Source organism: Adiantum capillus-veneris, chromosome 18, assembly GCF_014529385.1.
Source record: "Adiantum capillus-veneris isolate H3 chromosome 18, ASM1452938v2, whole genome shotgun sequence".
Classification (NCBI taxonomy): Eukaryota; Viridiplantae; Streptophyta; class Polypodiopsida; order Polypodiales; family Pteridaceae; genus Adiantum; species Adiantum capillus-veneris.
Genome location: NC_140948.1, coordinates 73,834,472 through 73,906,560, shown reverse-complemented (window position 1 = coordinate 73,906,560; position 72,089 = coordinate 73,834,472).

Sequence of the window (72,089 nt, the reverse complement as noted above, 5' to 3'; positions counted from 1 at the left end):
GTGTCCTCAGTTACCAAAAAAATGACATTTGTTTGGATTGAGCTTTAGCCATCCCTCTCTGCACCTGATGAAGACAGCAGAGAGCTAAGCGAGGTGCTCCTCTAGATTTTCCACTAGGTTGAACATTGAGCACTCAAGAAGGCTGAAAATTTGTCCATGAAGATGAGAAAATGATCCGTAAGCAAGGGACAAAATATGAGATATATTGTGCGATTGAAGGAAGGTGGAGCATTTTTCAACCCAAACGACATTCTAGTGTAGATGAAAATACCCCAAGGAGTCACAAAAGCTGTTTTGATTTGATCACCTGGATGGATGTCCGACGATTGTATCCATTGAACCCATCCATGAAATTGTACAATACTTGCCCTGCTACATCTTCTAGCACACCCTCAATGAAAGGTGTGGGAAAACCATCTGGGATAGTTACCTTGTTCAGAGCGAGGTAATCTACGCACACACAGATTTTATTGGATTGCTTCTTAGGTGCTATCACCATGGGTGATAACCACTTAGAGTGCTCCACCAGTACAATGATCCCTGCCTCTTGCATTTTTTTAGCTTTGACTTGATAGTTTCTGCATACTTTGGGTTGAGCTTGTGAGCACGGCCTCTGACAGGCTTAGCCCCTTCAACCAGAGGGATATTATGGACACCCAATCTGGTGGGATCCCTTCCAAATCCTTGTAGGACCAAGCAAAACCATCTTTAAAAGAGTGCATGAAAGAGACTACCTGATCGAGCAGCACGGGATGCTCCCATAACCAAGCTACTAAGAGGATGTGTTGAGGGTTGTCAGGGTCGCCCAGGTTGACTTCTTTGACCGGGTCAGGAGGTGTAGCTAGAGAGGGCGTCTCAGAAGATGAAAAGTGAGGGGCTGGTGTTTGATCGATTGGAAACTTTTCATACTCCTCTTGTAACCATCCTGGTGGAAGATCCTCAAAGGGTAAGTCTTCAAACATAGTAGAGTGCTTTTGTGGGGGGGGGGGGATGTTAAAGGAAGAGGTGGAACGTTGGCAAACTCATGCAGAGGATATTTCTTTCCCCTTCAGTGATGTGTTATAGGTTCACCAAGTCCGACGGCTTCAATCAAAGGAAAACTTGAATCAAGGTCATCAGGGACTAACACACTTGCTTCTGGGATTGACATATTTTGTGTTGTACAACTTGGGTCACTGGTGTCAGCCTGAGGATCTGAGAGAGAGAGTGTATCCATAGGTGAGGCTTGAATAGAGACCACATAGCACGGCATCAATGTCGTAGCTTCCAACCACTGCAGCAGGTCTTCGTCAGACTCGTCAGGTGGGGTAGGATGCTCGAGGTTGGGGTTGGATTGTACTGACAACAAGCTGTGATGAACTACTGGATCCATACCTCCCTTGAGTCAAATTGGCTGCATGGGAAAGCCAGGAGTATGTATCCACATGGCATCGTTTCCCCAATCATGAAGTGCCTTAGTATGACGCAACCATGGTCTACCAATAAGCAAGGGAAATCCCCCCTCCACCCGGAGAAGACTGACCACCACAAAATCCAAGCTAAATGTGAAGTCTTGTACCATCATAGGCACCTTGTCTACTATCCCACTGAATAGTTTGTCCTCTGGTCGGCCAATATAACATTGAATGGAGTAGGGCGGGTAGGCTGCAACCCTAAAGCCAATATAGTGAACTCTAGCATCAAATTGATCCCAGAACCACCATCGACTATGATGCCGGAGAATTGATGCCCAAGAATAGATACAGTGAGATAAGGACTTTTGTAATCAGTGAGAGATGCTGATGGATAGGAAATCATGTAAGACTTTGAGGGTTGTACGGGGAGGTTCCCGCCACTAGGCCCTGCACCCGGGTCACTTTTGAGAGGGTGTCACTTCTGAGGGTTGCATCGAGCCGGAGCATATTGTAAAGGGATACTTGTTGAAAGGTGTTCTTCAAGATTGATTCCAATGTGGGCTTAGCTTCTGCTATCTGGGTTTCCTCTAGAACTTTGACCTATTGCAAGTCAGCCACTGCTTCCAAGAAGGCTCCATCAATGTCTGATAGTATAGAGACTGGTCTGGTCTTAGCACCAATGAAGGGCTTTTCAGTTGGGTCATGTTGTGGAAGTGGAGATGGACGAGATGGACCTGTTGGCAAGCTGAGACCAAGGGCTTCTCTTTGTGCTCGAGTGAGGATGCCAACGGGCTCCCCCACTTTTTGTGGCCTTACCGTATGAGTAGCAGGTGATGGTTGGGGGATGGTGTTCACTGCGATAAGATTGATCTTTGGAAATTTGAAATCTTATTGGTTCTCAATTGGGACTAAAGATGAGGATTCCCTTTGCATGGGACAATCCTTACTGTAGTGGTCCTTAGACTCTGGACAATGTCGGCAAGGAGGAGACTCTTCAGGTAAAGGACACTTGCTTTGGTAATGCCCATATTCTCCACATCTGTAGCATAAGATGGGCCGATTTGATGGACAAAACGGGGAACGAGGTGGTCTCCGCTCTTGTTGCATAGAGTTGGAGGCTGATGTGTAGAAGCTCTGAGGGGATAAGGCAGCATGGGTATAAAAATTTTGAGACAGAAAAGTACTTGACATACCTTGGATAGTAGGGGTATTGAACAAAGGTGGCATGTAATTTAGATGTCCATAGGGTGAAACCATATTGGATGTTGGTGCTAGCCCTTGTTGGAGAGAAGGACCGAGACTTTGTTGTATTTGTCGCAATACCTTGATATAGTAGTAATCCTTGTCTTCATGTCCAGAATTTTTGCACAAAAGTGGCAATAAGCACAAAGGGGAAAGTCCCGTGGAGGTTGTCCTAGAGAGCGGCATGAGCTGCACCATACCATAGCCTTAGTCTCCTACTGATACCTAAGCTCTTCTAGATCTCTCTTGATTTGATCCAAAGCCTTGTGATGTGGGGGCTTCTCATGTCTAAGAGAGATTGATTTCTCCTCTTGAAGAGCGCGTTGTAGTTTTAGGGCTTCAATTTCCCTACATAGAGAAGTCAAAGGGTCAGACAAACTCTCCAAGAGTACAGAGGGAGTCTCTACCTACTAAGAAGAGTCGGTAAATAGATTCCTTGCCCCCTCTATCCTAGTAGCAGCTGCAACAAACTCCTCCAAGGTGGCATCAGGTCAGAGATTCTGAGTTAATCTAAGAAGTCTTTGGAAGAGCCTTCTCTTTCTATTTTTTGACCATGAACTCACCTGGTGACTGAGGAAGCTTGGCGACTAGAGACTTTTTTCGGGTCATGAGTTCTGCAAAAGTCTCTTTGGGTTGAAGCATCAGGTTGGCCAACTCATCCAGAACCCTTTCTTGGAAGTCCCCTGGTCTGAAAGCTTCACAAAATTGTTGTCTTAACGTGGCCCAAGTAGTAAAGTGATTCTCTACAAACTGACTATACCACTTGTCTGCTAAGCCATCCAAGGTAAATGGGAAGAGTACTAAGTAGGCATCTTCTCGGTTGAGCCCACGACCTCTGCAGAGAGAAACAAACCTTCGGGCATGGTTGTCATCATCTTCTATGGAGAGACCCTTGAAAGTCGGAAACTTGATATTCACCTTAGCTAGAATGCTTGTGAGCTCCTCCATGGCTGTCTGCTGTGCAGGAGCTTGCTGTAACACACTCGATAAGAAGTTGATTGATGGGGGTGACGGGGGAGGTGTAGAACTGTTTGAGGAGGTAGGGGTAATGGGGCTAGTGGACTTCTGCTTGGCACGAAGGGTTGAGATTTATGTAGAGCAACCATTGGGGTTTGAGTCGCCCCATTCAAAAGGGAAGATTGGCATGTTGAAAAGGGCTTTATATGGCATAAATCAAGCACCAAGAGCATGCTATGCCATGATAAATAGGTTTTTCAAAAAGCTTGGCTTTAAAAGGTGTGCTTTTGATATAGATTTTCATGTACTAAGTAAGAGAGAACAAAAAACAAGTCATTGTTATCTTGAATGCATATGATTTAATTACCATAGGTGATAATGAAGAGCTCATTCAACACACTGGAAAGAGTTTGAGCTCTGAGTTTGGGGAATAGTTTTGGAAATCCACAAAGGGCATCTTCAATTTTCAAGAAAAGTACACAACAAAAATTCTAAAAACATCTGGGATTGTGGTTTGGCAATCCACAAAGGGCATCTTCATCTCTCAGCAGAAGTATACAACACAAATTATTTAAGCATTTGGGATGATGGATTGTAAACCTATAAGCACTCTAATGGAGGTGAATGTGAAACACTCCATGAATGAATCTTCTCCCTTAGTCGACATCAAAAAGTATAGGAAGATTGTGGGAAGTTTGGTTTTCTTCTGTAAGACCAAATTAAGAGACTTATTTTGTAGTTCGTGTTTTGAGCAGGTTTTCCAACCTGCCTAGGAAATTTTATTGGAAGGTGTTGATTATGCATGATCTAAAGTATATTAAAGGTACAATGGGCCATGTTATTATCTATGGCATTGGCACAAGTACACTAAGTGGGTATTGTGACTGTCATTGTGCAAGAGATTGTGATTGATATTTTTCTCAGTTGGTTCTAGAGTGTTTACTTGGATTAGCAATAAGAAACCAACCATCACTCTTTCTTCAAGAGAAGCAGAGTATAAAGCTGCTTGTTTTGTAGCTTGTGAAGTAATTTGTCTCAGAAGAGCTCTCATAGACTTAGGTGTTCTTGCTGATTTAGTAACAATACTTCAATGTGACAACCAAAATAAACTTACAGATTTTAGTTAACCTATCTACAATCACCCATACCAAGTCATGACCTCGTATGGTGGTTGGTAGACCCACAAAAATCCACAAAGCTACTACACCTTTTGTGACTAAAAAAGGTTATACCTTTGCTAAACACTAGGGCCCATAACACCTAGAATGCGTGCAATAGTAAAAACTTATTTGAGCCCGCATTTCCATGATTGGAGTGTTTTGTGCTTGCCAATGCTCACGGCTTAGTTTATGCTCATAGCATACATGAAACTTGAGGAAATAGATGTGCAAAAAGCTCTTGTCAAAAGAACTAAATCCTTCCCAACCTTGAACCATAGCAATTCATAATAGGTATATAAAATTACTAGGTTGCTCAGTCTTCCATGCATGCACAAAGCATATTGATGTTCAATATCATCATGTTCGAGATTTTATTGAGGATGAGATTGTGGAGCTAGAGTATTGTCCTACTAAAGACAATTGTGTAGATATTTTCACCAATTCTCTTAGGCAAGATCAACTACTTTGACACCTTCATCAACTTGGGGTTGGCACAAGGCCAACATAAAGCATATTCGTGTGTTCATTGAGGAGGGGCGTTAGTATACTTGTAATTCCCACCTATCAATTTTTCCCACCATATTGTATGTTGCATAGTCTATGTGGCCCCTATATGCAATATTGCATATATATTTGGTGGATTGCAACTACACACATATGCAGCTTTTATTTTTTTATCGTGGATGGTATATAGAAAATTCAAAAGCCATTGTGCGTGCGTAGAAACACTTGTCAAAAACTTGTCGGAATACTCATTCTTGCCAAAATATCTTGACTAGATGATGGTTGAAAAGTGATCAAAAAACGATTGGTCGGTGATTGCGATAGTCAATGGCCAATGGTCTTTGGCCGAATACCAGTGGGCGGCATTCAATGGTTGGTGGTTGATGGACTTGGCTACACATAGATGGCTGCATATGGTTGCATGCATGGCTATCTCTCATGAGAGAGGGTAGTCCATAGAGGGTCCTTTACATCTATATAAGGAGGCCTTCTCCATGAACCATGGCGTCTATATTTAAGGATGACTAGCCCCTTGTATAGTTCATGGATTTAATATTTTTGCAATCACGTAAAATTTCTTGTGATCACAAAGTGTTATTACCATATTAACATAATTCCTGTTAACACAATTACAAAAGAGTCGGTCAAGGGTGACTTGGTAACCCACAAAAAGCCCACCGAGCTTTTTTATTTTCTCAACGGGCCTGCCTAGCATCTTAAAATTATATGCAGGCATGTTGGGAAAATAGAAAATCTCAACGAGCCCGCAAATGAATACATAGATAGGCCCTACCAGACCCATGGATTATTATTTTGTGAGCCATTGTGTGTGTGAGAGAGAGCTCCACACACACACACACAGATAACCTCCTTTGCAGGTACGTCGAGAGGAGAGAGGGAGTGAGGGTGTCGTGTGGGAGTATGCTCTACATTGTAGTGCACGGCACTAGCAAAGTACTTAACCGCACGATCCGAGTGTTTGTGTTGTGTGTGCATTGTGTGGTAGCATGCCTTGTATTGTATTGTACGACAACACATGTGGCTTTATCAAAATGTGATCACCTTTATTTAAAAATAGCCTTTCCCACATCGCTTTTGCACTCTCTAGCTCAAAAACTGAGGCTTCCATAATCCACAATGCTCCACTCAACGTCAAAGTTCAAAATTCCATTAGTTTTTTTTTACATACTTCCACGTCAAAAGTTCTTTGCAATACAAGTAAACAAAACACAAGGCCTACCTCTAATAAGATTTAGCAAAAGAAAAAAAGTGCTTCAAGAGATTTATTCAAGGCCAAAAAGGGGCAACCATCTAGAGTTATGCAATAGCTGAAAGCGCAGCATCCCTATAAAACACATGAAAGAATATACAAAAATCTTAATTGCACATACACAAAGAATCCAACATAGCATCCATGGAAAAACATGAGAGAGAGAGAGAGAGAGAGAGAGAGAGAGAGAGAGAGACTATCCACACCTCTACAACCAAATTGCAACACGTCTAGAAGTATTAAGCTTCTTCCTTTTGCACATATTTAATTCTATTGATGATGAGTGAAGCTCAAAATCGATAGAATTTATTTTGGGTAAAAATAGGAGCTAACAATAAACTCTATTTACAACAAAAATATAATGCCTTAATAATAATTGATGCACACCAGTTGCATACATGATCTAGACTAGATTGCCATCGTTTTCTATAGCTAGCCACTCACTGATTTACTAAACAACAACACCATACCATGCAATTATATCAATCATTAATGCATCATCAAATAAAAATCCAAATAATCATATAAAATTATTCAAATATTCTTTTCCATCACATCCCCCTAGAGCTGAAAGCCATTGCCACTGTGTTTACTCAATTGTTTCCAAAACCAAATAATGATAGTGGTGGCCAACCTCTCGTAGAATGGTCTTGTAATTGATGTTGCCTAGATTAATGAATCTACACCAATGGTGTGTTTCCTAAATCGGTGGATTTAAAGTTGTAATGCCTAAGAAGGTGAATTTTCTCTATGATTGTGTTACTTAACCTAATGATTGTGCACTTGAGCTGCCTAAATTGATAAATTTACATTATGATTGTGTTGTCTAAATGAAATAATCTGCAATAGTGCTCTCTAGATTGGCAAATCTACACGAAAAGGGGATCATTGCCTAAGCAACCGAATCTGTGACCCTAGGTGTGTGATATGCAAGTATCGAGTGGTGGTAGCGCGAGTTTAGCTATGCTTCTGGCATCCACTGAAATTCGTCTAAAGAGTGATTTTCATATTTCACTAAATGCCTTTTGTATTTATGGCATGTTTGGGTAGTGGTGGAGGTCATGGTCAATAATTGTTTTGGGACTCATTATTTCTTCATCATCCTCAATAATGGGAAAAATCTATGATAGTAGTTTCACATTTGATCATGTATGGTCTAATGGGAGAAGTTGTCTGTCTTTTAATGTGATGGGATACCCACTAGGAAAAACACTCTCAAAGGTATACAATTGTGTATTGGTATTATACCAATGTGTTAAGGAATGAGTTGGATTGTTTGACAACTATTCCAAAGTTAGGCTTAGAGTAAACTAAATAGGTTCAAATGAGCATATGACTAGATGAGAGACTCAAACTTCAGATGAACAACTAGATTGAAATAAAATAGACAGTTCAAATTATGAGACATTGAAGGAAGGCAACTTAGAAAGTTGTTCAGATTCAAATTCAATTGTTAGTATAAGTGGATGCAAATGGTTCAATATCTAGACTACAAACTTTAAATGGTACAATTGATCAACACTGACTACTAGTAAATTCTCCTAGGCTCTAGAGTACAAGATACAAGAGAATCAAGAGAGATAAAATTAGATTAGTGGGTCCTATTTATAGGTATCAGCATTGGGTTTTGACTGCATTGTACATTCATACAATATGGAACTTCTCCTCAGTGCCTCCATGTGGCACCCACCAATAGTGATAACTTTGGAAAGTTCCAGATTGATAACTCCAAAGAGAACCAATGTGAGGTATCTCTCTAAGGGATTGTTCCCACCTCTACATCCTCCTCCCCTTTCTTGATTTTTTTCATAACAAAATTTTCACATGTGAGGGCTTCATCTTTTCCATTTGCCGTTTCTCTTATCTAGTGCCTTCTTCATAGTATGTATCTGAAGTGTACAAGTGACCTCAGAGAAAATAGACTTGGTGGCCCACAACTTTGCTAACTGGTTCTAGATTAAATGGTAACCATATAATATTGAGGAGTGATGGAGGCTTCATTTTCATTTATGATTAACCTATAAATGGCCTCCTACTCCAATTGCTCTTTTCTTTGAGTCAACATCTCCACTTCATAGGGGGTGAACTGATGCCTCTTATTTGCATCTTGATCATAAAGAGTTTTCTTGCCCTTGGCCAACCTTGCTATTTGACCTTGATCCTTTACTCAAAAAAAAAATCATTTCTTTGAATCAAGGCTCATGGCTAGCCTTGTTGGGCAGATCCTTCTTTGGAATCTTTGATGCATCAACAGACAACTGAAGGAGGTCATTTTTGTTGTAAATAGGGTTGCAAGGAAAGACACACATCTTGAAGAAGATGAATAAATCTCAAGGCGGACAATAGAGAGTGGTATTTCTTAGTGCAAAATGAAAGATAAGTTAGCCCTAGAGTGATGGGTGTATTTACAATGCATGGGGGGGAAAACCTCCTAGTGATGGGAAAAATGCCTCGGCGGTCTAAAGTGTGATCACACACATCACTACCACATATGTATGGTAAAAAATCACCCCTGGGAGGGATACGGTGAATGAGATTTGGCACATAGGGAAGTGCCATGCCCTGAGGACATGATCATTCCACAAAGGGGAGTAAGCCCGAAGCTTTGCAAAAAGCTTCAAACTTCTCATGAGACAATGCCATTGTGAAAAGATCTGCAAGGTTGTCTTGTGTTGGCACATAAGCATGTAAAGTTGGTGGCAACGATCCCCTCTTGGAATAAAACAACCCAAGATGTAAAGTGCCATTCAAGTAGCAAAAGATTCGCTTGACAACCTGCTAATGCTTAGACCCTAGACTATGCTTAAATATATTGACCTGTGAGACTGCAAATTGAATGTTTGGCCTTGTATTTCATACATAAATAAGGCATCCAATTTGGTAAAGAGTGGCATCGATAGGATCACCACCATCATGAAGACTCGAGTTCAAACTTATTTCCATGGGAGTGGTAATAGGCTTGTAGTCCTCAATTCCAAACTCACATAGCAATGTTTCTATGTAGCATGTCTGACACAAGGAAATACCAACATCACACTGCTTAAATTTTATTCCCAAATAATGATGCAATAGCGCCAAATCTTTAATCTTTAAAGTAGCATTCAAATCAGTATTCAATTCAAAAATATGTGTCTCATTCGGACCAATTATCAACAAATCATTTCACATATAGAACAACAGTGAGAAGTACAACACCCTCACGCTTTACATACAATGTTTTTTGTTGGACTATTACAAAAGCCTTGTTTGGCCAAATGAGTTTCAGATTTCTCATACCAAGCACAAGAAGATTGCTTTAATCCATACAAATGTTTCTTATATCTGCACACTTATCCTCTTGTCCTTTCTTGACAAAATCACGAGGCTGCGTTACTTAAACTTCCTCAAAAATGTCACCATTCAAGAAAGTAGTAACAATGTCTGATTGATGTACATCCTAAATAAAATGAGCTGCCAATGCACATAAATAATGCACAATAGTCATAGGACAAGTGGGAGAAAAAGTCTCTTCATAACCTATTCCTTTCTATTACAACAACTCGAACCTTATAGCTATCAATCTCACCCTCCAGCTTGTGTTTCAACTTGTAAACCCACTTTGTACCAATGGCATTTTTTCCGGGAGGCAAACCACATAAAGTCCATGTGTCATTTTCTATAAGTGCATCAGATTTTGATTGCATGGCATCCATCCATAATTGGAATTTTGTGCTTCATCGAAAGACAAAGGTTCCTCTACATCACATAAGCTAGAATTAGCCAAAGCATAGCAGTCTGATGCATAAAATGCATGGCAATAACTAGAACGAGTACGACTAGACAAAGGTGCATTAGATTTACTATCACGCAAAGTATGCACCAACCATTTTGCATACCTCTAGCTTGCTCATTCTCAGTTTTTTCCATATCAAGTACATCATGTACATCTTCATCAGAAATTGGCTGACCCGTAGCATTTTCAAAAACCCCCATAGGCTGTACATTTTCCTCATTTGAATTCACATTCAAACTTTCATCATTGAAAAGAGGAAACAAATTGTCATAAATGTCATGTGAGCTTACATTATTGTCTCTAGTACATGACAACAAAGGGTGAACAAAATATTCCACAAACACAACTTCACGTTAAACCATGATACATTTTGTTTGCGGATGGTACAACCTGTAACCTTTGCTTTCAATATTATGACTAGCAAAAATACATCTGATAGTCTTATCACCCAATTTTTTGCGTTGTGTTTCTGGCAACATAGCATAAGCCAAACACCCAAAAATGCGCATGTGATCAATAGACGGCTTTCTATCATGCCATGGTTCATATGGAGTCATAGATTGAAAAGATTTTGTAGGACATTTGTTAAGTACATAAGTAGCACACATGATGGCCTCAGATGTGAAAAAGCTTGACTCTTCACCATACATCATGCCAACTCTTTAAGCGACCTATTTTTTCTCTCAGCATCACCATTTTGTTGAGGTGTATACGGCACTATACATTGGTGTTTTATACCACGACTAGCCAGAAATGCATTAAACTCATGAGACATATACTCCCCCCCTTGATCTGAATGAAGGGTGGTCATTGTACATTTTGAGAAATTTTCAGCCATAGCCAAAAAACTTCTTGAAGCATATAAACACTTTAGACTTATCTTTAAGTGGAAACACCCATGCATGCCTAAAGTCATCACCAATGAAAGTCACAAAGTAAAGGTAATTTCCCAAGGGCGGAGTTTGCATGGGCCCACCAACATCATTATGCACAAGTTGCAACCTGTATGTAGCCCTTACTGAATCATCCTTTGGAAACTTCGAATGTTGCATCTTACCCAGGATATAGACTTCACAAACATGCTTCATAGGTGCTTCAAGAGGAGGCAAAGAAGCAACCATATCAAATTTTTGCAAACGCAATAAACTGGCAAAACTCAGATGCCCAAAATGCACATGCCAAAGTTTTGCATTTGAAATAGCCTTTGAGTCTACAATTACATTTGCAAAATTCTACCCACACTTGTCATAAAAAGTGAGCTTATAGAGCCCACAACACAAAATGCCTGATGCAACAATCTCATCACCAAAATTGAGAACATGAATTGTACATTTTTCATCCACAAATTTGACAACAAGACCAAGTCTAGCAAGTGCAGATATAGACAAGAGGTTCTTTTTTATCCTAGGCACATAAAGTGCATCAGCAGGTGTGAAAGAACTGCTATTTGCAGCAGTCAACACAATCTTTTCAACTCCCTTGACTGGATAAGAGGCATTGTTGGCACAACTGGTTCTATTCCCATGAGGGACATCCTTGAGAGAGGTAAACAAGTCATCATGAGATGTAATGTGCTTTGTAGGGACACTATCAAAGGACCACACATGAGCATCTGCAACAATTGACATACATGCATCATGGAAAGAAGGATCATAAGTGCACTCTGCACTAAAAGCCCATCCTACATCTACATCAACATCACAATCTCCTTTCATAGAAGACTCTACAATAGTTGCACTTGTAGTGGAACCACCCTCTTTCTTCTTCGCCTCTTTTGTATTCAACTTAGGACAATGCTTGATCAAGTGATCATTAGCTTTATAATAATTGCAATGCATCTTATCTTTTCCTTTTTAGCCAGCCCAGACGAATTGCTACCAACAGAAGCATTAACAACAAGTGATTTTCCACTCACTGAAGAAGTGTGAGAAGTGGTTACATTTTTGCCACCACCTTTGCTTTGAGAAGCCACAAAAGCCTATTCAATTGCACACTATTTATCCTTGTTCTTTCTGAAAAGTGACTCTTGTAATAGAGAAGTTGATAATGCATCAAGCTTGACAACATCACGATTTCCTTGGGTCATAAGCCTCCAAGTACTAGTTGGTAAGAATCTGGCAAAGCATCAAGATTAGTCTGCACAATGGAACTGTCAGAAATGACTTTGCATGCGGAAACAAGTTGCTCATCTATATCCTTAACACCAGTGAATAAAGTTTCCATTTCATCTTCCTCATGCAAAGTCAGAATATCCAAGACTGTTTTGTAGATTTAAATGAATGAATGTGAGGAGTAATAGTGCACTTCATAGATAACACACTTAATGTATGAGCCTATGCATCTCTTACATCCTAACAAGCTTTCTCAGGTAAAACAGCTCTGATAGTAGCAACCCTACCACCAAAGCCTACAACATTGCATGTATCCATAGAACCAAAACCTACATCAATGCCTTGCACAAAATTCCAAACGCCTTTGACATAAGGACATGTTGCACCATGTAATACCACATAGGGTAATTGTCCCCGTCCAATTTATGCTCATCAACAAACATCTTGAACACATCTGTGTTGTTGTCAACCATGGAAAATGCTTGCACCTGATGTGAAAACTACCCAAAAAGAGGAGAAACAAAGTGAGACCAACACGTGCTATATAGCACAACCCATAGAAGACTGTAAGGGACCTATTATGCAAAAAATAGCACTGAGAGAAAGTATGCACAAAAGGACAAAATTTCTACGTAGTACTACCTGTAGTGGAAACGGAGGCTGAGATGAGCCTGACTGGAAAAACTGAGCAGACTAAGCTCTTCAAGATTAACCAAAGTATTTGTCGACTTGTTGACACTCACCAAAGCTCACTAAAATCTGAGAAAGTGAGCAGGCGTGTGCTAGCAATACTGGTGACTAAGCCCGAGAGGTTGCAACCTACTCTAATACTAATTGTTGGAAATAGGGATGCAAGGAAACACACACAGCTTGGAGAAGACAAAGGAATCTCAAGGCGCACAACAAAGAGTAGTATTTCTTAGTGCACAATGAAAGATAAGTTAGCCCTATAGTGATGGGTGTATATACAATTCACAGGGGGGAAAAACCTCCTAGTGAGGGAAAAAGTGCCTCGGTGGTCCTAAGTGTTTTCACACACATCACTACCACATATGTATGGTAACAACTTTTGTACCTCTCCAACTCCCCCCATTTGGTCCTTCCATTGAGTCATCATTGCTTTGAAGTTGGCTAGGTCATCCTTCAACTTAGAAATTATGTCTTTCTTTTCAATGTCGCTGACCACGCATTTTGAAGCTACCCATAGAGCATTGGAATGCTCATTCCAATCTCAAAGTTGGTCTACTATCTGAACATATGTCATCTTGTCTCCAAGTTCATTATACACTGGGTAGAAAGCTGGGTAGAATTTTGGCATCTCATTTTTGCTCATAGGGAATGCATACATCAAGACAAGTGAGTATGGTACATCTTCAATATAGTTCATGACTATCTCATTTTAGAACCCATAACTTTTGGAGTAATTTTGACCAGATGGAATAATTGTTTGAGGGTTTCTTCATGTTCCCTTTCTAACATTCTTGCCAGCCTGCTTGTGCTGCTTGATGCATTATTTTCTAGTAGAGTAGCTACCTTGTGATTGAGGATCTTTCGAGCAATTTGTATTGTCTAAAGTATGGTCTTAATCTTATTCCTAACATCCTTTACGCACAACTAAGCATATTTATTTCTCAATAGCATCTCCAATTGAATTCCCAAACTCTATACATTCATTGTTGTGGTCATTTTCCTTAATTGAGGGTTGCCATTGACATTTGCTTGTTGCAAAAATATACCCAATAATTATTTCTAGCACTTGAAGAGCATTTGGGTGAGAAGGTAGCTGACATTCCTCTCCATTATGATATTTCTATACCTTCAATTTGTTGGCTACCATTCTTCTAGTTGCAACATACAGCATTTTGAATCTCTCCAGTTCTGAGTAAGCATCATCATCATTCAGACAACCTTACATTTGGAGCTTCTTTTTATGCCTTAGCTTTTTGTTCAAACTTAGAAACTGATTGAAGACTACACAATTATTGTCTGAATGTTTGTTTGTCTCAACAATTTTTCCTTTATCCCTTTGTGCTAGAGCCCAATTAGTTTTGTGCTCCTTTGGTGTGCTGGGTATTTAGCAGTTTCTCTGGAGTCTGATCTGGCTGATTCTTTGGAGACTAGTCACGATGCTACTAGCAGTATTGGTATCATCATCATTTTCATCATCATTTGACTTCCAATAAGAGGCTAGATCCATATCCATGGTGTCATCCTCTTCATCATTCGAACCTTTTTTAGTGCCCTGACTTCCCTAGAGGTGTTCCAAGAGCACTTGATTAGCCAATGCATTGGTATATTTGGAAGTTGATCAACTCCTCTTGGTCACTTCTCATATTCTCTACGAGGTTTTGTAAGATTCACATATATATTTCCTTCAAAGCTTGTAATATCTACTAGAGATGGATAGATATACTTATCCATGATTGATTGTTTGATCACACTTCTTGATGCTTTCTTGTGGTCTGTAGTTGATTTGAATTCAGTAGTCTTCTTCTTCTAATCTCTTATTAGATTTTGATTCTCAACAACTAGATTGGAGTTTATGAATTACAGTTCCTCATAATCTTGTTTCATTGTGGATAGTCCTTTGTATTGTTTGCTATTTTCTTGTTCTTCCACAAGTGCATTTCAGAGCTTCAAGACTTCATACTTCAGCTTATTTGTGTTATTGGTATCTTGTTCTAGATGTTGTTGTAGATGGGCTAGTTCAATGGTCTCTCGACTGCTTTGGGCTTTCGTCATTTGGGCAACCACATTCACTATATTGTTCCATCCCATCCGGAGGGTGATTATATAGCCTGTGATTGAGTCAACATTAGGCTTCAGTTTATCAAACCTTTAGCACCAATATAGGGTAAGGTAGAGCTAGTTGTCTTGAAGTGTCCACCAGTGGATATTTTGGTAATGCTTGCAGTGTATTAGTGAACCGCAGTTGCAGTTGTTGCACTAGATTTGGCCTTGCAGGTGATGGTAGTTGCTTGTTTAGGTTTTTGTGTCATTTTAATCCTTTTTGGATGAGTTGGATCTTTATACAACTCAATGTCCATCTCTAAAGTTGCATTTGGTAGGGGAAATACGACCTTCTTATCTAATGATCCACCTATCGGTTCAGTTGTACCTTTAGCCTTTTTGTCTTTAGATGTTTTTTATGGTTTCTTTGCCTTGGATCTCAACTAGTCTCATTACTCCTTTGAAATTTTTTTTCTCTTAGCTGGTGGCTCAGATGAGCTAGCTTGGTCCATTCCTAGATTGTGCTTCTTAGTAGATATCGAGGTAGATTTCTCTAGTTGACCTCTAGTAGCTTTGATGCTAGTGCTACTACTTTGGGATATGTGGGCACACATGTGGTCTAGTAGAAAAATTGCAAGATATACCATGCTTTGAAAAAATGCTTGAGTTTTAACCCTAGCTCTTTGAGTTACCACATTGTTATGGCGGATATAACTTAGATTGCAAGGGCAGTTCTTATTCACTACCCTAGCTAGCAGCATGTTGAAAACCTTTTCAAGTATATAAGTGGGATTGTTTTTCAAACTCACTAGACACCCCTACCCACAGGATTTCCTCTTTGTTTTCAAATTTGGGGTTTCCTTTAGAAAAGCATTGATTTCATGATGTGTACACGCCTTAGGTTTCTAATGATAGGGATGTTTGAAGATGTGTGCAATCACTACATCAATGAGTTGACTATGCCTTTCATTTATGGTGATTATAGTTGTGCCAGGGTCAAATGTGTCCACCATCTGTTCTATCCATAGCCATCCATGTCTATAGGGATCTTTGCTACTTCCAACAGGAGTGCAATACCCCAGTTGGTGAGCAAATCCTTCTCTTCATCTTTAAACACATATTTATCTATGGCTTAGTAGAAGATGGTTGCAGGCGACTGTGCTTCTACAATTTGTTCTACTACTAAAATCGCCTTCATGGATTTGAATTCCTTGGTCTTTCCCATAGCTGAGGTGTGAGATGTGGCTTGAGTAGAAAAAGAGAACTCGTTGGATGTAGTTTGTGATGGAAACAAAGCAATCATAGAATCTATCTCTTGTGTGGTGGGTGCAGATGCGTAAAGGTTCTTGTGCAATGTGCAAAAGGAGTCAAAATGGAATTAGGGTCATGAATGCATCTCATTGTGATTCTAACTTGAGCCATTAATGACCCTTTCCTTTTGCACCTTAGGAAAATAATAGCCATGAATGATGTGTCGCACATGCATTGGTCAATCTGTATAATCATCATAGACTCTCGATAGTGAGCTTTTAGATCCTTTTGAACACCTTGAAATAGATCTCATCCTACTCATTCCCAGAACTTGAGTCTCATTTGGATGATTTTCCTTCTGGATGAGTATCCTCACAATGCCACACTTATATTCTCCTCTGCTTCCTTGTTGCTAATGGATTCTTTATTGGTAATTTAGATTGTTCTTTTTAAACAATTTTTGTTTCCATATCCGGGTGAAAGCATGTATAGGTGGTCCAAAAAGGGCTGTCTTGGACACTCCTTTTTAAAGTAGTTTTTGGGAACTTTTGAGTCTACATTTGATTTTTGGGGGAGAAAACTCAATGATGAGTAATGAAAATGGGGGAAATTTGTTAAAAAAGAGGGATATGAATTTTTTACCAAGTTCTTGGACGTGTTGGATGTATGAGTACCCCTTTGTCTCCTTCTCTGCGTTCAGGTTCTGCACAAAGCTACAGGTTTAGGGTATTTTCTACGGACGATTTTTCATAGAGCAGGGCACCTTTCTCTCCTTCCTGTGTGGTGTTTCTACAACGCATTCCCTTTCTTTCCTCTGCGTGCGGTTCTTTGCTGTGTGTGATTAGTTCTCTATCTCTCTCTCTCTCTCTCTCTCTCTCTCTCTCTCTCTCTCTCTCTCTCTCTCTCTCTCTACAGATAGGATGGAGCCTTCTCGCCAATTAGGTGTGTGTGTGTGTGAGTGTTTGTGACATGTTTGGTCTTGTTGATGCCTGGGCTCTTCATGATGTATGTTCATGCTTGAGCTCTTTTTCTTCAAGTTTTCTTGATCCGGCTCCGTGCCCACTAGTACACAGTCAAGCAGAGTTTCTCAAGCAGTTCACAGGCTCCTTATGCGATTACTGGGCGGCAAAGAAAAGGGAACAAAGAGAGAGGCAAAGCCAACAAACTCTCTGTGCTGAAAAGCGAAAGGATGTCTAGCTGGATGAGAAGCAGAAAAGGAATATTCAAGGTGATGGCAAGAGCAAACGCAAGGATTGACAACCAAACACCAAGGAGAGATTTTTGAATAGTTACTCCAGCAACCAGTATTTTTCACCTGCAAAACTCGGCACATTCTATGCAGAGAGCAGTGCTTTCCAACATTCGCAACACCTTGTCAGAAGTCAAGGTCCCGCACTCAGCCACAAAAATGCTTTTCAAGATGGCAACAGTGATGGCATGCATTAATTCAAGGGACGAAGTAGATTCATGTCCCTTTACGGATAGAGAACTTGCAAAGTCGTTGGGGCATACACAAAAGAAACATCGGTTTTGCAAATGCACGACTCGATTTAGAGGATGAGGACGGTCCTTTTCCGATCTTAGCATGTCAACGGGAAGCTCATCATTCTACAAACATCACAGAGGACATTAAGGAGCTTGTGTTGGTTTCTGGACAGCAGAGACCCGAGTCCCTTCGAACAAGAAGTACATCTCAAAGGCGTATTGGTAGAAAGGTTGTTCTTAGGCATCCATTGCATTTGTTGGATCAACCTCAGGTATTATGAACTATGCAATAATACTTTGTCAAATTATAATAACTATCAAACTGTAATAAAACACTTTGAAGTAGTATATTGACCCCTATTCACCACTGTCAAACTGTAAAAAACCACTTCCAAGTAGTATATTGACCAATGTTCACCATTGTCAAGCTGCCACAACCACAATCAAACTGTAAAAAACCACTTTCAAGTAATATAGTGACCATTGTTCACCACTTTCAAGCTGTTCGAACCACTGTCAAACTGTAAAAAAACTCTGAGAACTGAGAAAACAATCAAAAACTAGTTTGATCCCCCTTCAAGTACTTTGCAAAGCAGTTAAAGTACTGATAGCTAGTTAAAGTACCTAAAATACTGCTTTCAACCCCCTTCAAGTGGAAGCTTGTACTTTGCAAACTGCTAAAATAGTTTGTCACCAACTTGCAATCTACCAAGTGCTTAGGTGAGCACCTATGTAAGCACTTGGAAGTTTTCAAACCACCTAAAGGTGATTGAAAGTGAAAAACAAACCACTTGAAAGTGGTTTAATGACCACTTTCAATCTTTTTTAGGTGGTTTTAAGTGCTTCATGTGGTTTGAAATTTGCCAAGTTCTTGGGTGAGAACCTTGAAGATTTTTCAAACCACTTGAAGATGATTGAAAGTGGTTTGATGACCCTTTTCAATCACCTTTAGGTGGTTTTAAGTGCTTTAGATGGTTTGAAATTTTCCAAGTGCTTAGGTGAGAACCTATGTAAGAACTTGGAAGATTTCAAACCACCTGAAGGTAATTGAAAGTGGTAAACAAACCACTTGAAAGTGGTTTGATAACCTTTTTCAATCACCTATAGGTGGTTTAAAGTGCTTCAGGTGGTTTTAAGAAGTTTAAAGCCCCTTATGAAAAACAACTTCTAAGTGGTAAATGTTCCTCTTATGTGCTTTCACATACAGGAGACTGGGTGTTATAACTTGTGGGTGATGGTACCAACCATTTTGGTTATTTGTTCTCACATTATCCCTTTATTGCCTACTTTTTTGTGCAGGTGGAATTTTACAGGCGGTTTCAAGAAATGGTCGATTGAATAGCAAATCATGTTTCTACATTAGAAATTGGTCTAGAATTCCGCAATACAATGTCGATTTTTTGCCCATTTTACAAAACAAAAGAAGTCATCATCATGAGTTACACTATCAAACTCATCATGGGTATCTTCATACATGATCACAGGCACACAACTCTTAAGATTTCTGTTGAGACCGGCGATCAGAAGGCTACCTTTTATAACGTGGTAGTGGAGGTGGTGGAGGCAGCACTTTGCCTTTGCCGCTTAATAATTTTTCCCTCATAGATTCAGCGTCCCGAAGCTGCTGCCACCTTCTTCTTCTAGCATCTAGTTTACAAGCAGTGATCAGCTCCGATCAATTTTCTGTTTTCTTCCACTCATAGACAAATGGCAAAACTTTATGATGCATAAAATTTTCCCATTGGTCTTCCATCTGGTCCTCTAGAGAAGGCAAGATAACATAGGAGTCTTCGTCATTCACGCAACACCTGTGATATTTGTCATCTAGCAAGAGGGTGTTATCTTTGTTGAATTGTGGAAACTCTTTCTAAAAAGTGCCCAAGACTAGAAAGAGCATATGTTCTGCTTGCTCTCGTCAAGCCATGAGCTTCTACTGCATGCCTCCTTTGCAATCCAGCCATTCAAGCACCTGTGGGCCTGAGGCAAGCACAATTCTAACCTCTTTTCGAGGTCTCAATAGCGGCTTGTGTTCCAGACGTACACTTCAACAATCTGGCTAGCCCCAAGAACAAACCACTCTGTAAAATGGTGCACATAGTGGTTCATATTATTGTCATGCTTCGCCTTCTGAAAGTGTAGCATGTCCACGTTAGGCGGGCTTGGTCCCTCTCTCTTGTCGTGAGTGACAATAAGCATATCATTAATATTAATGATCAAGGCAGGCCTATTATCCCGAAAGGTGAGGGACACTAAACTGAGTTACTAGGGGTGTCTCCTAATCAAAGTGCCTCAGGTCTTCTTGAGCAAAATTTCGGTGCCCAGCATTACCAATCACTTGTATTTTTACTACAGCGCCCAAAAAACCACACCCAGTAAATTGTAGTGAAGTTTGACACCATAAGACAAAAAATATATCTTATATTCAAAATAAGAAAATAGCACAAAAAGCACATGGAACTCAAAGTTTCCGATGTGCGCGGGTTTTGGCGGGGTCTTAATTAGCACTTTTCTTTGGATCTGGATGATGCACTCCTTCCTCCTGCTATCGCTTGCGTTTCTTCCTCAGGGTATCTGCAATTACTCGTAATGTCTCCACATCCTCTCCATCCTCCACTTTATCCGCGGTTTCCAACTTTGGAATCACAATAAGGTTTAGGAGGAAAAAACCAAAACCTGCTCGAGCAAAAATGAAACACTACATATATGCACTTCATTACCTTCCTGGTTGTCGGCTTGAGAGCTTGGTGGAGTCATGTCCAATGGTTTCCTTGCCATGGTTCTCAACCACGAAGGGTTCAGCCTCGAGGTCCTCCTTTTTACTTTTTATTGCCATGTTGAAAACCCTCAGATAGCTCTATGTTGTTCTCCTCAAGTTCAAACAGTTCTGTATTGTTCTCGTCAAGTTCAAGCAAGCGAGAACTTTTGTCAGCATTGGTTTTTGTGAAGAAAAAAATCATGTTAAGGGACTCATCTCATGATGACAAGTGGATTTAAGTTGAGTATAGTGAACCCACCCTTCGGCTCTGTGTAATCAACTCCGAGTGCCCAGCACTTGGCAATTTCTGGAATATTTACTATGCACAATGGGTGAGTGCACTCTGCCATAGTGCCGCATAGAATTGCAAAGCAAAATGGGTGATATTTGTGTTAACATTCCAGCGAGAAGATCCCTGCCATGTGGTTAGTTTCAAAACAGAGACTTTAGTCGGCAGTGAAGGGACAATGATGCCTCTACCCTTTTCCTGGATATATTGGATGGCTGTATCAATAAATTCTCTTTGAGACGTCAAGGCTTCTTATTCAAATTCCAAAGCCATATTCCTTTGCTGCCAACCATAGCATCATTTCATGCTTGGATGGACTTAATTGCACAAGCTTGAATGCTTCTATTCAACTTCTTCTAAAGAATTCAAAGCAAATTAAAAAATGCTTGAAAAATCTTATCAAAACGCTTTCTAGGCATTTCTAAGTGCTTTCTAACCACTTGTTTAGCACTTTTTAACCACCTAGTGAGCACCATTGAGCACTTTCTAAGCACCTAGTTACCACTTTCTTGGCAACAAAAAGTCTTTCAAATCACTTTCTAACAACCTATTTAGCAACATTGAGCACTTCAAAGCACTTTCTTACCACCAAGTCACCATTATGTACTCCTTGTGAGCAGAGAAAGTGCTTTAGAGTGTAGATTGGTTCCTTGAAAGCACTTTGAAGTACTTTCTAAGCACCATTCAGCATTGTGGAGCACTTCAAAGCAGTCTCTTCATTCAATCCTTACCACTTGGTCTAAACTTCATGACTACCTAGTAAGCAGTTTTGAACTATGACAAAAAGTACTTCAAAGTACTTTCAAGGACCCTTTTAGCACTTTCTCACCACTTTTTGACCACATGTTAAGCACTTTCAAGCATATTGTAGGCACCATTGATTATTTCAAAGCACTTTCCAACCACCTGGTTACCACTTTCTTTGCACCATAAAGCATTTCAAATCACTTTTTGACCACCTTTTGAGAAACAATGAGCACTTCAAAGCACTTTCTTACCACCTAGTCACCACTTTTACTCCTTGTGAGCAGTTAAAGTGCTTCAAATTGTAGATTGGTTCCTTGAAAGCACTTTGAAGTACTTTCTAAGCACCATTTAGTATTGTGGAGCACTTCAAAGAAGTCTCTTCACTCAATCCTTTCCACTTGGTCAAAACGTTATAACCACCTAGTAAATAGTATAGAGTTATGTCAAAGCACTTCAAAGTACATTCAAGGACCCTTTCAACACTTTCAAGCACTTTCTCACCACTTTCTGACCACATGTTAAGCACTCTCAAGCATATTGTAGGCACCATTTATTATTTCAGAGCACTTTACAACCACCTGGTTACCACTATCTTTGCACCATAAAGCATTTCAAATCACTTTCTAACCACCTATTAAGCAACATTGAGCACTTCAAAGCACTTTTTTACCACCTAGTCACCACTATGTGCTCCTTGTGAGGAGTTTAAGTGATGATTGCTTCCTTGAAAGCACTTTGAAGTACTTTCTACGCACCATTCAACATTGTGGAGCACTTCAAAGTAGTCTCTTCACTCAATCCTTACCACTTGGTCAAAACTTCATAACCACCTAGTAAGCAGTATAGAGCTATATCAAAGCACTTCAAAGTACTTTGAAGGACCCTTTCAGCACTTTGAATCACTTTGAAACACATTCTTACCACCTATCAAGCATTTTCAAGCATATTGTAGGCACCATTGAGCACTTCAAAGCACTTTTAGGTGCTTTTAAGGCATTTGTAAGCGCTTTCTAAGCACCAATGAGCACTATGAAGATTTTTCTAACCCCTTGGTTAGCACTTCCTACTCCAATTAAGCAGTTTAGACCTATCTCAAAGCACTTCATAACCTGAAGCACTTCTAGTCTAAAGTCTAACCACTTGGCAACACATTCTACTTATCTATTGAGAAATTTGAATTTATCACAAAGCACTTCTAGGCACTTTTAGCAACAATCTTACCTGCAAGGAGTCCAAATCTTCTTTAAGCCACCCCGAATTAGTAGTGACACTTGCCTTGGATAGCATCTTGGTGATAGCTGTGACTTCTATCTCTTTAAGATCTACCTCCCATGGATTTGAATCTGGTGAGGTCTTGAGCACCTCTAGCTCCTTGTTTAGTTGGTCCAATTCCCTATAGAAGTCACTGTAAGCAAAAAATTGCCCTTCATTTCTAAGCCATAGGTCCCTCTTTTCCTCAGCTGCACTTTCACCTCGCCTAGCAGCTTTTTTTGCTCATTCTCTTGGCCACTAAGTCCCTCTTCCATGCTAAGCAATATACATTGGCGCCTGTACTGCCTGAAATGGCTGCAGCTTGCTTGTTGACATTGTCGGTATTGGTGACAAGGCACCGTCACAGATAAATGTCTATTTAAATGACACTTGTCAAGCCATATTCGGTGACAAGGCATCGTCACAGATAAATGTCATTTATATGGCACATCTCAAGCCATAATCGGTGCGGAACTTGTTGATCTTCCGCTCCAAACCCCCTTTTTGCATCTTGCAGTTTTCAAGCACACTGTCACCAAACCTTGCCCATGCAATCCAATGTCCAGTCGGATCACTCATTGTTGCTGGACACCTCTCATACACGAAATCCCATGCAAATTTTGCTAGCAACTCACCATTGGATGGGGTTGCTTGATATACCTTCTGGTACAAAAGTCGGCACTTGTCAACGAACTCATCCCTCACATGGGTTGAGAAATAGCTTTGTGCTTTTCTTGTGAAATCACTTGAAGACACTCAGCCACTCCTCATTGGGGATATCTTTATCTGTGAGCTCTTTAGGTAGCTTCCTCTCTAGGCTGATCCCATACTCGTCATGCAGTTCCTCGGCCAAGAAGCGAAATCTTGATAGCCGCGGGTACTCCAATGTTGCAAGCACCAGAAAACAGATCTTGCTGCAATGGAAAAAAACAATGCAAAACATACACATGCATACCTTTTGATGACTTTGTTGATAGCTTTGAGTTGGATGAAACGCATTCTAGAGTTCCACGCACAGCCTTTACCTCCACTTTTGATGGACTGCTTCGCGTTGCTTGCTCATTGGTTGGAGGGGTTTGATCTTGAAGTTCAAGTTCAGACATTGCGCCCTTCCCGATCTTGTGCCTTGGTAAACCGCATGCAGGTGACTTCTTCTTGCAACCTACAGCTTAACTGTGCAATAAAGAGGATGAGCTTATGAGCATGCAGAGAAAGACTAATGCCTACAACTCCAAGTGCTACAGTATGATGCATGCAAAGCTTGACTTCGATAAAGCAAACAGGCAAAATGGCAGACATGTAAGCCTCAGCAGTTCAAAACTATTTATGAGCACATCTGGCGACCTATGTTTGCAGAAAGGATGCATGTCTTATGAGCACGAGGAGAAAGACTAATGCATGCATAGAGCTCCAAGTGTTGCAGTATTCTTGATGCGTGTAGAGATTCACTTCAAAAGCAATAGGAAAACCGACACATGCTAACATGGAAACCTCAGCGTTTCAAAATGGAAGTTGGGCTTACCTTCTCACTCTGGCAGAGCAGAGGCAAGAGTGAATGAGACGAGCGTTTGAGTTTTGAAGCTCAGGGAGATCACCTAGCACATGGGAAGAATCTATCAAAAGTTGGCATCATCCTATGACAAGTCACATCATGCATATCTTGAAATGATGACTAAGCCACCCCTCCCGAGTGCAGGTTTGGAGCAAGCTTTGCGAGCGAGCTGTGGAGCCAGCTTTTGGGTTTTCCCGTGCCACGTGGCTGGTCTGCCCTAAAAAATCTCACCTTCAAAGCTCTCTTCCGACAGAAAAAGCTCACTCTTGAAGCTTTCCATCCAATCAAGAAAGCTCACTTAAAAAAATATTAAGATCTTTTTCAAGATCGCTCCCTACTTCAATATGGCATAGGTACCAACTTATGTGTCCTTATTTTTTTCCCATGAAGGAAAGTAGGTCCTCCTTCCATCCTATCATCGTGTCTTTGTTTACTTGAAGTGCGCAATCTGCTATACCTTTGTTTGACATGTGAAGAGGAAGCTTTTCTGTGTGTATGCGTGTATGTGAATTGCATTTATAAAACTAGGTATAAATAAGTAGGCTCAAAAAATTTTGTAGTATGAATGTGAGAAGCTCTCAAAATTCTTTTGTCGTCTCAAGCGAAATACAAATTTGCATTGAAATTTTTTTTTAAAAATGTGGATATTGCATGCTCTTCCGATTGTCATGCCCTAAAAGGTACTCATATATCACCACTATTTAATCATCCTTAACTCTTGTGGCACCAAGACACAACAAAGGAAAGATACCGCAAGTGGTGGACTCAAGTTTTGAAGTGATACCTTACCCATTTTTTATTTCTTAGTATTAGACTTGAGAGCATCATTCTTGCTAACTTTTTCACATGCTTGGAGTCTTAATAAGTCGTTTCAAGAAAATAACTATTTTGCACTACTTCGTAAAATCCAGCTAACGTGCATGTTGCTTGCTCTTTCAATTGACTAGCCTGAGAGGTAGTCATGTATTACCACTAATCAATAATCTTTACCTCTTGTGGCACCAAAACACCAACGATAGTAGTTAAGTTAGATAGTTTGAAGATTCACCACCAACAATCCAAGGTCATTAAACAACTCAAGATTTAAAACTATAAGGGTTGCAATGATGAAAAACAATCAACATAAACCAAACAACAAAAACTGGCCAATTCTAAGATCTTAGCAATAATATTTCCATCAATTTCTCAACACATGAGTAAGGAGTACTAACAAAATTACAAAAATCAATAAAGTCACAATTTACTCTCAGTGGAGATCTCTAATGAGGAGTCTCATTGAAAGACATGAAATTTCCACAATCTAGAAGGTGTGACTCGCATTGAACACGCATGCAAGGTTCTCATTTGTGAGCTTACATTGATGGATGAACATGTCATGGTTTACATCCAACCCAAAGATACGCAAGAAGATATAGTAGACGGGTTTGCATGCTATGTATGGTCATCCTTGTGCTGCTCGATCTGCAAAGTCTCTACATGTACACATGGGGTTTCTACTTAAGTGCACTTCATACACCTCATCACGTACAAGTGAACTCGACCTTCTCAAAACTCTCCATCTAAGCATCATATGATTATATACATATGGGGTGACTTATGATCGCTTTCACTTAGTGTTTTTCCAAAGAGAAGCTCACTCTAGCATGCATAAAGCTTGAGAGCTTTGCATTGAGCATAACTCACAAAGTCTTTTGCACACAAAGGTTAAGCTTGGCACAAGGCAATTGGAGTTAGGTATTTTTCTTTCTAGTAATACCCAATTGTTATAGGTGATTGGAGGTGATTATGATTGCATATTTGAGCTTAATTGCAAGATATGTCTTGAGAAGTAGGGTGAAAGAGGGTGGGAACTAGACTTTGATCTAGTAGGTCAGTAAAATTAGTAAATAAAAAGGGTATCTAGAGATGATCCATATAGAAATTTATAAATGGTGGATAATGAGGGTGAACATCTCAACGAGATAGAATTATTTCTTGGTCCATTCTAAAAAAAATGGTGATTTGGTTCCTCCATTGTTTGCATGTCAAGACTCCCTTACCTTTTCCTCATACATTCAAGTAGATATGCTTTTGCTTTGGATTAGACTCTTCCCAAAGTTGTTAGGTGTTTTTTTTTTCATACTATTTATAATGGCAATTATAGCTAGAAGTGCATTTAAATAAATAGGATAGTAAAAAACATACCTTTATTGAAATAAAATAACTATAAAAACTGACACTTATTAATGGTTCCCACTTAGGGTTAGGATTTGTGGGCAAGTACACTTTTTAGGAGTACGTATGCATATCCAATTTGATTTTGTTTTGGGCTATACTTAGACCAAAAAACAATGTTGATAGGAATTGAAACCTAAAGCAAACACAACATATAATGCAAACAACAACACATAAATATTTGCAAGCACCACACACCACACACATAAATTGGGAATCATAATGGCACCATCTTGCAATGTGGACCACAAACTGAGGCACTTGGGAAGGGGGGGCGGGGAGAGAGAGAGAGAGAGAGAGAGAGAGAGAGAGAGAGAGAGAGAGAGAGAGAGAGAGAGAGAGAGAGAGAGAGAATATGTAATGCAGCGATAAAACTTTTAATAAAAACTCTTTGAAAACTTCAACTACACAAGAACTTGAACTTGAACTTGAAAATCACAAGCTTTGACTTGGTCATTGCATAGATGGGCTCCATAGATCAAACCACAACATGCATAGAACCAATTTATCATAATTCTTGAAAGAACTCATCAAAACCCTTAACCACAACTAAAACTTACACTCAAGAGAACCATGACATGCACTACCTCAGCGCTAGGGGAGTCTTCTTCACCTTGCCACTGTCTTTTTGCAACTTACTAAGGGCTATGGCCTTTACCTTGCCACCCTCTTTCCACAAATTATTAAGGGCTATGGCCACAATCACGCTCATATATTAATCCAAGGTAGCACCAATCACATGAAAAACAAAGAGAAACTTGAAAAATTATGATGCATGGGTTTCATGATAAGTAGCTGACAAGATGAAAGAAAAATTGCAACAATATGGAGCTCAATCACATCTTTAGATCCACCAAATGGAAGCTTAACCAAGTAGAAATAGGGCCACACAATATTCCCCTCACTCTTGACTACTCTAGCTAATGTGCATGTTGCACGCTATTTCAATTGTCCTAGCCTGAGAGGTACTCATGTATTCCCACTAATTAATAATCTTTAACTCTTGTGGCACCAAACCACCAATGATAGTAGTTAAGCTAGATAGTGTGAAGTTTCACCAACAATCCAAGGTCATCGAACAACTCAAGATTTAAAAATAGAAGGGTTAAATTGATGAAAAAGAATTAACATAAACCAAACAACAAAAACATGCCAATCCCTAGATCTTAGCAAAAATATTTCCATCAATTTCTCAACACATGAGTGAGGAGTACCAACAAAATTACAAAAATCAATAAAGTCACAATTGTACTCCCAGTGGAGATCTCTAACGAGGAGTCTGATTGAAAGACATAAAATTTCCACAATCTAGAAGGTGTGACGCGCATTGAACACGCGTGCAAGGTTCTCATTTGTGAGCTTGCATTGATGGATGAACATGTTATGGTTTACATCTAACCCAAAGATACGCAAGAAGATATAGTAGATGTGTTTGCATGCTATGTATGGTCGTCCTTGTGCTGCTCGATCTGCAAAGTCTCTACATGTACACATGGGGTTTGTGGCGATGTGCACCTCGTACACCTCATCACGTACAAGCGAACTCGAAGTCCCCACCATAAACCTCTCATGCTGTTTTTCTTTGATTACAACATGCTCCTCAATCTTAGCCTCCATAGATATTGTCGAGTCAATTCTTTTGGTTGCAGCGGCTGAGACACCTTGACGATACCGCATGTTTGTCGGCTCATTTGCTAGCCTCTTTTGAATCTTAAATCCTCCTTCCTCTAACATCTTTATTTCGTCCAAAGTAAAATTTGTTCCTTTTTCCACAGGCCATGTGTTTCGCACTCGCCCTGGACAATGGGTTATTGTGTTGCAAATTTGCCACGTGTGATCCACACTGTCGTTGCATAACCACATGTGCTCGTCTTTTGATCCACGACCTTTCCCTCCCTCATTTCCATTGTCCCAAGTTCTAATGCCCCAAAATGATGGTGCTACTACACCCATTCCAGTGTTTCTAATATTCTTTTTGCATTTTTCTGCTTGACCACCCAATCATCCTTGACATTGTACTCTGCTACCTCTAGGGACTCTTCGAATTGCCCACATTGTTTTGTGAATATCAGATTCTTCAGCAATCATATCTTCATTTTTATCGTCTTCCATGATTGTTGGTGTTGCTTGAGACGTATTTCTTCCCCTCCTTGGTAAATTCTGAGTGACATACTCTGGTCTATGGGAAGCATTTTCCTCCTCTTGTGTCATAGCACTAGTCGTTCTTCGCTTTCGTGTTACTGTGATATTATCCTTCCACATGAGGCCGTTGGTAAATTGGGGTTCCCCCAATCGCCTCATCTACCTCTCAAGAAAGTGTTGCAGCAGCTAGAGTAGGCCCTTGTGACATCCGACTTGCTATTTTTTTTGCAGTAGGTCCAGCCCCATGGTATCTACCTTCCACAAATGCAAGCATCTTCACGCTTTGCAGCAACGAGTTTGCTAGATTAAAAACACTTGCATCATACAGATTGAGCATTTGTTTGTTTCCTTCTCCTGCTAGCCAACTTGCATGTTTTGTCTCAGATAAATTTGTTGTCGTAATGAATGTAATGTCTTCTGGATCCTGAAAACATTTCCCATCATTATTGCCATAAAAAAATTGTTCAAAATTTGACCAACGATAACACGCACACTACATCTACTTACAGCCACTAGAAACTTCCTCCAACGTGGATAGCGAACATGCCACCAACTCATCCAACAATCCATTTGGGGAATATTTAGATCCGAAACCTTGCCAGAAGCCTACCAAGCACGGATCCGTCTATACATGGTTGTAGCTTCTTCCTCACTCCGAGCGCAACGCCACATTTTTCACAAAGCCTTTTTTGTTCGTCTTGAAAGTTCTTGTTTACAAACTGGTTAGTGTGAATATTTAGGCTTTGTTCCCAATGAAACAAACATGAGCATTCTCTACCATCCATCACATTTTGCGGTCCTCCGCTGAAAACAGTTCGAACTGCTCTCCAGTTTGCAGCAGCTTCGTCAGCCATGAACCCTCGAAAATCTGTTGGCAAATGTCCATTATCCAGCATCACTGCATTCATCATCTCCTAGAACATGACCTGGGATTTTGTATCCTCTTCTTTCATTTCACATATTGCTATAGTTTGCATCTCTTGGATCCTGCAATACAATATAAGACAAACTCATTTTCAGAAGCAATGACTCAACTGATTGTATTCACACAAACATATGTCGGATCGTACACATGTGCTACCATGGTTGTCCAACCGGACACCCTTCTAACATGATCAGAGCAAACCCAACTCCTACGTAGATCACCGGATCCATCCCGACGCATTCTATTAACTAGCTCAATTCCAGAACCAGGTCCAGTGGTTGACATTTTGAAAACATGACATCTTCTATCTTTGTCAGTACTTTGACCAGGAAATAAAATGCCATGGAAAAAAGGATATCCGCAAGTGCTTTTTAATTTTAGTAGCTGTGTTTCAATACCAACACCAATCTTGCTACCACTGGCCTCCTTCATCATTTGTTTGAATCTACATTAAACAAAATGTGTAAGTGCCTAAAAATGAACAGGAAATATGTTTATAGTTAAACTAGTTATAGGAAAAACCTTTGAATATGCACCAAGGGTCTCATCTCTTCCAAAATTGACAAGAGCTCATTGCTATTTAATTCACCACCATCCTCTCGTATGACAGCTCCCATCACCATTTGTTTAGCAAGATTCAATTGCATCTGTCTTGGTCCTGCTGAGGGTACATTGGAAATGACACGGGACACAAGTTCACGTGTTCTTATAATAGTAGACCTCAACACTCCTTTGGCCACTGGTTGATTGTGTGTACCTTGATGAATGAACAAACGAGTCTTGTTGCTATCTGTTAACACATAATATACATAGCATGGGCAATCTGTAACATTATCGGTGCTTCATCGCAATGGAAGCAAGCGAGAGAACCATTTGCATTGCTTTTCATACCAATTGATGGGATGACATGCAAAAGTTTTCCAATCCATGCTGTCTCATTTTGTACACCACTATGGGCTCTAATGAGACACATGGGGTTATTGCACATCAGATGTCCGCCACATTTACTTCTCCTCACCACAGCAGGAAACTTCATTCTAGTTTGCACTGGCTTCACCCAACAATGACAATCATATTTTTGTTCCATCCCCACCATAGTTGAGCGTCCATCATGAATAGGGGGCAATTCGTATACGCAGTTTCCATTGTAGTGCTGTGGAATCTCATCAACTTGTTCAATAATTTCACAGCTTAAAATAATTCTGCTCAATCTATGATACTTGTGCTTAGAAAGAAGAATGCACTGCAGAGTGCTTTCTGCACCAGCAAAATCAGGTGCAATACTCTCAAAATTCTCCATTTTCTGATCCATTCCATGTTTGCCATGGCAACCAAGGAAGCCAAAGTCCTTTACTATTTCTTCATTGCAACTGTCACTCAAAACATCATATTCAAAGGATGGACGAATTGGTTTTTCATCAAGTGCATCCGAAGAACTTGATGATATATTTGTTAAGTATGGAGCTTGATTTAGCCTTGTAATTTTCTGTGGTAAAAGCGCACATTTGTAAGGCCCCCATTATGAGGAGAAGCCATATTGCGTAAAGGAAAATCACTCGCCGGAAACCAAAATTTTCACGGCCAAAAATCAGGGGCAACTTTAGGGGCCCACCTCCGAGACTTTTTTTCCCTCGCCAGAATATTCCTTTTCGCCGGAATATTATGGCCGGACGGCGGCCGAAAAGTGGTCGGAAAACAACCGGTCGGTTGCTCGGTGGCCGGTAGTCAATGGCCGGTGGCCGGTGGCCAAAATTCAAAAGCGGACTCGTCATCTCAAGGGCGGCCACACATGGGCGGATTGGAGGGTCCAATTTGGACTTATCTACACAAGGGTGGCTACACATGGCTGCCTCTCATGAGAGAGGGCAGCCCTTTTGGCCTATAAAAGGAGGCCATTTCTACACACATTTCATAGTGTGAAGTTGACGCAACAAGGTGAGTGTGAGGTGGTGAGAGTGAAGCAAGGCGGGAGCTCCATTAAGGGTATAATCCCTTTGTAAACTACTTCTTGTTTTGAAGTTCTAAAGCCATTGAGTGACTGCTTTCCCATGGACGTAGCCCACATTGGGTGAACCACGTATATCGTGTGTACTCTCTCTCTCTCTCTCTCTCTCTCTCTCTCTCTCTCTCTCTCTCTCTCTCTCTCTCTCTCTCTCTCTCTCTCTCTCTACTCTATAATCTCGTGTATGTAAATCTGTCTCTCTCCATAAAGTAATCTACTCAATTATCTATTTAGCTACGTCTTATTTCCTAACAACTGGTATCAGAGCAAGGTTTGCTCGTAGCTAAATTATCCCAAGGAAAAGGATTCCTTGAATTGAGTGGGAGTTATGGCGGAGGAAGGGAAGCTCAAGATTGAGAAGTTCAATGGCAAAAACTACCAACATTGGAAGATGCAGATTGAAGACTATCTCTACCAGAAGGACCTCTATTTGCCACTAGGCGGTCTTGCGAAGAAGCCCGCAACAATGGCAGATGGAGCATGGATTGTCCTTGATCGAAAGGCACTGGGAACAATCCGATTAAGCTTATCATCAACGGTGGCCTTCAATGTTTCGGAGATGAAGACCATGGAGGACTTGATGAAGTCACTTGACGACTTCTACGAGAAACCATCGGCATCCAATAAGGTATTTCTTATGAAGCGCTTGTTCAATCTAAAGATGGTAGAGAATGGTTCAGTTGCAGAACACCTAAATGACTTTAACACAAACATAAGTCAACTTCGATCGGTGAAAATCAATTTCGATGACGAAGTGCGAGCTCTCCTTATACTATCATCTCTACCGGATTGTTGGGACAGCTTTGTGATGGCTATAAGTAATTCTATTTCAGGCACAAATACTCTTAAGTTTGATGATGTTGTGGGTGTTCTTCTAAGCGAGGAAATATGAAGAAGAAGCACAAGAGAATCATCAAGTGCTGCATTGTCAGTGGAAACAAGAGGAAGGCCTTAGGAGAGGTTCAAAAACCAAAACGGTCGTGATCGCTCAAGGCGGAGCAAGTCACGCACAAAGTCAGTTCTTGAATGTTGGAACTGAGGCAAGAAGGGCCATGTCAAGAAGGATTGCTAGTCCAAGAAGAAGAAGGAGACATAGTCTCAAGACAACAAGCCAACATCAGAGGCCAATGTGGCAGGTAAAGTAGAGCAAGATGCTCTAATTCTCTCATTAGGCAATGTGTCTAATTCCTGGATAGTAGATTCCGGGGCTTTATTCCATGCGACACCACACAAGCAACATTTCCAAGACTACACCAAAGGTAATTTTGGGTATGTATACTTGGGAGATGATGAAGCTTGTGAGATTTTCGGCAAAGGTACAGTTTCTGTCAAAACTTCTAACGGAAATGAATGGAAGCTTAAAGATGTTAGGCATGTTCCTTCTCTTCGCAAAAATTTGATCTCTACAGGACAATTGGACGATGAAGGTCACAACATTGCATTCGGAAACAAACGGTGGAAGATCTCAAAGGGATCTTTGGTGGTTGCCAAGGGAGAAAAATTCGGTACATTTTACTTATATACTATTAGCACGCAACCTTCAGCTTGTGCAGCAACTACAGAAGTTGACAGTGCAGTGTGGCACTACCGACTTGGGCATATGAGTGCCAAAGGAATGCAAATCCTTCAAACAAAGAAGCTTCTACTAGGTTTGAAAGAAGTGGACTTAGAGTTCTGTGAAGATTGTGTTTATGGTAAACAAAAGAGGGCAAAATTTCAAAAATCAGGAAATGAAAGAAAAAATAAAAAACTTGAGTTGGTTCATTCTAATGTTTGGGGTCCTGCAAGTACACCATCACTTGGTGGCTCATTGTACTATGTAACATTCATAGACGATGCGACTAGAAAAACATGGGTTTATGTCATGAAGAATAAATCCGATGTATTTTCCATATTTCAAAGGTGGAAGCCTTTGTGGAGAATGAAACAGGTACCAAGGTTAAATGCCTCATATCCGACAATGGAGGTGAATATTGCAGCCAAGCTTTTGAAAGCTTTTGTGCTAGCAATGGCATTCGGAGGCAAAGGACAACCCCAAGGACACCTCACCAAAATGGTATTTCGGAAAGGATAAACAAGACAATCATGGAGCGAGCACGAAGCATGCGGCTACATGCAGGCCTACCGCTTGAGCTTTGGGCGGAAGCTGTATGTACGTCTGTGTACTTAATCAATCGGTCACCCTCAACGGCATTGGATGGGGGAGTTCCAGAAGAGGCATGGACAGGTAAAGTGGTGAATTATGCATTTCTCAAAGTGTTTGGGTGTGAGGCTTTCATGCACATGGATAGAAGCCTAAGATCAAAGCTAGATGCAAAGTCCAAAAAGTGTTTCTTCATTGGCTATGGAGAAGGTGACTTTGGGTATCGCCTATGGAATCCTGAAGATGGTAAAATCTTAAGGAGTAGGGATGTAATTTTTAGCGAACAAAATATGTACAAAGATTACTTGGAAAGAAACAAACAAAAGAAACAGGTTATGAGTACATGGAGCTCGAGGACGGTGAAGACTCAAGGACTGCAAACAGTGACAATGTGCAACAATGTCAACCAAATGAGGAGCCTCAACCTATTCCCCGAAGATCTACAAGAGCAAGTAGACCTCCAGAAAGGTTTGTTCCTTCCTTCAACCATCTCTTGATCTCAGATTCTGGAGAGCCAGAATCATATGAAGAAGCTACGCAACATGAATCCAAAGAAGAATGGACGAAGAGCATGCAAGTGGAGATGGACTCACTACATCGCAACCAAACATGGGAGTTGGTTGAGTTGTCTTAAGGTAAGCGGGAACTTCAAAACAAATGGGTGTACAAGCTGAAGGAAGAAGAAGGTGGGAAGAAAAGGTACAAGTCTAAGCTCGTGGTAAAAGGGTTTTCTCAAAAGAAAGGTATTGACTTCAATGAAATATTTTCTCATGTTGTAAAAATGAACTCAATTAGGCTTGTCTTAAGCCTTGTGGCTGCTCATGATCTAAATCTCGAGCAAATGGATGTAAATACAGCATTCCCTCACGATGACTTAGAGGAGGAAATCTACATGCTTCAACCAAAGGGGTATGAAGTAAAAGGTATGGAGAAAATGGTTTGCAAATTAAAGAAGAGCTTGTATGGTTTAAAGCAAGCATCAAGACAATGGTACTTGAAGTTTGATCGATGGATGTTGGATCATGGATTCACAAGATGCAACTCGGATCACTGCGTCTACACGAAGAATTTGGGAGATGGGAAATTCATCATCCTAATGTTGTATGTTGATGACATGTTGATTGCAAGTGCTAACATGCACGACATCAAAGACCTAAAAGAGGAGCTGTCTAAATCTTTTTCAATGAAAGATTTAGGTGCTGCAAAGAGGATACTTGGTATGAAAATATCAAGGGACAGGACGAAGAAGACAATAAAGCTATCTCAAGAAGATTACATCAAGAAGGTACTAGAAAGGTTTGCAATGCAAAATGCAAAACCAGTTTCTACACCTTTGGCTGGTCATTTTAAACTAACGAAGGATATGTGTCCAAAGACACAAGAGGAGATAGCCTATATGTTTAAAGTTCCATATGCTGCAGCGATAGGTTCTCTAATGTATGCTATGGTCTGGACAAGGCCAGACATTGCACATGTAGTGGGAGTTGTGAGTAGGTTCATGGACAACCCAGGTAAAGAGCATTGGCAAGCTGTGAAGTGGATACTTAGGTATCTAAAAGGGACAACAACAAATGCTTTGTATTTTGGAGGAACTGATATTTTTCTAAAAGGGTATGCTAATGCAGATATGGCAGGTGACAAAGATATTCGAAGGAGCACTACTGGCTATGTGTTCACGGTTGGAGGCACAGCAGTAAGCTGGGCTTCAAAGCTACAGAAAGTGGTTTCACTTTCTACCACGGAAGCAGAGAACGTAGCAATGACGAAGGCAAGCAAAGAAATTTTGTGGCTTCACAGATTCTTAGAAGAGCGACAATTGTGTCTTGTACAGTGATAGCCAAAGCGCTATCCATCTTGTGAAGAACTCAGCCTTTCATTCAAGGACAAAGCACATTGAGGTGAAATATCACCTCATACGCACTCTTTTGGAAGAGGGACATCTAAAGCTAGGAAAGGTGCATACAAGTGAAAATCCTGCAGACATGTTTACAAAGGTGGTCAACAAGGAGAAGTTGAGCTTTTGCTCATCTTCAATCGGCATTCAAGGATAAGAAGCCAGAATGGAAAGCACTCACATTTTTGGTTTGGAGATCAGTCTCCAAGTGGGAGATTGTTAAGTATGGAGCCTGATTTAGCCTTGTAATTTTCTATGGTAAAAGCGCACATTTGTAAGGCCCCCATTATGAGGAGAATCCATCGTGCATAAAGGAAAATCACTCACCGGAAACCACAATTTTCACGGCAAAAAATCAGGGGCAACTTTAGGGGCCCGCCCCCGAGACTTTTTTTTCCCTCGCCGGAATATTCCTTTTCACTGGAATATTATGGCCGGATGGCGGCCGAAAAGTGGTTGGAAAACAACCGGTTGGTTGGTCGGTGGCCGGTAGTCAATGGCCAGTGGCCAGTGGTTGGAAGTCAATGGCCGATGGCCGGTGGACGAATTCAAAAGCGGACTCGTCTTCTCAAGGGCGGCCACACATGGGCGGATTGGAGAGTCCGATTTGGACTTATCTACACAAGGGTGGCTACACATGGCTGCCTCTCATGAGAGAGGGCAACCCTTTTGGCCTATAAAAGGAGGCCATTTCTACACACATTTCATAGTGTGAAGTTGACGCAACAAGGTGAGTGTGAGGTGGTGAGAGTGAAGCAAGACGGGAGCTCCATTAAGCGTATAATCCCTTTGTAAACTACTTCTTGTTTTGAAGTACTAAAGCCATTCAGTGGTTTCTTTCCCGTGGAGGTAGCCGACATTGGGTGAACCACGTATATCGTGTGTACTCTCTCTCTCTCTCTCTCTCTCTCTCCTTCTCTCTCTCTCTCTACTCTATAATCTCGTGTATGTAAATCTGTCTCTCTCCATTAAGTAATCTACTCAATTATCTATTTAGCTACGTCTTGTTTCCTAACAATATTGATAATAGGCTCTTTGTTCTTTTTCTGAAAAATGTCAGGTGTCATATTACTTGAGGATCCTTTGTTTTGAATGATCAAGAACTTCTTTGCAAAAGTCAAATCCAACACAAAGTGGAAATCCCCCCCTATCATGACACCATCCGTGACACGAGTTTGAATCTCACCCTCAGGAGCAGGCACAAAGCAAACACCGCAGAGTTGCTTGACCCTCCATGATCTTTTGGGTTGAGCATAGCATATCTCTGTGAACAATCAATAGCAATAGGTTGTGAAGCAGTAGAGCCCAAAAATAAACTCACCATATGAGGAGAATTCATAACACGAGACTTGTTGATAAACCAGTGATATTTAGGATAGATTAATGCTCTATTTATAGACAAATAGGTTGCATCTTAATAGACAACACGAGGCTTTTTTACCCCTTTCTATCAACAACCAGTTTTTACCCCTTTTTTACCCCAATTTTTATCCTACTCTAGCTCCTTTCTACCCCATACACTATAGTATTGCAGCGCATCCCACTCGTGGCATCTTTGCCCTTTAATAGTAAATAAACTAACTATTGCTAATTGTAGTGGAACTTCCTTTTCATCAACGGCGCTAAGCAACTCATCTCAAGTAAGCTACTTGAAGTGCGATAGCATCTTGTTGAAGGTTTCCAAGGGCGATATGCATCCCACAGTATTGACAGACTTTTATTAAATTAACTTGGTGCCATGAAACTTGAACTGGGTTATCACCTTCATGAAGGTTTTTCAAAACGCAATGCACCCAAGAATATTGGTGGATTCTGTTTGACATATTTTATTAAATGCAATTGGTTTTCACCTTAATGAGATTTATAAAATTCAATTGTTTGTCAGCTTGTTGAAGTTTTTCCAGAGCGCTCTGTGACCCAGACTTAAGTTGGAAATGTTACTAAATTATTGTTGCGAAAGGTATTCTAGAGAGCAATGCGCCCCAGGCTTAAGTTGGAGATCTTACTAAAGTTCACGAAAATGGAGACTTAAGTATGGCCTTCTAGAGCCAGTGTTCGGGAAAAATCATTTTCACAAACATACAAAAATCTCTCCAAGACAATTCTGACCAGGAAATTTTACAATACTAGCCAGTCTTTTTGCAAAATTACACTATTTTCCATGTATTTTAAGCTTAATTTTCTCCTTCTTGCCCTCCCTTTAACCGGCTACTTTGATTTTGCAACCGGCTCAAGGCTAAGCTGAGCACACTTTTCTCGAACACTGTCTAGAGTGCAATGCGCCCCACGTAAACTAATTTGGCGCCTCCCTTGTGAACTTCAATATTTCCTTTCATGAAAATTTTTCATAGCGCTATGCGCCAAAGAATTGCCAGAGCGCAATGCGCCCTAGACATAGTGAGGAAATCTTAATAAATTTCACAAAAATGGTTTTTCCGTATGCAGCTTTCCAGAGCGCAATGCACCCCAGCTGGATTACTTCGGTAACTTCTTTGCTAAACGTTTTTCAAAGGGCAATGCGCCCTAGCTGGATTACTTTGGAGAATTGCTAAACATTATTCAAAGGGCAGTGTCCAGAGAATTGTTGGATTCATGGAGAATCTAGTTGCTCTCTTAATCCAGCTCCATGCTTCAAACTTCATTGTTTTATCAGCAAATTAAAGGATCCCCAGGGCGCTATGCACCCCAGACCAAAGCTGGCCAATCCGACACTTGTAGAGGAGATAAGCAGGGCCTAATCTCTATAAATAGGAAGCCGCCTCGTTGTAAAGTCTAGGAAGATCAACGAGCATAAACAGCAATTGCAGAGTTCATTAGTTTGAATATCAAACCAGGTCCATTTCTCTTCTCTCTCTATTGATTTCTATGCTTGAAGATGTCCTTTCAAGTTAAATATGCACAATAACATTGGCTCTACGAATAGTGGTTTTCATTATCTAAAATTCATGAATCCTAATCCCTGCAATCTCAATGTAAGCTGAAATCTCATTAAGTTACATTCTAAACAATCTTTTAGATTAAGCTAGAATCTTGGGGTGCTATGCTCCCCAGATTCAAGTAAAAATTAAGGTTCCTTTTCAGAGAGACCTACAATACATTAGGAACTTCAAAGATGTAGATTCCGTGTTTTTTTCTACAATACATTAGGAACCACAGTTGATCGGTTAGGTCAAAAAGTCAAGATTAGATCACACTTTTGGCATGTGTTTGGTGAACGGTTTGACACTCCGTCACTTTGTTCATCTGCATTGCATGTACAGTCATTTAAGAAGAATAATCTTTCTCCAGTCACTCGACATGGAACAAGTATGTTTATGGTTTTGTGTTTTAAGTGGTTTCAGGGATATTCCTCAGAGGAGATTCTTCGGAGAAAATGGACCCATGACCATAGACAAAGTTAGAGCATTGGAGCCGTAGCAGATCATTTTGTGTCGCTTTCGGCGCGGGCCAAAGAAGCAAGCATTGCAGACTTTTATGAAGTTCAAGTATCGCACGGCCCATGCAGCAGAGTGGGCCAACGAAGAGTACTTCGCAAGATCCCAAGAGTTGTTGGCGGAGTCTACGGACGCCATACAGCTCGGTACCAGTACCTCACCTTGAAACTTCAAAGCTGTAGAGAGATTGTTTATCTATATCTATTTGAAATATATATTTAAATTACTTTCTCATTTTGGCAAACCTCGATAAGACATGTCTCCCACAAAAGCAAAGAAAGCTGCTCCCTTGGCAAGGGGTAAAAGAATCATGGGAAGTCTAGTTGAAATCCTGAACAATGGAGAAGCTATTGATAGAGGGAAGATTACAAAGGTATCAAATTTGGACATTCTGCATGGCTCAAGAATTCCTAGTGGATGTTATGGTGTATCTGTGGTTCAAGTTTATGTTGGAAAGGATGCACCTTTGCGTCATCTCAATCCAATGGACGAGGACACCAAAACTTTGCGCTGTGCTGTGAATACCATTGTTGCCTGGCCCAAAGATGAACTGGTGAGAGCCTGAGTTTTGGCTGTTTAAACTCTCTAGTATATTTTACATTTTGCTAAGGTCCTCTCTTCCCATTTATTTTAAAAAATTCTCAATGACATTCGACAAGAGGTCGAATCGACAAAGACTTCGATGGATAGGTCATCCCAATTACATCTAGGCACAAAGAGTGAGATGACAGTTTCGGGTACTAGAGTTGAATCTGTTAGTACATATGATCGAAAGCGGAAGAGTAAGAAAGAACATCTTGCTAAAGAACACATCCGAGATGAATCAATAACATGCACATTTGAGAGAGAAGAATCTGAAGAGGAGCTTCATGATGAAGAGATTGAAGCATACATTGAAGAGGGAGCTAATGCTGGGGGAGAATTTTCGATGAATAAGGACGTTACCCTTCATCAAGACATGCTTTCAAAGCATCTCACAAAATTAAAAGTAAGTTGTCCTTGATAACTCTAAATGGATCACCACCTTTTAAATTTATCTTGGCATTTATCTTGAAATGATCTTGAGCAGGATGAGCGAGAACAGTTGTTGCCTTGGGTGCCGCTTTGTCGTCTCTTGAAATTGGAGAAGGCAAGGCAGGTTAGTTGGGATCCCAAGAGACTACAGCCTCTCACAGAGTCGTTTTTGATAGAGGGATACTTTGAGCCAAAGGGTTCATTTATTTGTTCTGTTGATGCTCCTGGTCATCCGACAGTACTAGTAACCAATGAGATTACAGAGCAGTGGGATGAGTTGTGGCACCTTGCCAATGAAGATTTTGAGCATGAAATTTCAGATACATGTTGGAGTGATTTGAGTGGTAAGATGTTCTATACTTGGGATGGGAATCATCGCCTCGCAGCTTGGATGGGAGTTTTGCAAACATGTAAGTTTCTCTTGTCTTTGCAATTATCAAATCCAGTTGTCAATCAATACATTGTTTCAAAGATACTTATGTGCAGCTCCGGCTTATCAAAATGACGCTTCAATGCATCCTAGAGTTCGAGTAGAGCTTGTGAAGGTGGATGATAAAAATGAGACAGATATGTTGAGCACTGTGATGCGCATCAATAGGCAAGTGTAACCACCATTGATCATTTCTAAGCTTATTCTAAAATGCATAATTTTGTTGACATGTATTTTGTGGTGGTTTGTAGGTTGAATGATTCTGGATATGTCACCCACTTCTTACACTGACATGTTGTGGATGGTGCGTGTAATGGGCTTAGCTTCGAAAGACTCCTTGGTTAACAAGATACATTTCATAGTCTACAAATGGATACAAATGGATGCAATCAGATATTGAAAAGAAAGTTGGAAAGAAAGCGTGGTACAACGTTCCAGTGTGGCAGTGATGTCACAATTGCTTAATCCGGTAAGTATATGTTATTATGTAGTATTCATTCACTCAACGTGCGCATCTCAAAGGTTGGAATGCATCGTAGGACAAGTACGCTGTAGCCTTGAAACAACTACAAGCTAACAAGGACACTATGCTACCTTTAGAGTTTCAACAACGCTACAAGAAAGCTTTTTTTGAGGCAGATGGTCCGAGCAGGAGGAGGACAAAGCAGGCACTCACTATTGTTGATCCCAATCTAGGCGATGAACGGTGGAGGTAAGAAAGTGTATTGTGGATCACTACTCTATGTCTAGTGCTGATTTGATAATATGTTTAGAACCCTGCGGACTATTGAATGGACTAACCGGCCCAAGTGGATTACTGAGGATAGATTGTATGTTTTGGCATGTGCTGATCTGCCTCTTGAGAAGAAACCTTACATTCTTCGAGCAATGGCCTCTTCTGATCCTATAAATGTCAAAAGTTTGGATATTCCACAGACAGGTATTATCGTTCGGTTTTTTTTGCAGAATAAAAAATGACATCTTTCACTCAATGTAACTGACATTATTCTCTCAGTCGTTTATTGCAGTTGACCATGTCTCGTTCCGTGATTGGATGCATGTGGAGGTTCTATGGAACCCCATAGAGCGCGAAGCTCGTTTTCTATACAACAACATGAGAAATATCACATCCAAGCTTGGTCCAGGAGAGATGCTTGATTCATTTCTAGAAGAAGCAAAGTTGACTCACAGAACTGAGGCGTTCCAATACGAGCTTGGAAAATTTAAGAGGGAGTTGAGTGAGGCTACGTCGGCCTATACAAAGAGCTGGTCTTGGCAAGTGGGTTTGGATCCCGTATACCCATGGAGTGAGTAGCACACAACAAAGATCTGGCTGCGTTTGGGTCGCCTTTGCTACAAGATTCGATGACGACAAAAAAACGCAGCGGACTTTAGAGGAAATGCGAATTCCTTTCATAGTCGAGCGAAGATTGATTCCCTTGGCAAATGAAGCACATGGATTGCATGTTTCGAGAGTATTGAGGAGGAATGTTTAGTGTCAATGTGGTCGGATGCTCGGAACTCTCAGATGTTGGTCAAAGAGGGACAGATGGAGTGCGTTTCAGAGGGAGTTGAGTGAGGCTACGTCGGCCTATACAGAGAGCCGGTCTTGGCAAGTGGGTTTGGATCCCGTATACCCATGGAGTGAGTAGCACACAACAAAGATCTGGATGTGTTTGGGTCGCCTTTTCTACAAGATTCGACGAAGATGGAAAAACGCAGCGAACTTTAGAGGAAATGTGAATTCCTTTCATAGTCGAGCCAGGATTGATTCCCTTGGCAAATGAAGCACATGGATTGCATGTTTCCAGAGTATTGAGGAGGCATGTTTAGTGTCAATGTGGTCGGACGCTCAGAACTCTCAGATGTTGGTCAAAGAGGGATAGATGGAGTGCGTTTCAGAGGGAGTTGAGTGAGGCTACGTCAGCCTATACAGAGAGCCGGTATTGGCAAGTGGGTTTGGATCCCGTATACCCATGGAGTGAGTAGCACACAACAATGAGTTGGCTACGTTTGGGTTGCCTTCTCTACAATATTTGGTGGCAACGGAAAAACACAACGGATTTCAGAGAGAATGTGCATTCCTCCATCTAAAACACACTGTATATGTCCCTCCTACAGCTATGACGACCCAAACGCAGCCACATCATTGGTGTGTATTGCTCACACCATGGGATCCAAATCCACTTGCCAAGACCGGTTCTCCCTGCAATGCCGAAGCAACCTCACTTAACTCCCTCTGAATTGCACTCCATTTGTCTCTCTTTGACCAACATCTCAGGATTCTAGGCATCCCAACCCTGACCCTAAATACGTCTCCTGAAATTGTCTCTTCCATTTCAGAGACAATGCACATTCCTTTCAGAGACGAGCAAGGAGTGGTTCCCTTGGTGAACAAAGCCCATGGACTGCATGTTTTCAAAGTGTTAGGCTGGTCAAAGAGCTCTTTTGAAGAATACATAGAAAAAAGCTCGCTCAATGGACAAAGAGCTCAAGAAAAATGGTAGCCAAGCGAGCTATTTTTGTAAGGCCATAGAAAGAAGCTCGCTCCATGGACAAAAAGCTCGCTTTGTACCCTTCCCCACCCCTCCCTACAATCAGTGGCCCCTTCCAACTACTAAGGCCATTAACATTTCGAAATTACCCTTTTCTTTTTTGAATTTATCACAAATTCCTTTCCAAAGTAGTCTCTTGGTGTTACCCCAAAAAGTAATATAGTGGTACCACCAATACATGCTTAGACCCATCCATTTTATTAGCATTCTCCAAGTCAACCTTGACTTGTAAAACCTCTTTGCCTAGATTCTTCTTATAAAAAATAATCTCTAGAATTTCATTTGTCTTTTTAGGAGTCTTCTCATCAAAAGCAATTGCTTGGATTTTTGGTGTTTTCTCATCAAAGACCCTGATGTGCATCGATCTTTTGAACACTCATGCTTCTCTGTCTTCCTCTATTCTAGATCCTACGTGATATGAGAAGCCAACACCCTTTGCTCCTACTACTCATCCACTTCTTTGGCCTTCTCTTTAGCCTTTTTGAGTGCCCTTTGTTTATCCCATTGGTGGATCTCCTCACTCTATTTTGATCAAGTGACTCGCTCCTCTAGCATCTCTTCAATGCCAATGCCAAAGTTCCTAGTGATCGCTTGCACTGGTACTAGCTCTACCATCTTTCCTTCAAGGACTTCACCTTTTTGATTGTCATGAAATTGAGATAAAAAGTTCCCATACTTTCTACATGTATAATAGCTTTAAAAAATTATGATAAAATCAGGTTTTCCTCATCCTTGACCTGTTACCTGCCTCTCCATGTTCTTCGTCACTTTGTACGTGATTGGCTCAAGGTTGGTTGTGTAATGAGGGATCCATCTTTTCATTCCTTGAAGTTGTTTATTTTGATCTTAGAATTGTTCCATAAATGACCAAAAGCCTTGCAATAGGTGCACTAGACACATTCATCTCTTTGATGCTCTTTAGGATTTGCAACATATGCACCATGTCTCTACTTTTCCACTAGTCCCTGATTTCTCAAAGGTTTTCTTGGACAACTCTTCAATTTTCTTTGACTAGGCTCCTTTATTCTTTGTTCTAGACACTTCTTCAAAATCCTTGTCCTTAGACGAGTTAGAGCTAGATCATGAATCTTCTGAAGAAGATTCACAGGAGCTCGAGCTAGATTTGGCCACATTCTTGAGAGTATGAGGAAAATATTCTGCCCAATCATCTTCATCAATGTCTTGAGGCAAGGATATTTCTCAAAATCCCTAATATGAACATCAAGATCATCGCTTCAACTACCTTTGAATGTTGGAAAAGCTATCTTCACATCATTGGATTTTCCCTTGTGTTTGCATTTTTCATGATGATCAGCTTCCCTCTCCCAATATTTGTGCTTTTCATGGTGATTTGTTTCTCTCTCTTGACATATGGGCTTGTCCTCATTGTCACAATCTACCTCCCATCTTTCGGGTTAACATGGTAGTCATCATTTTTCTCTACATGATTTATTCATTGATTTTGAGTAATTGTGCATATGTTTGTGTGACTCACCAACATCACTATTGACCTTAGCTTTGCCCTTGTTTCCAAAATGACAAGAACCGTGTGACTAGGAGAGTTCTTTGGCTCTGTGTAAAAATCTCGTTTGTAAATGCTCTACCTGCTTAAAAGCTCGATGCACATCACGGTCTTTAATGCCTAGGTTTGCTTATGTCTCTTCACCTTGAGAGCATGGTTGTACATCATCATAGTCTTTCTCTAACTCTTTAGCAATGGCGCTAATGTTATTTTTGTCTTCAGTGAATTCTCTATGGGCTCTTCTTCCACGTGTTGGGCATTGTGCATGCATTTTGAATGGCTAACTGATTCTAATTCCTAACTAGGGAGACTGGTTCCTATTAAATCTTTAGCTCATTACCATCATTGCCAAAATGGAATGAGCTAGATTGCTTTGATAGCTATTTGAGTGCTAGGCTTAAAGTTAACTGAATATGTTCAGATGAACACATGATCAGGTGAGAGACTCAGAATTCACATGAATTTAGATGATCAGATGATAGACTCTAACTTCAAAAGAACAACTAGACTGAAATGAAATAGACAGTTCAGATTATGAGACATTGAAGAAAGGCAACTCAAAAAATAGTTCAGATATAGATTTAGTTTGAAAGTATACTGGGATGCAAACAGTTCAAACTTTGGATTATAGAGTTCAGATGATATAACTGATCAACACTTTGATTGCTCGTAAACTCAACTTGGCTCTAGAGTACAAGATACAAGAGAATAAAGAGAGCTAAAATGAGATTAGCACATCCTATTTATAGGTGTCGGCACTGGGTTCTGACTACAGTGTACAGTCATACAGTATGAAACTTCTCCTCAACGCCTCCATGTGACCCCCACCCACCTGTGGTGGTAACTTTGACAAGCTTCAAGATGGTAACTCCAGAGTGGATTAGTGTGAGGCATATCTCTAAGGGAGGGTTTCCACCTTCTACATGTTACATTTAAGTACTTATAGTAATTAAGTACTTATAGTAAATAACTCAAAGAAAGTGTAGCTAATATCAAGTATCCACCACTCCTCCAAAAAATCACTTAGAAGATTATTAAATATCAAGAGAAAATTCTATATCTGTAAGCGTCATTATTGTAACACTTTCAAAAACAATGAATTCCTTATGGTCACGCTTAAGGAGATAGTAATCATCAACATATACCTTTGACAATGGTTAGAATCACCAAGTGTGTTCTTGATTGCTAGACTTTGATGCAAGATAGCTTTGTCAATTTACAAATGTGATGTCCTAAATTTTCACGAGTATATAATTGGTTTTATACGTAAGTTTGTGTGTAGTTTTACTTTCTTATATTTATCTACAAGTAAATAAATAAGCATACATAAACAAATTTGCATAAGTATTAGTAGAAGTATGTATGTATTGCAATTCACTTAGATGTGTAGTTTTTGTTTGTGCCCTGACACCTCTAAATGTTTAAGTAGAAGTATTATGTTTGAGTTGAATTTAATATAGTGTCACAACAAGAAAAAATGCCCGCATGCAAAGACAACCAGGTATATGGTGTCTAGCTCAACCTCTATCCAATATAATAATAAACAAATTTATGCGATCAATATAGCCATACAGTAGTGAACTTTGCATTCAAAGTAGAAAGTGATGATCAAACCTTTAACTTGATCATTGTATACAAGCATCAAGAGGAATCACCATAATAAACCAAGAATAAGAGAGCCTACCCTTGAAAAATCAAGATGGTAGTAGCTTAAATGGGCACACGATGTTGCGTACAAAAATTACTCAGAAAAGAATGAGGGTGCATAATAGCAAGGAAGTGCATGGTGTAATGAGTGCTCGGCAAACTCCTCATTGCTCTTGTGAGCTTTTAGCCCTATCTATGCTTCAAGATGTCCATCCTTGGCTTGTGACTTGCTCGTGGACTTCAATGACCTTGCAGCACCCGTAAAGAAGTTTGTTTATCAAAGATATCAGCTAAAGTAATTTGAGATAGTAACTTTGCTATGGAAAAATATATAATATACATATTAAATATATAAGTGAAATTCATCTTGTTATCCATATGCATATTTATTTGTATATAGAAGCTAAGCTCAAAGTAGCTTTGTAATCTGACAAATCTTTAATCCTGTCAACAAGCAAAAGCTTTAAAATATATATTAACCATGGTTAAATATGTATACCTCATACCTTTCTTCTTTTTTTCAATTTTGTGAAGAGTTCTGCTTTCTCCTTTATGATATTGTGAACAATCCTTGGTGGATTATTTAGTAGTCCTTGTGCAAAGCCATATGCAAAACTTTGCAGTTGGTGGGAACAATCCCCTATGAAGTACACACACAAAGGTGCGGCTGCGTGCCAAATTGTACACTAGTCAAACAACAATCAGTTAGAACCCCAGTGCTGAAACCTATAAATATGGCTGATTACCTTCATTTTGGATTTCTTATCTTTTGGAGTTTTAGCCCTGTGAACTTGGAAGATCTTATTTGTACTTTATATATCATTAGTCTTCAATTCTTTTGTCCATTCATTCTAATCCAATCATTTATCTGAAGTCTAATGTGAAGTCATTTGAAGTTTGATCATTTGTCATTTGGTTATCAGAAGCCTGATGTCAATTCATGTGGTCCGATCATCTGTCATCTGGCTATCTGAAGTCTAGTGTCAAGCCATCTCAAGTTTGAACTTGTAGCCAAACTTGATGCTCACCCGCAGTCCACATGGGTTTCCATGGCGCCCTCAATCAAATGATCCCAATCCATATGGCAACCCACATGGACCGCCACGGGGGCCTCAGTCAAACGGTCCATTTGGACCACTTGTGAGGGCCCCCCTATAAAAGGGGTCCAAACCCCCTTTCTTTTACACTCTCCCCCCTCCTTCACACTCTTATCTCTCTCCCTCTTGCTCGCTCACCTCCCTCTTCCCCTACTCTCTCATCTCCCTCCCTCTCCCTCTACCCTCTCTCAGTCTCACCCTCCCTCTCTCATGCACGCCCTCACATCTCTCTCTCTCTCTCTCTCTCTCTCTCTCTCTCTCTCTCTCTCTCTCTCTCTCTCTCTCTCTCCCCCAACCCACCCTTTCCCTTTGTTTCTCTTTTATAGTCTCTATCTTGTGATTTGCCTCTCTCTCTCTCTCTCTCTCTCTCTCTCTCTCTCTCTCTCTCTCTCTCTCTCTCTCTCTCTCTCTCTCTCTCTCTCTCTCTCTCTCTCTCTTTCATTTCACTGTTTTAAAAAATAAAGCAAATTCTCACACGAAATCAATCCAACAGACTCATGGCAGTCTCTCTTCATCACAAGAAGAGACATCTATGCTTGTTGCATCCATAGTGATGGTTACACATGTAGCTCCATTGATATATGCAATGACTTTGATAACTATAGAGCCACAAAATTTCAAAAATGAACATTTCGGCGAGGAGGATTGATGCACATATTCTTCCATACAATCACCTTTTGCCAAAGATTCCTCTATCATTATTTGTCCAATCCGGCCATTAGAACAAACAATGATTGTATTGCATAGCTCATCGCTTCAATAGCTAAAAGAGGCTATCAATTTACAATGGCTCATGTGATTGTGTCCAAAGGTCTCCTTGGGCAAGATTTCATATCTTTCAATAGGAGAGAGTTGATCATGTATGCCACCTTTGATGATCAGATTAGAGTCATTTTAGAGCTCATCCATATAGAATAAAAGATGTTTGTGGTCTGGACTTGGGGGGGCACTTAATAATTATGTGACTATCACGTGAGTGTAGCAGAAGGGGTTATTTAATTTAATTTTTTCTTACATTTTCACATACAGAAGGGTCTCGTAAAATAGAGTTGAAAGAGAATTTACAGATTGAATAAGAAAGGGGTGTATTTTATTTGACAAAAATTCACTAATAAGGAGTTTTATAAATAGTCCTTAAACGCACGCGATATGCACAATTTACACATAGTCCCCCCCCCCCCCCCCCCCCCCCCCCCCCCCCCCCCCGAGGGTGTGAAATGGGAACCACTAGCTTCATGCATAGAAAGATTGGGCATTACGTGAGCGATTGGATGAATTCACAATCACAAAGTTTGAGTGCATCCTCGTGAAATTTGACCCTCAGGAGATAGTGGAGTTTTAATTGGTTCTTAGCATGATCAACAAGTAAGGTTCTCTAAATTTGCTTCGTTGCACTCTAATTTTAAATGGTTTCTTAACGATGTCTGCTATGATAATAATTAGGGTTACATGAGTCGATGTGTCTCACATTATCATCCACAACATTTTTACAATGCAAAAGTCAGCAATTGTGGACTTGTCCGACAAATTCAATGAGGAAGATAGACCAAAAGCTGAAAGGGCTATTCGTGGCACTATCATGACCCGATCAAAGTGGCTTAGACTTTCAATGTATTTGCTAGCCCAACTTGTAAAATGTGAGTGTAATTTATAGTATACATGCATGGGATGACTTAAAAATATTATGTTTAGAATTTAATCCATTTATATATTGCATAATGTAGGAGGATTTTGATGCAATGTATCGCCAAAAAATGCAACACTTATCTCCAAGAGACAAAGGAAGTACTTGAGAGAAAAACAATACAAAGAAAGTTATACCATGGCTTTAAATGCTATATGTAGAACTTCTTTGTTTGGAAGGGGTTGGAAATTGCTATCATCGCGAAATTGGAGGACGGAACAAATTTTTTTCAAAGTACATCTTTCTCGTGGGTTTGGAAGAGAAGGGGTGCAAAATGACCCCCTTCATAGTACCTTGAAGGTTGTACATGCACAAATTAGTTATGAGGAGTGAGTATACTTTACTTTTGAATGTGACTGGTTTTTAGTTTTAACCTGACATTATATCATTTTCATATTTCTAAGAAATATCATTTAGTGGACATATTTGCCAAGAAAAATGCTACAATGACCAAGGAATCTATTCCGACACAAGAGAAGCCATTCTTGTAGTATTTTGACAAAGTATTTGTGTGGTCAAAGTCAACTAGAGGAGCAACCACACTATGCATGCACAATGTGTCACTTACTGTATAGGTATTTAACTATTATTATTTATGAGTATCTATGATCAATGTTGTATATTTTGATCAATGGTCAATATTGTATGTTTCACATGGTGGGTGAGCACCTTCAATAAAGCTTTGCGGTGCACGTAACTTGAGCATCCCAATGATGTGTGGATGGAGTTGAAAAGAGAAGAGACTGGCATCTATCCAGATGAGTGAAAGATACTTGGAGAGACTACCCATGGTTCATGGGCTATGCCGATGGCAAGTTTCCCAAAAGGAAGCAGATGCAGACAACGGTAAGTTTTATCCTTTTCATGCAAAGAACATGGTACTTGTTGTTGTTTAATGCCCTCACTATTGATATGATTTGCAACACTACAAAAAAAGGCAAGGAGAAAGGTTAAGAGTTCAAGCGTCAACATCAATTAGCCAGACAATGTTCTTTTCTCCAAGCACAGCCAATGGTAAACCAAAAAATAGCAATAGGAGAACCATTTAGTGGAAAGAAGAGAGGTCGAGCATTTATCGATAAGTCGGAGGAGTTATTAGAAGAACAACAGATTGAGAGAAGTGAACAGCAATGTTGTGGTTCAAATTCCAAACAAGGTGACTTTGAGCTGGTAAGAAATACAAATAGAAGGCAATGCCTGATGTGAAAAAGAAAGTGATTTCTAACAAAAGATTACATTTTTTATATAATGCAAATTTTACACACTCAGATGCAGAGATGGAAAAACTTGGGATTGCTAGAGTGGTTCCCCTACATCTTGCAGTACTCGCCGATGTAGACTATCTATGGAGGGTGCTTCTGGAGTGGTTCCCCTACATCTTGCAGTACTTGCCAATGTAGACTATCTATGAAGGGCGCTTCTAGAGTGATTCCCCTATAACTTGCAATACTTGCCTACGTAGACTATCTATGAAGGGTGCTTCTTAATTCAAAAAGCGTTCATGAGTGAGTTTACGATGCATTAGTTTCTATTTTTTGAACTTAGTATCTAAGTATTGATTGAATAATGTTTTACATCGTCAGATCTTGCAAATGATCTGTCATTTTATAGGCTCTCTCTCTCTCACACACACACACATAGGCCTAATGGACCTTGGAAAGTGGCTCGGAGGGGTGCGGCTTGTGCGGTGGACTTATTAACACACTACATATTGAGCATTGGTATCGACGACATTTCCCTTTGAAATGTATCCTCGACAGAGTTTGTGGTGGAGAGTGTATTTATCCTAGCTGTAGAGTTTCTCTTTGCAAACAGTGCAATCGTGGTGGTGTGTCAAGCCTATTGTCTGTCAGTCTCGTCACCAAGGTGGCTTGTGAGTGCTGTTTTTTCCAATTTTGTACCATTTTTCTTTGGATATTCTCACACACATATGTCATTATCAATATTTTCTTCAATTTAGTGAGGTTTAAAAAATTTCTCTATATGTTTAATGATAGTTACATTTTTGTTTTTGTTGTAACTCCAAACCATATTGCACGTTGAGACTTTGGTGCTAACCATGTTTGTACGCGATTGTGATGAGCTCTCAGTGGTTCCATTCTACAAGTATCGCTTCGGAGATGTTGTAGCCAATGGTGATGGTTTTGATGATGATAGTGATATGATTTGGAAATCATTTAGAAAGGCACCATGGACTTTGACCATTGTCGATTATCCTTTTGGCTTAGTGTGGAGAAGAGCGAGCTCTTGGCTGGATAAATCATGAAGCAATGTTTCAATCAATAGTCATCCTTTTGCTAATATTTCTAAATGAAGATGTAAACTTTAAACTCTTTCGACATTACTATATGGGTATCTTTCACCCATCTCAATGTTGAGGTAATGTTGTTTACACATTCCGTCCTATAATAAACGAAAATTTTCTTTTTTCTTTATTGAACGCATGAGAGAAACTTCTGTTAGTGTGAAGTGTGTTATTTACAGATAAGTTTGTTTATGTGTTGCAAGTCGATGGTGATTCCTCCCAAACAAAAGAAATCTTCGGAATCTAGTCATCCGATTCTAAAAAGCACTCACCATGAAATGTTCGCCAAAAAATCACGTTCCTATCTTAAAGTCCATATGGGTTCTGGCGTTTTTCACTCTAATGTTTTGTCATTTCCTACAACCCACTAATTTATGGTGAACTGATACTTTTGATCGTGTCATAAAATATAATATCTAACTTTACCAAATGATTTTCTCATATTAAATTGATTATTTAATGTGGGAGAATAAACGGGAATAAGAGTTAGAATAGAGACATGTGCTTCTAGACCTATCTCAACACGGGACCAAAAGGAGAGATGGTTGCATCTCAATAGGGGTCCAAAAGGAGATGGTCTATCAAAGAGCAATGTGCAATAAGTGCTTCTAGACTTACCTCAGCAGGGGACCAAGAGGAGAGATGGTTACATCTCAATAAGGGTCCAAAAGGAGGTAGTCTATCAAAGAGAAATGTGCATCTAATGGAGCTTAAAAGACCTTAGGGTTACCTTCATTAAAGACCTCCAATGGTTAGTGTTAAAAGTCCTTTGACCTTAGGCAAGCTAGGGCTGAGCTTAAGATGGGAACCCGACCTAAGCTTGAGGTGCTTGTCCTGCTTGATCACTAAGGTGTGTGCTTGATGAGTAAGGTGCTTGAGGTGCTTGTCATGCTTGATGACTAAGGTACTTGAGGTGCTTGTTATACTTAATGGCCGGGGGTAAGGTGCTTGAGTCAAAAAGAGACCCTACAAACTTAATGAGGAAGGTGCTTGAGAAGCTTGCCATACATGGGGGGTAAGGTGCTTGAGTCAAAAAGAGACCCTACAAACTTAATGAGGAAGGTGCTTGAGAAGCTTCCCATACCTTGGTGGGGTAAGGTGCTTGAGTCAAAAAGAGACCCTACAAACTTAATGAGAAAGGTACTTGAGAAGCTTCCCATCATATGAAAGTCTCCACTCCCACTCACCCAAAGGGTACCCCTTAACTCAAAGGGCACATGGGACACATGTCGGACTCTCCCTATGCTTAGCCACATGGTGTGCTTGAATGCTATTGGTTGGGCTAAATAGGGGTCCAATGAGCTTCTAGTTCCATCCAATAAACATCTCTAGATATTTTCAAGCTCTCTCTTTCTAAGGGGTAAGAAGGACACTTGTCCAAAGACTACCCATGTAATTGAATGCATGTTGCATGTGATTGGCTAAGGGGGAGAGGGGTCCAATGAGCTTGAAGAAAGCAAGGGGGGTGTTGGGGGGATATACACTACACACACACACTCATTTTGTGAATTCATTCTCAGTTGGTGAAAGTTGAGGAACTCCACCTCCTTCTCCAAGCTTGTGAGAAGTAAGAGCCTACACCAACACTCTTCGCTATGAATGCAAATCCAACCAAGAGCCATGCTTCAATGCTTAAGCTTGTCATCTTCTCCATCTTCATTACTATGCTATTATGTATGCTAGCAAGAAGCGTGATGATAAGCGAGGAACTATTTCTTTCTCCTATGTCGGATGTTTCTTCTTCCTCTTCCCTATCCTCATTCTCCACTAGCTCTCTTTACCTTCGAAGGTGTTTGAGGCCTTGGGACTGAGGCCTGGGAAAGTTAATGCTTTCCTACAAAGTTTATATTATACTTGTGATGCATGAAGCTTTCCATCTTCATTGCATCACCAAGGTCACAAGGAAAAAACAGATTGTATTGTACCAAGTCTCTGTTGATGGGAGAAACTATAATACAAATGCCTATTGGAGGGGGGAAATGCCTATTGGAGGGGGGACCAGCTCCGTATGAATCCGGTCCTCAATTTTTGTCATGTTCTCTAAACTCTCTCTCTTGCAAAAGTATTGTTCATGCCAAGTTAACTAAGTACCATGCTATGTTGCTACTATCAATTAAGTTCACCCACTATGCTCACAAAAGTAATCTCACAAAAGTACTTTATCTAATTTCTTAATTCCGCTACTCTCAAAGTTCATAGGCTATTTCCCATTACATTGGTATCAGAGCGTTTGGTTTCTCTTTTCTTGCTTAAGAAGAGGGGTCCTTAAGTAGCCTATTAATGGTTGATTTTGTTAATTATATTAGGGTTCGTGGGAGTGGGATCTATTATCGATTTTTTAAAGCCCACTATGTGGGATATGGTGGACACCTCGGGACATTTGTTCTTAATAATGGAGTCTTTTTAGACTTGTCTACGGCTTTACCATTATTGAGCCATAAGAAGTCCGAAAGGAGCTATCCCTCGGCAACTTCGCTATGTTAGACTCACTCCACTACTCTCTATAATTTACCAATTCGAGCCGTGGGTGTAGATACTTAAGTGCCTATTTTCAAAGGCGAAGAGGAGTAGGAACTAAGGTTTTGAATTTCCAAAGCATAAACTAAGTAAACACATAAGTTTAATTAACATGGCTAACAATAACCAAGAAAATAAGCTTTTAATTAATCAAAAGAAAAGTGCATTTTTCCTTCAAGAGATTCAATAGTTAGGTCACATTATCTCTAAGGATGGAATCCCTATGGATCCAACAAAGTTAGAGATAATAAGAGGATGGCCTAATCCAAGGAATCTACAAGAGGTAGGAAGCTATATAGGTATGTGCGCATACTATAGATGCTTCATAAAAAAAATTCTCGCTAATAGCAGGTCTATTACATGACTTAACAAAAAAAGAACGTTAAGTATTCATGGACTGCAAAAGTGCAAGAAGCTTTTGGGAAGCTTAAGGAGAATCTTATCTCTCAACATGTGCTCACGCTATTAGATTTCTCAAAGCCATTTGAGGTCCAATGTGATGCTTGTGGTAATTGCCTTGGAGCTATTTTGCTTCAAAGAAGGGCATGTCATAGCATATGAGAGTCAAAGACTCGACTTGGATAAGTGAGTATTGGGAAAATATGAAAAAGAGCTACTAGCTATTCTATATTCTCTAAACACGTGAGAGTCAAAGACTTGACTTGGATAAGTGAGTATTGGGAAAATATGAAAAAGAGCTACTATTTATTTTATATGCTCTAAACACTCTCATATGCTATATTCTATATAGCATATGAGAGTCAAAGACTCGACTTGGATAAGTGAGTATGGGGCAAATATGAAAAAGAGCTACTAGCTATTCTATATGCTCTAAACACGTGGAAACACTATCTCTTGGGGACTCCATTCATCCTATGAATGGATCACAAAGCCTCAATAACTTCATGACGCAAACCAAGCGCTCCGACAAACAAATGAGGTGGGTAAATTTTCTTTTGCGATTTAAATTTCATATTGCTCACATTGTTGGCAAGCACAATCAAATGGTCGATGCACTTTCACAACGACCAAGGGTAAATGTGGTGTCTATAACAACTCACAATGATCTATTTTTATGATAGGTGACTATGCTATTGACCAAGACTTTATGTAATTACAGCCTTTGCACTAGGGAAGAAAAAAGAACCATTCACCTTGAAGGATGGTTATCTTCCAAACGTCAATAGTCTATGTGTTAATCACCCATACAATACGAAAGTCATGTATGAATCCCATACTTCTCCTTATGCGGGGCAAAGAGGGATTCCATAGACTACTCTTCGAGGAGTAAAAATGTATTTATGTTGGTTTACCATGAAAAATAAACATACAAGAGTATGTTTCAAAATGCATAGTATACCAAAAGTTGAAAATTGATCGAGGGAAGCAACTTGGATTGTTTCAATCAATAGGCTTAACAAGAAAACACACTCTATGCCTATCAAAAAGACTATTAAGGCACATCAAATGGCAACCCTATTCAGATCTCAAATTTTTAAATATCATGGCTTGCCAACATCCATAGTGCCAGACAAAGATTCTAGAATGACCAGTAATTTCTAGAAGGGTCTCTTTTGGAATATAAGAAGTAGATCAAATTTCTCTTTCAGCCTATCATCCACAAACGGATGACGAAAGTAAAATAACTAGTCTAATGATTCTTGATATACTAAAAGCCTATGTCATGGAAGTAGATCAATTTTCTGAATGATAGAAGTACCTACCTTTTATAGAGTTTGCGTACAATGATATTGTACGTACTTCTATGGGGAAAGTACCTTTTGAGGTTAAAGAAGGAAGATCCAAAAGTCCCTTACTAAAAGTACATGGGAAGATCTTCACTGCTGATGAATATAGATGAGACCTACAAGAATATTTTCCAAAGGTTAAAGGGTTTATATCCATCTCACAGGAAAGGCAAAAAGGGTTGCTGCTAATAAGAACATAAGAGCCTTAGCCTTTAAGGAAAATGATTGGGTCGCTAAAGTTTCTCAAGGCTCATCTGAGGCATACTACGGGCAAGAGTCCTACGGACCACCAAGAGTATGATGCTAAACTAGCAAAAAGATACTATGGTCCTTAAAATTCTTAAGCCAATCAATGAGATGAATCATCAATTGAAGTTGCCCAACCATTGACTCATGCACAATGTTTTCCACGAGAACCTACATAATCCTTACAAAGGAGCGCCATCAAAAGAAGCAATAGTTGCAGACCTCCAAAAATCAAAGATCAAGAAGAAGTACTTCAATCTAAGTCCATCCTACGACATGAAGACAAGGTATTAGGAAACGGTAAGATTATCTGACGATATCTTACTAAATTTAATAATTATCCTTTTAAAGATGCTAAATGGATGCAAGGAGCATAGCTTAAGGATAACATGAACCTTGTCAATGGTTACAATGTTGCACTAGAGTAAGCATATGAAAATGCATTTTAAATGAAAAATGTTTTTGTCTTATAAGACTAGTTCTCTTTTTATTGTGCACAAATTTAAATAGTTGGCATGCTTAGAATCATGTTTGTGATGACGACGTCTCCCAAACACCAAGTTGAACTTATCACTCTACTTTGGAAGTATGATATGGACTAAAGAGTAGACATGCTTGCGGCCCAAGCATCAAATGGATTAGTCATCCATCTTGGAATGATGTCGAAGGGTAAAAAGGGATCCTCTACCCGTTAAGTAACATGGACTAATGACTAGGCTTTATCTTCTCTACCTCATAGTCGAGGACGACTATGATTTCAAGAGAGAGGTAATTTCATAAAATATAATATCTAACTTTATCAAATGATTTTCTCATATCAAACTGATCATTTAATGTGGGAGAATAAACGGGAACAAGAGTTAGAATAGAGACATGTGCTTCTAAACCTATCTCAACACGGGACCAAAAAGAAGAGATGGTTGCATCTCAAGAGGGGTCTAAAAGGAGATGGTCTATCAAAGAGCAATGTGCAATAAGTGCTTCTATACTTACCTTAGTAGGGGGCCAAGAGGAGAGATGGTTACATCTCAATAAGGGTCCAAAAGGAGGTAGTCTATCAAAGAGCATTGTGCATCTAATGGAGCTTAAAAGACCTTAGGGGTAGCTTCATTAAAGACCTCCAATGGTTAGCGTTAAAATTCCTTTGACCTTAGGCAAGCTAGGGCTGAGCTTGAGGTGGGAACCCGACCTAAGCTTGAGGTGCTTGTCGTGCTTGATCACTAAGGTGCGTGCTTGATGAGTAAGGTGCTTGAGGTGCTTGTCATAATTGATGACTAAGGTACTTGAGGTGCTTGTCATACTTAATGGGGGGTTAGGTGCTTGAGTCAAAAAGAGACCCTACAAACTTAATGAGAAAGGTGCTTGAGAAGCTCCCCATACATGGGGGGTAAGGTGATTGAGTCAAAAAGAGACCCTACAAACTTAATGAGGAAGGTGAGGTGCTTGAGTCAAAAAGAGACCCTACAAACTTAATGAGGAAGGTGCTTGAGGTGCTTGACTATCCTACTGACGAAGACTTTATGTAATTACAGCCTTTGCACTAGGGAAGAAAAAAGAACCATTCACCTTGAAGGATGGTTATCTTCCAAACGGCAATAGGCTATGTGTTAATCACCCATACAATACGAAAGTCATGTATGAATCCCATACTTCTCCTTATGCGGGGCAAAGAGAGATTCCATAGACTACTCTTCGAGGAGTAGAAATGTATTTATGTTGGTCTACCATGAAAAGTAAACATACAAGAGTATGTTTCAAAATACGTGGTATACCAAACGTTGAAAATTGATCGAGGGAAGCAACTTGGATTGTTTCAATCAACACGCTTAACAAGAAAACACACTCTATACCTGTCAAAAAGACTATTAAGGCACATCAAATGGCAACCCTATTCATATCTCAAATTTTTAAATATCATGGCTTGCCAACATCCATAGTGTCAGACAAAGATTCTAGAATGACCAGTAATTTCTAGAAGGGTCTCTTTTGGAATCTAAGAAGTAGATCAAATTTCTCTTTCAGCCTATCATCCACAAACGGATGACGAAAGTAAAATAACTAGTCTAATGATTCTTGATATACTAAAAGCCTATGTCATGGAAGTAGATCAATGTTCTCAATGATAGAAGTATCTACTTTTTATAGAGTTTGCGCACAATGATATTTTACGTACTTCTATGGAGATAGTTCCTTTTGAGGTTAAAGAAGGAAGATCCAAAAGTCCCTTACTAAAAGTACATGGGAAGATCTTCGCCTGATGAATATAGATGAGACCTACAAGAATCTTTTCCAAAGATTAAAGGGTTTATATCCATCTCACAGGAAAGGCAAAAAGGGTTGCTGCTAATAAGAACAGAAGAGCCTTAGCCTTTAAGGAAAATGATTGGGTCTTGCTAAAGTTTCTCAAGTCTTATCTGAGGCATACTACGGCCAAGAGTCCTACGGACCACCAAGAGTATGATGCTAAACTAGCAAAAAGATACTATGGTTCTTCAAATTCTTAAGCCAGTCAATGAGATGACTTATCAATTGAAGTTGTTCAACCATTGGCTCATGCATAATGTTTTCCATGATAACCTACATAATCCTTACAAAGGAGCGCCATCAAAAGAAGCAACAGTTGCAAACCCTCCAAAAATCGAAGATCAAGAAGAAGTACTTCAATGTAAGTCCATCCTACGACATGAAGACAAGGTATTAAGAAACGGTAAGATTATCTAACGATATCTTATTAAGTTAAATAATTATCCTTTTAAAGATGCTAAATGAATGCAAGGAACCTAGCTTAAGGATAATATGAACCTTGTCAATGCTTACAATGCTGCACTAGTGTAAGCATATGAAAATGCATTTTAAATGAAAAATGTTTTTGTCTTATAAGAATAGTTCTCTTTTTATTGTGCACAAATTTAAATAGTATGCATGCTTAGAATCATGTTTGTGATGACGACGTCTCCCAAACACCAAGTAGAACTTGTCACTCTCTTTTGGAAGTATGATATGGACTAAAGAGCAGACATGGTTGTCGCAGCTACGTCTCCCAAGCACCAAATGGATTAGTCATCCATCTTGGAATGATGTCGAAGGGTACAAAGGGATCCTCTACCCGCTAAGTAACATGGACTAATGACAAGGCTTTATCTTCTCTATCTCATAGTTGAGGACGACTATGATTTCAAGAGAGAGGTAATGTCATAAAATATAATATTTAACTTTATCAAATGATTTTCTCATATTAAACTGATCATTTAATGTGGGAGAATAAACGGGAACAAGAGTTAGAATAGATACATGTGCTTCTAGAGCTATCTCAACACAGGACCAAAAGGAGAGATGGTTGCATCTCAATAGGGGTCCAAAAGGAGATAGTCTATCAAAGACCAATGTGCAATAAGTGCTTCTAAACTTATCTCAGAAGGGGACCAAGAGGAGAGATGGTTACATCTCAATAAGGGTTCAAAAGGAGGTACTCTATCAAAGAGAAATGTGCATCTAATGGAGCTTAAAAGACCTTAGGGTTAGCTTCATTAAAGACCTCCAATGGCTAGCATTAAAAGTCCTTTGACCTTAGGCGACCTTAGGCAAGCTAGGGATGAGCTTGAGGTGGGAACCCGACCTAAGCTTGAGGTGCTTGTCCTGCTTGATCACTAAGGTGTGTGCTTGATGAGTAAGGTGCTTGAGGTGCTTGTCATGCTTGATGACTAAGGTACTTGACGTGCTTGTCATACTTAATGGCCGGGGGTAAGGCGCTTCAGTCAAAAAGAGACCCTACAAACTTAATAAGGAAGGTGCTTGAGAAGCTTGCCATACATGGGGGGTAAGGTGCTTGAGTCAAAAATAGACCCTACAAACACTACAAGAGGTTATGTGCTCTTGTGACGCTCTTAGCGACGGAAATACACTGGGTTTTTATAACCCCCGGCGTCGCTATAAGCGTCGCTAAAAGCGTCGCTACGAGAGCGTCGCTATATGCGTCGCTATAAGCGTCGCTATATAGCGACGCCTATAGCGACGCTTATAGCGACGCTTATAGCGACGCTCTCACAGAAGAGTATAGCGACGCATATAGCGACGCTACAGAGCCATAAATAGCGACGCTTATAGCGACGCCTGAGAGAATATTTTTTTGGTGGCAGGGCATTGAATGCCCTGCCACCCATCAACCATATTGTACTTGATTCACTTTTTAAAAAAAGTGCAAAGGTAAATAATAGACCCAAAATAGTCACCCACAAGACGCATTGTTTGCAAAATTGACAATTGTACACATCATAGACAAACTGAATTGATTGGCAAATGTAATAATGACAATTGTACAACATCATAGGCATAAAGAATTGATTGGCAAAAGGAATTGCGGTGACAAATGTAATAATATACATGGTTCAAAAAGACGTATAAAATCCGTCTCATGATACATAAGCTATGAGAAACCCTAAACTAATGCTATCTAGCTACGGCTAAACTGACGTCGTCTAATCAGACGTCTCATCGCGTCCAAGCGGCGTATCTGTCGGATTCTGCAAAAAAAGACAATAAGACAGTTTTCAGTAAGTATAAACATATAACGACATTTATAAAACAATACAAAAAATAAAAAAGAGTAAACCGTAATACTAACCATGCCGCTGCGAGAACTGAGAATGTCCATCAGGGCGTTTAAGCCCTTCCTGCCTGCGTACTCGCGCTCGTACGGTGTGGGATCACGTCCTGTCATCGACCACTGTCAAAACATACAAAGATTTCATTATGTTAGAACTAAAAAACTCATAAACCCTAAACTATCGAACATGCATAAAGAGCAATGTGAAAAGACTTACAAAATCGGCCTCAAATGATGCCCATCCACCGCTCCCCAAGTGGTGCGAGCTCCCTGCCTCTACTCGCGCTCTGGCTGCATCTTTTTGTTGCTTCCACTTGTCGGGATTCTCGCGCGCTGCTTTCTTCGCATTCTTCCAATCTTCTTTGGCCAGCCAATCTGGCCTATTCCACCCATTCTTGATTGCTTTTTGCACTTCGGAACGCTTGTGTTTGCAGTATTCGCGCATTCGAATCTTCATCAGGTCTTCATTGAAGCGCTGATCCCGTGTTGGAACGGGAAACTCATCATGAAGTATGCTGATGACTCTGTTTTTTAAATCACTTGGTACTTCACTCCATTTGTTTAGTATATAGTGTCTAAACAGCTGAGAGCAAAGACCACGCATGCGCGAGATCACCTTCTTGCCGTCATCATCCATGATGATGCCGCCGCTGATGTCGACGGAGTAAGGCAAGCCCTCTGGCCGGTGACGCGTGAACCTGGGTGTCCCGGCAGGGGTCTCTAGCGGCGTGTCGATGGGGGTACGGACGTCAGGTGTCTCCACCGGCGTCTGGGCCCCGAAGCGAGGAGTGTCGAGTGGGGTGGCTCCTGGCGGAGTAGGTAGAGGTGTGTAGCTTCTAGGAACAGTCAGCCGTGCAAAACCTGGCGTAGACGGCGATGCTGTGGCTGGTGTGGGGGCGGGCAAAGAAGGGGAGGGTAAAGAGCCTCGTCGAACACGAGGCGGTGTGGAGGCATCGGTGGCGGAATCCCCACAACAACCGCCACCGCCACCACTAGAGCGCCGGTGTCTAGAAGAGTGTGACGCTCGTCTCGTCGACGCCGAAGCTTCGGAGCGCGCCGAATGCTCCGAAAGAGAGGGAGATGCGGATGGTGTAGGAACGCGCGATGATGCGCCAGAGCGATGACGCTCCACGTACCACTGTCTCTGCTGCGGTGACAAAGAAGAAAGAAACTCCTCATCATCCATACCTGCATTAAACACACGAATATTTAAACTTAATATTGAATGAATAGAGTAGACAATGACGCAAATACCATTAAATACAATGACGTAATGACGCATATAAATACAATGACGCAATGAATCGAGTGGTAGAAGAGGCAAGTCGAAAACTCAGAATTTTCAATCAAAAGAGCTAGAGCTTTTACAGCACGGAGCAAAATTGTTCAAATACAATATTTGTGGCTTTAAGAGATCTCTCTCTCATCCTCGCATAACTCAGCATAACTTCCTATATCTATATAGAGCTCTCCGTTTAAACACATATCCTCTGTTTCATTTTGTAGCTCCTCTGCATGCACCCCATATAGAGCAGTAGCATCTTGATGCTCGTCTGGCACCACCGCAGCGGCTTCTGATTGAGCATCTTCTCTGATCTCCTCCATTGATGTCGTTGTGATTGGCACATGGTAGCCTTCATACGTCCTTGCACTACGAGGGGCTACCTCTATGACGTACCACCAGTTTGATGTAGACTTTGTAGGATGAAATACTACCTGCCAGAGCCACATAACTTACATGAGAGCTTTCAAGCACATAACTTGTAAAAGGGGGATGTTAACTATTTATATACTTACTTGTTCACAATGCTCGGGTAGTACGAAAGTGTCTCTTAGGTCAGTCCATTTCTTAGTAGAATCCACCTCAAGAAAACCAGACTCTCCTCTACGCACAGTAGCGTTTCGACCCTCCATGATTATCTTGAACCATTGCACGTCGAACAAGTCGACAAAAAATCCTCTGTAATCGATCCTCAAAATCTCTTGCAGCGTGCCGAAGTAAGTGAGTTCCGCCACCACGGGATCTGCATCAGAGGAACGTCGTCGACTAGACTGTTCAAATTTTGCCATGATTCCACAATCTTGAGTAAAACGCTTTTTGTCGATTCGTTCCACCCTAAAATGTCGACCTTTACACCATGCTGCTGTGTATGACTTATACTACAACGAACAAAGATTATGAGTGGCCGTTCAAACGTTTATAAATAAAGTGACTTGCTAGTCGTACATTGCAAACTTACCTTGGTCGCGCAACCCCGAGAGTACTCCCACTCTTCTTCAGTCACTTCGTCACCGCATTGTTGTGCGCTTTTCAATTGGTTGTGCAACCATCTTAAGCTCATGAAGGTTGGTAGGCTCTCCAGAACCGCTGGATAGTGCATCGGTGGTCGTCTTCCCCGTCTCCACTCGATTCGTGCCCTTTGTCGCTCTTGCTTTGCATCCTCATATTGTGAAATCCACTTTTGCATCACTGGATTGTGAAGCATGCAAAATCGGTTGATTTTAGCCTCTAGATCTTCCGTCATCTTCTTCTCAACACCCAGATATGCACATGACAATCCCAGATATGCACATGACAATCCCAGGCCTAAGCGCAAATTTCGAGCTTCCCTGGCAAAATCCGACCATGTTCCATCTATATGTTTCCAGGCTGCGCAATCTGCAGGAATTCGTAGCACACCATCCGAAGATTTATTCTCCTCATGCCATGATGCTAGGGCGGCCATGGACTTACATTCGAAGAAATGCTTGATGCGAGGAAGCAAAGGAAAATGTCGCAAAACCTTTTGTGGAATTTTTGTCCCGTGGAGATCTACTCGATATCTTTCGGAATCACATTTCGGACACTTCTCCATGTCTGTGTATTCCCCTCTGAAAAGAATGCAGTCATTAGGACAAGCGTGGATAGAATTGTAATCCATCCCCAAGTTTCGCAAAATCTTTCTTGCTTCATCTCGGGAATCTGGCATCACATTGTCAGCTGGTAGAATGTGCTCTTTCAGCAATCTACACAACATAAAAATATGATACAGTCGTGTAAAAATCTATCAGATCATTATACACCATGAGTTCTATTAAAGTAAACTAATTGTAATAGATCACCTGAAAAGCGCTGTGACGCTAGTGTCACTCCATCCAAACTTTGCCTGCATGTTGAGAAGAACCAGGAGTGCTTTCAATCTAGACATACGTGCTCCATTATACAATGGCGTATCGGCTTCACTTTTCATATCATCATAGATAAGCCTTTCTGAATCCATGATCGTCTCGATCATTTCATCAATCTCGGGCTCAAATATTGCTTCGTTGGGAATGTGCTCTGCATGATCATCCCCCGAGTTGTTAGAGGCTACATCTTGTGGCCTCACATATGCTTCTTGACCAAAGCGCCTGCGAACACGTCTATTGGGTTGCAAGATTGCTGCTTGTTGGCCAGCGTCAGAGTCCGACGAGTTATAATTGGCAACAACTCGATCTATAATAGATGGATCGAACTCGCCAAATTCACGAACGTGCTGCAAAGAAACACGTCTTGTCCGTCGCACAGCATGCTTGCATTGATTACAAGGACATAAGACCCTCGTTGAGAGATAGGTGTTTCGGTTGGACGGTCCCACATCCTCGTCGCTACTCATAATGAGGATAAAAAACTTATAACGTAGACAACAAATTTAATATTCTATTGGCATTCTTCATCTTATCTCTCTCTCTCTCTCTCTCTCTCTCTCTCTCTCTCTCTCTCTCTCTCTCTCTCTCTCTCTCTCTCTCTCTCTTTACCTCACATTCTCTAGTCATGTCCAATCCCCGCACACCTCGGTCTAGAGGTGCACGGAGATCAGAACCACCGGGTTATAATCTCGTCTTTATTGGTCAATACCTATATTTGTGGGTACAAGAAATCTAGACACCCACGTCTACATGATACTGCATGTAGTGGACAAAATCCCTTTGCTTCTTCTCTAGCTGTAGCACTTCACTTCATCTTAACATCTTTTCACAGTAGATCTTTTCACTGTTCGTCTAACTCTAAACCCTAAACCGTAAGTAATTCTTGCGTGGACTCGATCTAACGTAAATAAGCGTAAATCTAAATAAACGTAAATCTAACTAAAAATAAAGCTAAATCTAATTTAACGTAAGTCTAATGACTAGAGGTTGTCTAGATGGTCATTGTGTCGGGGATGTAGTGACTCTTGCCGCCCTGAAGATCCACCTTCTTCCCTATCTTCTGAAGACATTTCACCAGTACTTTTGGATCGACGGAGCCCACTATGAGTGAAGGCAGCAATACCCTATATTCCATTGAGGGCTTTCTTCACCCGCTTCATGCAGGCATCGCAGTCTATGGAGACCCGCATCTAATCTAATATAACATAAATCTAAATCTAGCTTAAATAAATGTAAATCTAGTTAAAAATAAACCTAAATCTAATTTAATGTAAGTCTACATATAACCTAATCTTTAACGTCTTTTAAAATAGTTTCCTATGACGTTATAACTCTCTTCTTCCTGTGTGTGTGCGCGTGTGTGGATGTGTGTGCCAATAAAAAGAGATAAATGGTATAACCTTTCTATCACTCATGCCAAGTATGATAGATTGATTATGCCATTTCTCTCTTGAATAATAGGTCTTCAGTTCAACTCCTCGTCGGCTAGATCTTTAGGTCTTTTAATTTTAATTAGTTTCCTACGACGCTCCCTTAGTTTCTCTTTCTTTCTCTCTCAATGTGTGTGCGTTTTTTTGGATCGTATGCATGTTTTCTTTCTCTTTTCCTCTCTCAATGTGTGCGTTTTTTGTTTATGCATGTTCTCTCTCTCTTTTCCTCTCTCAATGCGTGCGTTTTTTGTTTATGCATGCTCTCTCTCTCTTTTTCTCTCTCAATGTGTGTGTGCATTCTTTGTTTATGTATGTGTGCGTTTTTGCACTCTCTCTCTCTCTCTCTCTCTCTCTCTCTCTCTCTCTCAAAAACACTATATGTGTGTGTGTATGTGTGTGTGTGTGAGAGAGAGCGCGATGGAGAGAGAAAGAGGGGAAGGGAACATGAGAATGAGGAGAGAGAAGGAGCATACCTGGCTCTCCTTCCTCTCCTCGTGTGTGTGTGTGTGTGTGTGTGTGTGTGTAAAAGAAAAAGAGAGAGAGAGAGAGAGAGAGAGAGAGAGAGAGAGAGAGAGAGAGAGAGAGAGAGTGAGGGAGAGCGTTACCTGCTCTTTGCTTGAGGGCGCCGAAAAACTCAGATCTGAGATCTGAGTTTTTGGGCGCGCTCGGTTATTTTTTTTACCCCAGTGAGCGTCGCTATGAGCGTCGCTATAAGCGACGCCGGGATTTTTTTTTTTTGAGCGTCGCTGTGTGAGCGTCGCTAATGTGAAGAGCCTCTTGTAGTGAAACTTAATGAGGAAGGTGCTTGAGAAGCTTCCCATACCTTGGGGGGGTAAGGTGCTTGAATCAAAAAGAGACCCTACAAACTTAATGACGAAGGTTCTTGAGAAGCTTCTTATGCATGAAAGTCTCAAACTTAGGGGAATCTTTGACTTAACCTACCACTCACCCAAAGGGCACATGGGACACCTGTCAGACTCTCCCTATTCTTAGCCACATGGTGTGCTTGAATGCTATTGGTTGAGGTAAAGAGGGGTCCAATGTGCTTCTAGTTCCATCCAACAAATATCTAGATATTTTCAAGCTCTCTCTCTCTAAGGGGTAAGCAGGACACTTGTCCAAAGACTACCCATGTAATTGAATGCATGTTGCATGTGATTGGCTAAGGGGGAGAGGGATCCAATGAGCTTGAAGCAAGCAAGGGAGGTGTTGGGGGATATACACCACACACACACACTCATTTTGTGGATTCATTCTCAGTTGGTGAAAGTTGAGGAACTCCACCTCTTTCTCCAAGCTTGTGAGAAGTAAGAACCTACACCAACACTTTTAGCTATGGAATGCAAATCCAACCAAGAGCCATGCTTCAATGCTTAAGCTTGTCATCTTCTACATTTTCATTACTATGCTATTATGTATGCTAGCAAGAAGAGTGATGTTAAGTGAGGAACTATTTCTTTCTCCTATGGAATGTTTCTTCTTCCTCTTCCCTATCCTCATTCCCCGCTAGCTCTCTCCACCTTCGAAGGTGTTTGAGGCCTTGGGACTGAGGCTTGGGATAGTTATGTTTTCTACAAAGTTTATATTATGTTTGTGATGCATGAAGCTTTTCATCTTCATTGCATCACCAAGGTCACAAGGAACAAAAAGATTGTATTGTACCAAGTTTCTCTTGATGGGAGAAACTATAATATAAATGCCTATTGGAGGGGGGACCGGCTCCATATGAATCCGGTCCTCAATTGTTGTCATGTTCTCTAAACTCTCTCTCTTGCAAAAGTATTGTTCATGCCAAGTTAACTAAGTACCATGTTTATGTTGCTACCATCAATTAAGTTCACCCGATATGTTCACATAAGTAATCTCACAAAAATGCTTTATCTAATTTCGTAATTATGCTACTCTCAAAGTTCATAAGCCATTTTCTATTACAGGATCGCAAGCGAGATAAGCCTCATACATTATAAAACGAGCGTGTAACTCTTCAACCCAAGCCCTTTCCTCATACACACACCTCCTCATTGCACCCTTTTCAGAGCCCTTTCCGAGCATTCTCATCACTGCAAATTCAGCGCGCACAGTCTTCCCACTACCTGTCGGGGCTGCGATAAGAGCATTGTCATCTGTATTGTATAACACGGTAAAAACCTGTGTTTGTATTGGGTTAAAATAGTTGAATTGTGGATAGAGTGCTTCGAAAGTAGGATTCCTTAACACAGAAACGGGCAATGGCTGCAAGTCTAGCAGGAGGAGGATATTTTTCTGGCAGTCTCAAGTGGCGGAATGACACAGGTAGCATCGTCTCTGAGCCCAGCCATCTGTCAGATAACACACGGACAAAATACTGAGGTGGAATAGGCTCAAAGATGGGCACGGTGAATCCTCGACAACGATCCAGAAAGGCTCAGCAAACCCATGAACCTTCTCATCCCATTGGAAATCTGGGGTTATTGTCAGCTCCACCTTCAGCACTGACCTGGAGATGGGCAGGATTCGAGCGGCTAGCTCCAACTTTGGAAACTGATGGATGAACTTATATAATGTCCTTCCCATTTTAGGGGCCCCCACCAGCTCTCCAAGAACCTGAGGAGACAAATCATAGTAGCCGTCCCATGCCAGATTTTTCCTCTCTAGTTTCAAAGGGATATCATTGATGCTTCTCCACATCCTTTGCTGCACCATCTTTGACAAGGTAAGGGCTTTCTCAGCCAGCTGCGCCCAGCCCCTTTTCAAAGCAATCTCGAACAGAGCACGCAGCAGCCGGCCCGCGCTCTGAACAATGTAGACCATATCTGACATGAAAGACAGACCACCTAATTGCAATCGGGAGATATACACCTGCAATAGTGCATTGATCTTTGCACTTGCATCCTCGAGACTCTCTTTCACAGGAATAGGTACTTGCTTCAGCAACTTTTCAAGCTCCAATTTCTCCTCCTGCCTTGCTGTCACATATTTGAACTCTTCACTTAGAGAGAATAACTGGCACAGCTCAATATCGCTCATGGTTGGCTTTATGTGTGCATTGTAAGTAGCCATTGTGCAATGAGTGATGTAATAAAAGCTTGCAATCCTTCCAAGATCAGTCACTTGAAAGGAACCAGTTTTCCTGTCATAGTTTATCAGATTACTGCGATCAAGAATGGATGCAGCTGAATGAATCAAATCTGCTCACCGTTCTTCTAAGAATGGATCCCTCTCCAGAGCATCCACACTGACCCCATAGGAAAGTGGGTTACGGAGCATTCGAATGTACAGATAAGTATAGCCAAGCCATTCGCATGCCTCTTTTGCATTCTGGACAGTGCCTAGGACACTCTCAGCATTCAAACTATCAGCGAGACGTGATATGAGCTGGCTCTCAATTGGCAATTGCTGAACATATAATACCACAACTCACGATGACCAGTAATGACAATTCCTTCACCATAAGTATCATATTGGGGCCTTCCAGCCCGTCCAAGCATTTGCATCACATCCAAGAGGCCTATTTCAGTTCATGCTCCTTTCTCAGGACTATAAACCTGAGTACCCTTAATTACAATGACTGTATGAGCGGGTAAGTTGACTCCCCAAGCAAGAGTCGCTGTAGAAACTAGTACTTGAACATGACCATCGGCAAATAGTTCCTCTACCAGAGTCCTATCAAGCCTTGTCATGCCAGCATGGTGAATTGCAAACCCGTATGGTAGCAAGTCGCGCAAATCGCTATTCTTCACAGACTTGGACTCCATTTGTAAAACCTCTCGGCTTGCACCATTGATCTCTGACAAAACGGGCAGTCTTTGCTGTTTCTTTTCTGGAATGAACGAACACCAGCACCTGATGCTTCCCAGCTGCCGCTAACACTTTCTCATAGCAGATGTCATTCATTAATTCAAACCTTGCGAAAGCTTTCTTTGCAGTAATTGCTATGTATTGCTGTGCTAACGGGCACGGCCGATAGCTGTTATCGAAAAAAAAACAAACCCTTTAGCTTAGGTGCGTGTCACATTGGGACAGGGAAGGGGTGGCCATCTTGAGGTGGCAGCCAGTGATTTGCGGACGAAAAAGCGAAACTTGGCCTCTAGACCTTGTCAGAGGGATGGCCTTACCTCCTCGGCCAACTTCTCCAAGGAGCGGCCATCTGCCAAAAGCGCACGCGTTTGGCTGCGTTTTTGGGGAGAGATTCCTTGCTGAAAAACGCTGGGACAGCAGACAGTTTCTTGCTGAAAATTACAGGTTTTCAATTGCTTAATAAACCCTTACCCGGCCATGGTCATCTGCTGCAAGTTTCTTGATGAAATCACTACCTTGGCTGAGATTTGTCTGGCGTTAGTGAAGGGCAAAAACGCTGATGCTTCCAAGGTGAAAAACGCTAGCCTTTCTACTTGTTGGCGATCTCTTGCATGGGAGGAAACGCTAGGGAAGCCAGAGGGATGGCGATGGCAGATCTTGGAAACGCCAAGGAGGGAGAGGTGGTCTATGATGAAAACGTTGGCCTTGAGGGAGTGGTATGGCGCTAGGGGGTCATGGGGGGGGGGGGGGGGGGGTACTGCTGAGAAGTTGCCTGTTGAGCGGGAAGCTCCTGCTGCCTCTTCTGCCAGAAAGTGTGAACTTTGGTTTGCTTATATATTAACTTAGCAAAATTGCCCTACCTACTTTTGTAGGAAAGTCACTTAAAATAATAAGTGAAAATCCCAATAGATAGGAAAATAGGCTAAATGCACTGAAAAATTCCCCTAACTGATGCTAATGGATTCTGATGGGAATTCCGATGATCATGCTGTATGCAACCGGAGGATATGCATCTATGCTAAGTGACTAGGCATGCACGGTCTACGAATAGACTCACAAAAGTGCCAGATCACTGCTAATCTAGACTTGACTTGAATTGACAGAACCCTGCTGTGGTGTAGCTTGTCCACGGACACATAGGGTTGGGATGTGTCGCGTGACATCCCCTCCTTTTCAAAGTGAGGTACCAGTACCAAACTGTATGGCGTCAAGGGAGATCGCCAACAGCATCCGGAATCTTGGAAGGGACTCTTCGCCGGCCCACTCTGATGTGTGGGTCGTGCAGTACTTGAACTTCATAAAGGTCTGCAACGCTTGCTTCTTTGGGCCGCGTCGAAAGCGACACAAAGTCTTCTGAATCTCCTTTCTTGCTTCAACTTCGTCTAGAGTCCTGCTTTTTTCGTCTTCAAGAATATCCATGGCTGAAAATTCCTGAAACCATCTCCAACACAAAACCATGAACATACGCATTCCATGTAAAGTGAAGGAAAAAAATCGTATCTGTTCTAAAGACTGTGTATGCAATGTAGATGAACATAGAGACGGAGTGACAACCCGTTCATCAAACACATGCAAACAATGAGGTTGAATCTTTTTTGTTTGATCGAAATCAATCAACTGTGGCAAATCACAATGGAAATGCCCATGCTTGGTACTCATACAATCATGTGCTCGTTCAGAAACTGTGTCATGCCAAGGAAGAGACATGGAATGTGACTTCCTGACATACAAACTTTTCAACTTTTCATGCACAATCGGCATACATTCGTGCTCATCCATGAGAGAAACGTGCTCAACATACAATATGTCATGCCTAGGAAAAGGGATCACATAACTATGCTGACTAAAATACAGGAAACGATCACGAATGAAACATTCGAACAATGCGTGCGTATCAATCATGCAAACACATAATACTTCGTGTAATGGCTCTTTGGACCAAGGCTCGAGAGCCAAGATCGGTTTTTCCTGAAGGGGTTCTTGGGACCTACGCTCGAGAGCCAAGATCAATCCTTTGTGATTGATCGAATCTGCAACGAGGTTAGCTTCGCTAGAAAAAGCATCCACTAACACATCATCCTTGTGAACAATCACATCATCTTCATGCAATTCATCATGCTTTTCTTTTTCATCCAAATCATCATGCAAATCATTATCAATCAAATCATCATCATGCTTCTCATAATCATGCAATTCCTGTGTGTCATGCTATGGAGAAAAAGAGACTAAGAGAGTCTCCTTATCTCGAATCCTTTCAACCTTGTCCTACATATTAGCAATGAGAGATGGAGAAGGAGAAGTATCCACTCTATGTAAGACAGTAGGAGAATCACTTTTGGCATTGAGAGTTAAAGTGCTAGCCTCCCAATCAACGAGAGGGTTGATTTCACGAAACCATTTCATGCCTAAAATCATATCACATCCTGAGAGAGGAGAAAAAACAAATCTTCTAGTGAAGGCAGTCTGTTGAATTGCAATTTGCAAACAACACATCAAGGCACTCCTTCGTGATGAGAGCGTCCATACCAGGACGAAAGCCAGAGACCTCGATAGGAGATCTCGGACTAACTTCGAGGCGGGCTCGCTCAACAAGAGAGGGGCTGATCACATCATGCATACTACCTGGGTTAAACAATATGACAAAACGGTGCCCCGACGTACGACCATAACATTTAATGAGAGAATCATCAATGGGAGGGTCTTGAGAAACTGTGGGCACAACTGTGTTATCATTCATTGCATTGACAGATGTAGTGGGTGTTGTGGGTTCTTTAGATTCATTCGATTCAAGCCTAGGACATGTTCTTTTTATGTGACCCTTAATGTGACAATGAAAACAACGACCTTCTTTAGAATAAGTGCTTTGTTCTTCCGACGTGATGTAACCTCCTACAATTCCTTGCGCTACCTTTTCATATGGAGGAAGCTTAAGTTTAACAGTTGTGTTAGCCTTACCCTTAGATTCATTGGAAGAATTCTTTGATGAGAGACTGTTGAAAGAGTGGTTAGAAGAGTTATCGTTCTTACCATTCTTACCGTTCTGAGAAGTCTGCGAGGTACTTGTGGAAGTCTTGTTCTCCTTAGGCTTTCCCTTGTTGTGCTTCATCTCCTATGCGAGAGCA